We start from the raw sequence: 72089 nt of genomic DNA, 5'->3' as shown, positions 1-72089 counted from the left end.
AAAAAATGTTCAAATAAAAGAAAGATAATAAACAAGCAAAAAAAAAAACAACAAAGAAATGAAATTGAAAAAGGATATATTTCATTTTGGTTTCATATTATTTTCATTTAAAATTAAAATAATGAACCCTACCAACTCTTATTTTAATCATATTACAGTTTGTTTGACAATGATAAAACAAATATTAACTTCTATTTTCATTTTATATTAATATCTTTATATATATTTTTTTAATTTCTTACATATTATCCTTTTCAAAATCAATGTTTAAGATAAAAATATAATATACACATAATTTATCGCAATGGTTCATACAAGTTAATTGTAATTATTATTAGATTATTTTACGTGATATTAATATGGTTTAGACGTATGATTTAGTTTTTTTAATGTAACTTCCAAAGAAAAAAAATCTTATATTAGTTTTTTAACTATTCATTCATTTATTTATATATTTACTTATTTATATTTTATTATCACATAAAAGAAAATTCATAATAATAATAGTATTATTACTATAAATTAAATAATGATTAATATTTATTATTCATACTTTTATTATGATAAGCAAATTATTGTTACTAGTATTAATTAATTAATATAAACATGCTAATAATGAATAATGGAGATTTGGATTCCTGACTATGGCATGAGTTTGTAGATGAAGATTATTTACCTTAAAAATTTAAATGAGTATATATTTGATCTAGTTTGCAGAGAAATGTGTAGTAGAGTGAGTAAGAAAATGGTTAAAATTAGACTTTCAAACCATTACTTAAGTGACTTGACCCAATCAATAGATTTCAGCACAAGAAAGTTGAGTTGGTCATGAAATTTAGAAGGAATTAAAATTTTCACATTCATTGAGATACCATTGAGTGATTTTCTTCTTGGATATGAGTAATTTGAATTTCAAATTTATGTTTATTGATTGAGGACAAAAAAAGCTTTAAGTTTAGAGTGGTTTGATGCATTGCATTTAATAGGAATTTAGGAAACATTTTTTACTTTGATATGTGAAATAAATGTTTGTCTCATCCTTTTTTTTTTGTTCTCTTTGTTTCATATTTCTCTTTTTCTTTCGAACATGGTACGCTAGGGTGTTTTTATGAATATAGATATCAAAAGTGTTTAAGTCTGAATGCAAAGAAGGGAATTTTGGAATTACGTGAACTTGTAGAAGAGAAAAATATAGAGGATTTCACCCATTTACCAAATAACATAGGTGTGCAAATTACACCTATTATAGTTTTTATTCATGAATCGAATGATATATTTATTATTACTAGATAAGTAAAATTTATATATATTGTTGGTATTATAATATTGTTGATAAATTAATATCAATAAATAAATACTTTTATAAATATAAATTAATATATATTATATATTTATACAAAAATATAAATATATTAAATATGATACATATATTAGAAGGAAGTTAATAAGAATACTAATATAATGTGTTAACTATTAGTGTCACATCAATAAAAAATTATTAAATTTTTAATAAAGGTCTCAAATTGCATAATTATAATATTTGAGAGACTAAAATTTCTCAATTAATAATATTCAATAGGCATTGCCATCACCATCAGTTAGAGATTTATTCTTTTAATTAAAATTACCCTCTATCATTCTAAACATAACATTAATCAATAAGTTAAATGTTTAATTTATTAATTAGCTATTCAAAAATTGTATTATAACTTTTTGTAAGACTTATCATTGAATCAAGAGAGACTCATTAAATGAAATATAAAACTCACAAATTAGTGATTTTCAATAAATTTCACTCAAAGCAGCAAAAAAAAAAAAAATAAATTTCACTCAATAATAATGTGTTAGAAAAGGTGTGAGAGAGAGTATATATGTTGCCAACATTCCTCATTTTAAAATTGGGAGCAGATGAATCTGGTAGTCTACTAGTCTCATGCTATGTGGAATTGCAGTTAGAATCAGATTCCTCAGCTAGCAACGAGGAGGAATAACTTCACAAAGGATAAAGTGATAGACGCATAGAAACTCAGGATAGTCATGAAGTGGCACTATGAGCACCCTAAGCGTGCCTTTATAGAGAACATGAACCTGATACTGAAAAATAGGAGAAAAAAATGTACATGTAAGAAGCACTATTATAAATAGACCCAATTGGAAGCAAATAATTTAAGGAGAGATAGAAAGTAGAAACATGCCTCAAAAAAGGCTCCATATATTGGAACAGGTCTACAAGCAACCTTCGGATATAAGGCCAACCATTTTTACCATTATCAGTCAACATTTTTGGTACGAAGCTACCGTGACTAATCAACTCAAGCTATGCAAAACTTAAGAAACATTACCACAAAGGAACCAAGTTAATAATCAAGTTATAAAACAAAATCAAACAAAACAAGTATTGAAAATGAATGTATATATTTGATAAAAAGTGATTAGTAGATTTCACAGACAAAATTGTTAATGAGAGCCAAGAGGTTCAATTTATCACTTGATAAAAAGTACACCCTAATTACAATGATAAATTCTAGCATCAGGGCAATCAGTGTGACACCCTCTACCCCAACATTAATACATAATAAATGTAAACAATAATTTTTTTCTTTTTCTTTTTGAGTAAATAAAATCTTTCATAGTTGACAACCTCTTTCATGGATAAAATAATTATCTCAATTATCATAAGGTAGAAGATTCACATTCGTAACTCATAAATCATAAAAAGGTCGACACATAAGTATCAAAACTCAAGAAATCATATAAAGGAAAATATAGATTAATTCCAGCAAAGGTAGCAGTGCCTCCTAGTTAGGAATTAATTTATAACTTTCAAATTATGTAATAAAAATAATATGACAAAGATACACATTTTGTTCTTTTATCAAGAATATTCAAAATTACAAAAGAAGAGAAAATTAAAGCTTTTAAAACAATAACATCCCAAAATAAGCCTAGCTATGCCCGATGTCACATCCTATCAGAGCATGCCCAACTGAAGCCTTAAGCCTCATCACCAACATCCTCATGATGCTGATCATCTGCAACATAATTTAAAACATATACAAGAACAACAAAGGAGTGAGAAACATTCCTCATGATGCTGATCATCCCGTGCGAGGTTTCTCACTCCCCCTTACTTGGATAAGCAGGAGTTGAAACTTGAGCAGAACCTCCTCCTCTGGATTCCCCTTTTTCTTTCCCTCTCTTTCTTTCTTTCTCTCTCTCTCTCTCTCTCTCTCTCTCTCTCTCTCTCTCTCTTTCTTTCTCTCTCTCTCTAAGATTTTCACCTTCTCACTACGTTATAAATTTTTCACCCTCCTGCCTCTATTTATAGGCATCCTGGCGCACCCGAAACGGCCCGTACTGAATTCGGAATGGCCCGTTTCGAAGCCTTCAAATATACGCAAAATTTTCAACTAGAACGGCCCCTTCTAAAATCGGAATGGCCCGTTTCCAAAAAGCAGAACGGCCCGTTCTAAAATTAGAACGGCCCGTTCTGGAGTTCACTTTTACACAGATTGATCATAAGGAGAACGACCCGTTTCCAACTTAACTTTTTAGGCATTTTTCTTACTCTGGAACGGCCCGTTCCAGAAAAACCCAAATAGGCCTTTTTACATATTTGGAACGACCCGTTCCACTTTTGGAACGGCCCGTTCTGCCACTTCAAAAGCAGTTTAATTTCTTCGTTTGGAACGGCCCGTTCCACTTTTGGAACAGCCCGTTCCAGCGTAAAGAAACAGAATTTTATATAAAAATTTTCACAAATAATTAAATTATTACAAACCTTTAAAATATTTTATAAAACCCTCTTTAATTAACTAAAACAAATATAAGAAAATAATCTTCATAAATATATAAATAAATAATTGCATTAGCAGAAAATTCAGGGTGTTGCAATTCTTCCCTCTTTTTAGAAATTTCGTCCCCGAAATTTACCTGAAACAAAAATGGATAAGTTTCTCGCATCTTGCTTTCTAATTCCTATGTAGCACTCACTACCTTATTGATGTACAACTCTATCAATCTCTCCAAGAAATGTGTAATGTTTATAAGTACAAGGTGAGCAAACTCGGTAAGCCTATCCATAAGATCAAATTTCTTAAGAATATCATACATAACTACAACTAAGTCCATAGATACAGAATCTTATTTCCAAATTAGGACGTCTAAAGGTTGCAATAAATCTGAAAGTTTTTGGTGTTTTGCCTTAGTTTTCTAACATACTAAGCAAGCATACACAAATTCCTCCACTTCCTTCTTCATCTTAGGCCACCAAAACATCTTGTTAAGATCTTGGTACATCTCAGTAGCTCCTGGATGGATATTAAGGATACTCTTATGACCTTCTCACTAGTGGAAAATTAGCATATTACGTCACCCCTTTTACGTCAGAAATACGAAAATCTGACGTAAAAAAAACGCGGTGGCATTTTTGTAATTTTTGCAAACTTTTTTACGTCGGACGTAGGGTCCGACGTAAAAAAGGACGCAAATTTGAATAAGAGAGCGCGAGGCACACCGCGCGCATTCACTTTTCATCACTTTTCATCATTTTTCATTTTTTTTTTCTCTAAACCCTCTCCCTCTCCTTTGTTACTGAATTGTTTTTTTGTCTTTTGCAGAGGGATGAACTCTTTGTTACTCATTTGCACATTGTTGCTACTCCTCAGGTATGAATCCAGGTTTCGTTAGCACTTTTCTACTTCGCATTGCTACTTTGACTATCTGTTTTATTTGATTTTTTGGTTGTTCTATTTGTATAGGTAGTGAGCGTTTTCTTTTGGGTTGTCATACGAAGCTGAATGGCTTGTTCTGCAAGCAAAACGGCCTGTTCTGCAAGCAGAACGGCCCGTTCTCCAAGCAGAATGGCCTGTTCTGGCCTGTTCTGCAAGCAGAACGACCTGTTCTCCAAGCAGAACGGCCTGTTCTGCTAGGAGAACGGGCCGTTCTGCAAGAAGAACGGGCCGTTCTGCTGACATTTTTATGTTTTTTTTGTTTTATTTTTTTCCCTACTTTTTTACGTTGGATGTCGTAATGTCCGACATAAATTTACGTCGGTTTTGAAGATCCGACGTAAAATTCACGTCTCCTGCTTCTACATCGGTACGTTTTCTGACGTAAAAAGCTGAAAATCTCCGACGTAGTACACCTTTTTTGTACTAGTGTCTTCTAGGATTGCTCTCTTAAACTCTAGCACACTAGGAATGCACAACCTATCCTTAAATCTCAAAACTCCATCCACTCCAAATTTAAACTCACTCTCCACACCTTGATTCAACTTCTCTACTTGACTCAATAAGAAAGGATCTACCTTCTGACCTTCTTTAATCTCATCTATCAAGCTATTAGTCACTCTCAAAGCTCCCAACTTAATACTCTTAGAAGTCAACTTACACCCTAAGTTCATATCCCTAAACTCCTCAATCATATGCAATTCCCTAATCATCAAAGAAAACACCCTCAAAGATTTTCTACTTAAAGTGTCAGCTACAACATACGCCTTACCGGGTGATAATTCAATTGAAAGTCATAATCCTTAAGGAACTATAACCATCTCCTCTACTTCTTTTTTCACCTTAGACTATCACGCTTCCGCTGCGCCATTCTGATACATTTTAGTAACTCTTAAATGAATGCAAAAGGTACTCTTATGTCCTTTCTCTAAGATCATCTTCCTTAATTTGGGTTTACTAAGCACATAGATTCTATCATCAACTTCCACTTGTAAAAGGCTATTTATATCTCTACCAATCTTTTTCATTTGGGTCACTAAGAAAGGATCTAACTACTGGGTCCTCTAATCTCATCCATTAATCTATTAGTCCTTTAAACAAATTCAATTCAATGCTCCTAAGGGTGAGCTCACACATCACGCTTAAGTTTCTAATCTCCTCAATCAAATACAACCCTTATATCATCAAAATGATAAATGAATGATCATCCTACTTAAGGGATTTGTCACCATATTAGCTTTAATTTTATAACTCTCTCCAAGGATTAAGCGCCTAAGTGTAAGTTTACTATGTACTCATAGTCGATCTTCAAGTCTTACCACTTTATTAATACCCCAAGCAAACTCTTATTCACTACCTTATCCTATAGCCTCATGTCTTGCCACCAAAATGAATCGACTAATTATGCTTATCCAATACCCTTCAACAATCTACTCGTTACTCGAATCATACCTAGTCTCCCATTACTAAGAGTAATTTCAAAAGTCAAACTTAAATTTCTAATTTGAGCCAAAAGGTACATCTCTTTAACCATAAAGAAAGATGAATATAGATGTTTCCTACTCAAAGCATCGACCACTACTTTAGATTTACCCAGATAACAACTAAGATTAAAATCCTAATCCTTAACAATTTCCAACTATCTCTTCTGTCTCATATTCAACTCCTTCGGATCAAACAGATATTTAAGATCCTTATGATCACTAAATACCTCAAGCTTAGAATTATACCAGTAATGTCTCCAAAATCTCAAGTGTAACTATTACAACCTCTAATTCAAGGTCATGGGTAAGGTAATTTCTCTCATGAATTTTCCATTACCTAGATACTTAAAAACACAAGTTACTACCTTTGCATCAATAATCCACCCAAACCTGTCTTCAAAGCCATCACTACATACCACATAAGACTTACTAGAGTCCGGTAATGTTAACACTAGTCAATTTTTCTGAAGAGTTTGGAAAATACCCTCACACTTACTATTCCTTAAAAGCAACTATCTCTTCCTGATCAATACAGTCAAAGGTAAGATTATCTAAGAAATTTCCTCAATAAATCTCCTATAATAATAAGTTAATTCAAGAAAACTCATATCCCCACTATCTGACTTTGGTATCTCCTACTTAAGCACAAATTCTACCACAAATAGATCTATATTATATCTCCACTAAAAATTACAAGACCTAAAAAGTTCACCTCATGCAATAGAAATTCATGCTTAGATAACTTGGCGTAACGCTGTCTTGGATATATCTTCACCCTTAACTCTAATATGATAATATCACATCCTAAGGTCAATCTCACTAAACACACAACCTTCATTAATTCATCCCTAAGGTCATCTATCCACATATCAACATACATGCATATCAAGTCATATTAGAATGCCTACTTTAAACCTTCATATATACCATCCATAAGCATGTACATGAACAACCTTTACCACATAGCATGATACAACCTTAAACAACCTCTCAATCCACATGAAAACAGCCCAAAACATCTTAACAAAGTCAATTCTTATCCTTGCATTGCCTACTAACCCGAAAACATTATTATACAGCCTAACTTCTCCTTTCAACAACTATCAAAGAAAAAAACACATAGAGAGTTCTACTCATCCACGTGATCTCAACCTATCACCAACGAAAGCTAAGTGAATAAGCTACAACTCTTAGGGAGACATGAGATTTTAAAAGGATCATCTTCTTAGTTAAAAATTCAAAAATCACCACAGATATATTCAACGCTTACAACTAGACCTTTGATCACCAAAGTAGATATAATGGGAGTGCAAACATCCCCTACACACTAACACATCAACATCTAGGCCACAAAATACCTCAATCCTTCCAAACTTACTCCTTTCCACCTCAAATTCATATCAAAGTTTCCCACTACAAACCAAACAACTCACATATTCAGTACAAAAAGGCTTAGAAAATAAAATTCACATGCAACCATCAAACTCTAGAAATCATCAACACTTCAATCTCTCCTTAAGAATACCAAAATTCCAATTCTCAACATACATCATCCTTGGATTCAATTGCTATAACTATAGCTTTCAAAAATTTCACCAATTGTAAACTTTTAATACACTAAAAAAAAAATCAATGTCTTACCCAAATCTAAGGCCTCAATAGTCCCTACAATATTAGCACAATATCTCGTCTACTACTCGCACATATGCTTGCAACACAAACGATATCACTCAACCACTACTTCTTACATAAGCAAGAAGTATCAAACAAATAAGCAATCATAAGAATGAAGAAGAGCGATCATAATGGTATTAGCTAACACTATCATAACTATCATTCCTCTAATTACAAAATAACTTAACAATATCAAACTCTACAATATCAGCACAAGGAGAACATTATCATCATCATTATCAAAACAAAGCATCATCAAAGTATATAACAAACAAAACACTGTCAGAGTACACAACAGAATTACGATAAGAATATAACTCACGGCCGATTGGATCGACCTGCTCTGATACCACTAAATGTGACACCCTCTACCCCAACATTAATACACAATAAATGTAAACAATAATTTTTTTTCTTTTTCTTTTTGAGTAAATAAAATCTTTCATAGTTGACAACCTCTTTCATGGATAAAATAATTGTCTCAATTATCATAAGGTAGAAGATTCACATTCGTAACTCATAAATCATAAAAAGATCGACACGTAAGTATCAAAACTCAAGAAATCATATAAAGGAAAATATAGATTAATTCCAGCAAAGGTGGCAGTGCCTCCTAGTTAGGAATTAATTTATAACTTTCAAATTATGTAATAAAAATAATATGACAAAGATACACATTTTGGTCTTTTATCAAGAATATTCAAAATTACAAAAGAAGAGAAAATTAAAGCTTTTAAAACAATAACATCCCAAAATAAGCCTAGCTATGCCCGATGTCACATCCTATCAGAGCATGCCCAACTGAAGCCTTAAGCCTCATCACCAACATCCTCATGATGCTGATCATCTGCAACATAATTTAAAACATATACAAGAACAACAAAGGAGTGAGAAACATCTCACTCAGTTTTAGGTGAAGAAATAAAGGTTAGATAGCACACACACACACAAAACATAAATAAGTCACATGAACAATACACATAAATAATCAATATCACATATATATTCATTTATCATGCTATAATGTCATGATCTCGACTCATAAATGCATGCATGTGACGCCATAAGGAAGTTTCACATATCATCATTGGTGACCCTAAGGTACACCTGGTTACATCACTGGTGACCCTAAGGTACACCTTATTGGCATGTTACGTCATGGGTGACCCAAAGGTACACCTTATTAGTCGTGGGTGACCCTAAGGTACACCTTGTTAGTCGTGGGTGACCCTAAGGTACACCTTGTTAGTCGTGGGTGACCCTAAGGCACACCTTGTTAGCATCACTGGTATGCGGTCTCAGCGGCACACCTGGAGTAATATATGCATATGATGCATGTCATACATTCATAATTTCATTGACTCAACATTTAGCTTATTACAGAAATTCATTTAGTACATCATGTCATTATTTTTTTTATAGTCTCATAATCATAACTTGTCTCAATAGTCCATTTTTATGTCTCATGTCATTGGTATATATTTCACATGGTCATGTCATAAATACTCCTCATAAGGTCCGCACAGGAATTCACAGAGAGCATTCTTATTCATATTAAAACTTATTTATTTTTAGCATTAATTTCATATTCATTTATTTCTTCCAACAAGGAACAAAGTAGAGCAAACAAAAAGTAAAACAGAATAACAGGCAAGGGATTGGGGGCCAATCTGACAATCAAACTATCCAAAAATTATTCTCACACCCCCGAGCGAGGTTTCTCACTCCTCCCTTACTTGGATAAGCAAGAGTTGAAACTTGAGCAGAACCTCCTCCTCTGGATTCCCTTTTTCTTTCTTTCTCTCTCTTTCTTTCTTTTTCTTTCTCTCTCTCTCTCTCTCTCTCTCTCTCTTTTTCTTTCTCTCTCTCTCTAAGATTTTCAGCTTCTCACTACGTTATAAATTTTTCACCCTCTTGCCTCTATTTATAGGCATCCTGGCGCACCCGGAACGGCTCGTACTGAATTCAGAACGACCCGTTCTGGAGCCTTCAAATATACGCAAAATTTTCAACTGGAACGGCCCGTTCTAAAATCGGAACGACCCCCTTTCCAAAAAGCAGAACGACCCGTTCTGGAGTTCACTTTTACACAGATTGACCATAAGGAGAACGACCCGTTTCCAACTTAACTTTTTAGGCATTTTTCTTACTCTAGAACGGCCCGTTTCACTTTGGGAACGACCCGTTCTGGAAAAACCCAAATAGGCCTTTTTACATATTTGGAACGGCCCGTTCCACTTTTGGAACGACCCGTTCTGCCACTTCAAAAGCAGTTTACTTTCTTTGTTTGGAACGGCCCGTGCCACTTTTGGAACAGCCCGTTCCAGCGTAAAGAAACAGAATTTTATATAAAAATTTTCACAAATAATTAAATTATTACAAACCTTTAAAATATTTTATAAAACTCTCTTTAATTAACTAAAACAACTATAAGAAGATAATCTTCATAAATATATAAATAAATAATTGCATTAGTAGAAAATTCAGGGTGTTACAATCAGCAGAACATAATCATTCCAACCATACTCAGGAGCAAATACTTCATGGACATGGTATATATATACAAGTAACAAACTACTACATTTTGTATTTATCTCATTTTAGTACAAAGAGATTGTCTAAGGTACCCAAGCCCAAAGTCATATAACAGAATGATACAGGAAGAACATTGACAATTTAAAATCCTTCATAGAGGACACATTTTCAAGTTAAAATCCTTCATAGAGTCAACAAGCACGAGGATGAATATTTGCCATGAAAAGGCATAGGTAAAAAGGGTCAGATTATAAACTCTTAGAATGTGGGATTATGCATAACTTAACTTTACCAAACTAGTTTGTGAGATGAGGACTGACCCAACTAATATACTATATTTTGATTTTATCTTTAGTTAATCTAAGACTTTGATTTTTTCCAATATAAACAATAATTTTAGAACCTGTTCAACTGCTTGTTTCAACATAAGTTTGAAGGTCAGATGTCCAACCTCTTTACATAGTTCCATACCAATTAAGCTATGATAAAATGGCAAGTCTACCACTACAAGATGATTTGTTATCATGGTGCATCATCATCATAACATAAATGCAAGAAGTTCCAAATTTTATTATTAAATTTGGAGCCTCTTAAAAGCATGTTAAAGAAAAACAACTCTAGCTATGGTCTCTACAAGGACATCTAGTAACAGATACATCCAAAGTAAACTAGAAGTAAATGATTCCTAATCAACAATATTTCCATTATTCAGCAAATAGGAATTCATTGTGAACCCAGCAACATCAGTACTTCCATGATAATAGAATGCATAAATAGTTAACAAGACTACAATGAAATAGCATTCCATTACATTGATCCCTGTTCCAACAACCATCCAATCAATTGAAAAAAATGACATTGACTGCAGTGCGGTTGAGATTGCAGTGGCCCTGAATTAATCACCTCAGTGGATAAGCAATGTACAACAACTAGTTCCTGGAGAAAAAAAAATGAAAAGATTTAATCGACAATCATGGTTATCAGAAGAAAGGAGTAACCAACACAAAGAAAGAAAAATCACCATCAAAAGTCTGAAAAATCGATCCATAACATCATCCCCATTAAGTATGTCGTCCTGTTGCAATTGTAATGTGAAGTGGGCAGATGTTATATCATTGGCACAAGGAAATTCACACATCCTATACCATTCTATGATGAAAGCCTACAATATGTGCATAATAAATAATCATTAGAATTTCAAATTTTGTTTATGGTCCCATACATATTAAAGAAGGAATTTATCCTAATGTCCCTTGCTAAACAAAGAAAAAATAAAAGGCGAGCAATAAAGAAAAAACTATTCGACTTGAAGTATCATTCTGAAACCATACCTTCTCAACGAAAGTTGTTGACGAATCTCTTCATCAATGGTGCTTATTTCCTATAAAATAGTAGATAGCATCAAAGACAACAAGCTAGTTAAATTACATACAAAATAACGGATTAAACAGATTGACCTATGGAGGTACTCTTCACTGCATCCCCTTTTTATTTCACCAGAGATAATTGTCATGCATCAAGCGTTTTACAAAGTAATCAAATAATCACATACAAGAAAGGATACAATTTGATAAATACTCATTGTTACAAACACAAAAATTTTACAAAGGTGACAAATTAGTCGTTCACAACTATCATTACTATATACTTCAGTAATTAAAACAATGGAAACATCATCTAAATTATGGGGCAAATACTCTAAAATTAATTATTAAATTACCATATAAAAGGAGAAACAAAAGCACTATTTTCCACACTTCCACAAATAACTACAACCACAAACAAATCTTAGCACTTAGCAGCTAACCTTATCACTAGCAGCCTGTACAACGACTGCAAGGCCTTGATCAAGATTATCATTGACGAGAAGTTGCACAACTTGTTCCAAAATTTCATTAGGAATATTTAAGTTCTGAAGTGAAGTCCTCAGATGACCAGATATTGAAGCTCGTAATGGTTCCTAGAAGAAAAGGAGATACGATAGGGAGAAGAAAATAAAACAAAACAGAGGCTAAAAACATATAATCCTAAAAGAATTTGCTAAGATATAAACAAACAAGATAGATATCAAATTTAAGGGCATTACTTTGCAGTTAACACGAGCCAAACTCTCAGCCAGACTAGCGACCATCATGCGTGCCACATTTAATATACGTGTCTCGTCAGATTCCATAGCATAATCCTGCAAATGAATTACATAAATTAAAATCAAGCAAAAAAAACAGTGTACAAGCTTTGTCTGTTAAGGCTTCCGATTAAAACAATACTACTACAGACATCTCTATATACGTTACCTAGAAACAAAAACCAGCAGTTAAAAAGATATTAACACACTTAAAAAAATGTGACAATGTTATATACCATAACATCCTGATATGTTTGAAGAGTAGATTAAGCAGTTAGAATCTCAGCTTCACTGATATGTATGCAACCTTTAAAACAAGCTCCTTGGTTGTTGTTGTTGATAAGGAAACAATACTCTGCTCATTACTAGACACTGTCTCTTTGATAGCTCTGTCCATTGCAATGGATACCGCTCTGTAATAAACAAATAGTAACTCAGTCATATAGATTCAAACAGGAAGCAGAACACCATACTGAGAGCATCATACATTTGCATTCCAAAAACACTGAGCTTTTGCTTGATAATAACGTCTGTCCGAAAGTTAGGTATCTGTGTTGGAAGCTGTAAACACAAGTTGTAGTCAGTTATACTTCAAAACTTAAAATAGCATCTGAGCATAGAACCGACACAGACACCCGACACTTTGACACAATTAATGTCTAAAATATAGGACACCAAACACCACATATACATACCAAAAGAGAGAGACTCTAATAAAATAAAATATAACATAACAAAATATCTAAATTGATGACATATTCACCTTTTTAAACCAACCTTCTATGTTTTTTCTATGACAAGCCTAAACGAAGGCGAGACATTTTTTAAGATTTCATATTATATTCTAAGGTGACAGGTCTAAGTCAAAAAAAGAAATTTTTAATAGTACCAGTGTATGTCCATTCATAAGAAGGTGTCAGCTCAAGTGTTCGAGTTGGGCAGAGGTGTCACCTCAAGTGTTCAAGCCAACAAAAAATAAATTTTTTAATTGGACACCTGATAAGTGTCTGACATGTGTTGAGCAAGTGTTAGAGTGTCAATGTCAGAAACATGCTCAACACTGCGACATTTCGAACAAATGAGGTATTCGTGTTTCATAGCATCAAGCTAAATATGGCTCCATGAACAAGAGAGGTATTCGGGTTTCATAGCATTGAGCTAAATATGGCTCCAATTGGCATGTATCTTCACTAAGTGACTTACCTGTACTAATTTTCTGGATCTTATTGTCAAAATGGGAATGATTGATATTCAATTACCAACTCCAGAAAAAGTTTGTAAATATCAAAGATATTGTTAGGAAGTCAAAAATATGTGAGACTAGCATGTGACATTTGTTCCCCTATTACCGCTATTTTCTTATTTCCTTTTTAGGCATAATCTTTACCCTATAAAAAGGAAGGTTAGTGAATGAACAAAACACATAGTATACAGTTTTTTTCTCTTTCAACTGAAAGATGAAGAGGACCAACCTACTATCCACACCTAGAAAAAAAAATAATTTCTAAATCAATAAAAATAGGAGTCATCGAAGACCAAAAGAATGTAAGAATAAACCTGAGATTGTATATGCAGATGAGCCCCTGTATTGGATGGTTTGGTGACTTCAAGTGATAATTCCCCTTGATTTACTGGAAGTACATGGCCAGATGATATTACATCAGTAATCATTTGTGCTTGAGATGCCCAACATCTTTATTAGAGAAATCAGGATTTCCTTCAATTTGTCTTTTTCTATCCTTCAAGAGAGAAGTTTGTTTGACATCCTTCATATCCACACCAAGATTCTTGAATAAAACCTATATATCACAAATATTTCAATAAACCTTTTTTGTCAATGACACTCCAGGAAGGAAACAAGAAAAACGTACCTCTATGTCAAACTTGAGGCTCATTTTCAAGTTGGGCATTGAATAAATCTCATTAAGCAATCCTAAAATGGCCATAGTCCAAGGATTAGGTGGTTGATATGCAAGACTGGTTTTGCATGGTTTGAGGATCTGTAAAAAGAAATTGAATGATAATGTAGCAGGCTACTGAGTATAAACATTGAAGCAGATAATTACAATAATAAATTATACCTTTGATGTAAATGGAATAACAACGAACATTAGCCCCTTCTCATATGCCTACAACATGGAAAACAATTTGATAAGAAAATGACCAATTGAAGGGCCATCTGCTCCTGAAATATATTCAATTTGGAAATTACCTCTATAATCAAAGACTTTGGGTCTATTTCACGAGCCATCAAAACCTTATTACGGCCAATTGTTAACTTCCCAAGCCAGCTCCCCAAATTTTTAAGCAAAGAGCGTTCTTCTAAACTTGATTTTAAGAGCTCTGATCCTAAAAGAGCCTGAAGAATATTCAAACACCAAGTATTATTTCATATTATCGACACAACTTGTCACTTCAATCAAGCAGGGAACAGAAACAAGGCTCAAACCTTGCAATTTTCATAAGTTGCCTGCACAATCTCTTTGTTTAAAGCCTTGGAATTAATCTTATCCAGGAATTTCAGGTACAAGTCATGGAAATTTGGCTCAATGCTTGCTCTAGAAATAAATAACAAATGGTATAAATGAAGGTACCAATATATATATCATTCCCCATATCTCTACATGGATGCAACTGTTTTAAGCAATTACATGATACATGACTTGACTTATGAATCACGCTAACCTTTTCATAACCATATACCGTGCAAACCAAGGATAGTACTGCTCTTTCAAAACTTCAGCAAACACTTCTGCTTTGTCTTCAATATTAGCAGCAGAAACATTATTAATTATGAATGATATCTTTTCTTGATCATCTGAGTCCGGAGCCTGTTAACAATATAAAAAATTAGGGTTAAATTACTCCAAGTAAAGGAAATCAAAATTTAGATTTGTATAAGATACTAAATTAAAACTAGTATTTTAGTTCATGAATTGTACCAGTTAAATAATTTTAGGATCACAATTATTTATTTTGAAAAGTGAAAATTTATTAATATCATATAATTAAAGTAAATATCTATCATATGACCTTGACAAAATTTAATAAATTTGTATATACAGAATAATATCAAATATATCTAAATAAAATCATTGTCAATATAATAATTAAAATTCAATAATAATTTCAGTTATCGATGACAATAAAGTGTAAGAAAATTAAATAGAGAGAATAATTTGTTATCCTCATAATAGGAGAAAGAATAATCATAAGCCATTTTAAATCAAAGAAATTTAAACCGGTATGAAAATAAAGAAATAAGGATAGTCTATCCCCAAGAAATCAGAGAAAATCCCCATGAAATAATAGATGAGGGACATGTTACTTTAAATAAGGACAGAGATGAAAGAATCAGGAGATAAGTGATAAAGAAGACATTTATAGGAGAGAGATTTTTGAAACCAAGAATGCTTGCATATAGAGAGTGTGTGTAGTTCATCTCTACTTAATTAGAAAATTTAATTAAAATCAAATGTGAGGGTAAGTGTAGCTCTCACAAGCTAGATGTTTTTTTTGGTAAACAAAGATATCCCTTAGCTGAAACATGAAACTCTTCAAAATTATTTATAAGCAGATAAGTAAAATCAGTGATAATATAAACAACTGAAGGAATCAATTATCAAAACTGAAGAAAGCAGCCAGTCTGATTAATCTTTTGTACAAGGCTGGAGAGTACCTCAATTGGACTTTCTATTTTCGTAGCAGCAGCAACCAAAGTTTCAGTGTTCAAGGCAGATCCTAACCCTGCACCAGATGCACATATCAAAGGAGCACAACATATTTTCAGAAATAGAAAGCATAAATTTATGTCTTTATGCTAAGCAACAGGCTATGTAACTGTAGAAACACAAGTGATAGAAATATACCAGTAGAAATAGATCCACGGGAAGGACCAACATAACCAGGATTAGAAGATAGCCTTGACGAGGTTCTGTCTGTACTATGTAACTGCAATTGTAGCAACAAAATTAAGTGCAAATATAAAATGATATGAGCACGAGCGATAGAATAAACATAGGAAACTGAGAAAGTGAAGGGTAAAAACCAGAGAGTAATCTTTAATAGATATATGCAGCCTCTCCAACTGCAGAGAAAGTTGTCCAGAGGCAACCGAGTTAGTGTGAGATTTAAGAACCTGTAATCAGAAAAAGTTAGATGAAAATCAAATGAGATCAACGGGCAGAGAAACCAAATATTAAAGTAGAACCTTCAAGAAGGTGGAAGTCGTCTCAGCATAGAGGCTCAGAACAGCACCAGACTGATGAAAAGATTTGCCAGAAAGGTTTTGTGATCCACCAAAATGGACATCCTTTAAGAACTTGAGGCACTCCTGCAAAGCCTAATAATGTCAGCCACTTTTCTGCTAAATAAACTCAGAGGAGTACAAGTTGGAATGCACAAGTGACAAAACCAAAAGACTGCATAAGAGATTGTTTGGATAGAAGCTTAAAAGCATATTTAAGAGTTTTCTATTGAAAAAAGTTCTTTATTTTCAATATAAAAACTCTCAAGCACTTTTAATTTGTATTCATTTAGACTCTAAATCTGTGAAGTTAGTGTGTAAAAAAATTAGGACCCGAAGCACGAGGGAAGGTATTATTGTTACCACAAAAAGGACGTCCTTGCTTCTAGTTAAGTTTCTATTCAACCACCTCTCGAGGTTAATGAATTTTTTTCTTGATGCCACTGCTGCTAACCTTATACTATAATAAGAGGGAATAATTTCCACCACGGATGATAGAATCTGTAAAACCAACAAGAAGCATGAGTTAAAAATGGCAAAAGATTGTAAAAAAGAAAAGAGATTGGCATTTGTGAATCGTGAAGACAAATTTGAAGGCTTCTTGCAACTAAGGGCTCTATGAAAGTGAGATTCGCTTATTATTAAAACATATTAAGAAAGCAAATTATGAGTCTAAATCAATATATAAGGTAAGGATTGCTATCTCCTTATATACTTTGCTAATGCCTTATTTCTATTTTAGCCACATCGACTAGTAATATATTTATATATAAGTGAGAAACAACTCTCATCTTACAAGTCGATTTTTGTATTATGAACCTGACTTAATCTTACAAAACTGGTTTAAAAGATGAAAATTACTCTTTGCTTATATATTTTATTAATGCATTATTTCTATTTTGGTCATATCAATAGTCAATTGTAATCCTCACATATAACAAAATCAAGAAAACCATAACAACAAAGTGCAATCTATCTGTCTATCAGGAAAATGATTGAAATGAAAAAAAAGTAAAAAAACACACTTAAAAAGAGAACAACCTTTAACTCCCGACAGATGTCCACAATTCTTATAATGCTGCCTGCATCATTGTTTTGAGAATCAATAAACCCTCTCAAGACCAGATTGGGATTAACATGCCAAAGGTGTAGAATCATCCCACTGCCTACACCACTTTTTACTATCTTGGGAAAAACAATCAGAGATACTTCCCGTTGCAAGAGATAATAGGCAGTCTGCAAGAACAACCAATGTAAACTACATGAATCAAGAAAAGACATAGAATAGGTAATTGTGGAGAACCAACAAATATGAATCCATTAGATTGTACATTAATATGTGCCATCCCAAGAAGCAACACTTCAGGACAGTGTTTAAGAGGGTAATCAAGGATTGATCGAACATTATTGGCATGACCCTTCTCGGCTAGCTGGCAGAGGACGTCTAAAAGGTCAAGACACAACCATGCATGATTTGCATGGCCATTTTGAAGCTTGTGGCCATTAATTGCATCAACATATGCCTGCACAGCAATTTGTTGTCATAAGAATTTGGCGATAGGAACAAGAAACAATAATGGTCAACTTAGATAAACTTCTCTAGAAATATTTTTAAGAGAGAAAAATATTAAAAAAAAAAATAAGTTTTTTCATGAGTTAAAATTAGCTTAAATATAAGTTAATTTGTAGAAATTTTCTTTTATCAGTTTTTCAAAATTTTTATTTTTAACTCATGTATAATTTAGTTTTAGTTCATTAATAAGTTTATTTTAATTTTTTTTTTTCTAAAAGTGCTTTTGGAATAATTTATCCAAACAGGTCTAAATGTACAAACAGATAATCATACCAGCAATCTTCCCGAGTGTGCAAAGGTAAATATTTCTGGTGGTGCTGATACAGCATATTTAAGGAAAGACAGCTGACCCTCAGTATTCTTCCATACAGATCCACATATGGCATGGAGAGGAAATGGTTCCTGCTAGGCATATTTTCATACATTCAGAATTTTATGCCAGAATTTGCATATAAGAGCCTATTTAGATACAAGATTAAAAATGGTTTTGATAACTTTTCTTCTAGAAAAAATTCTTTATTTTTCAGCAAAGAAGCTCTAAAAATTATTTCTAACTTGTATCAAAACTGATTTTAAATCAGCTAAGCTACGGGAAAAGCATATCTAAGGTTCTGATATCATACCTTAGAGGCATGTTTATACACACACATGAGAAAAAGGAATGCTTCTTCACAAGGAAGGAAAAACCCTTCATGATCAAGATTTTCCATGACACATATCCAGTTGGTTTGAGGTGCCTGTATCAGAAAACACATAAAAATGAAATGATTTACTTTCTTATTCAAAAGGCAATAAAAAAATGAGAGGAACTTTAAGTCCTATTGAATAAAACTCACAAGATGGTTAACTGTATCTACCAAGACACATAGTAGTCAATCCCGGATAGCGGCGCGGAGCGGCCGACCCCAAAACTGGGATAGCGGGATGACGCGGAGCGGGATAACCGCTATTTAAATATTAATTTATATATATTAAATAATTAATAATATATATATAAAAGCTAAAAAAAACAAAAAAATAACTCTAAATTCATGCATTAAACATTTTTAATAATTAAAAGTTCATAGTACTCAAACAATACATAATATAAAATGTCTCCAAAACAAAGTGTTAAAGCTCTAAGTAAGTAAAAAATTAAACATTATAGTTTAATCTTCTTCCTCATCAAGATTAAAGTCTTCCTCTCCCTCAAATTCATCACTCCCACTAGCATTAGAATTATATTCTTCTTCTTCCTCTACATCATCATCCTCGTCTTCTAGTACTTCCATCACTTTTTTTCCTTTATCTTTCTTGGATGTAGATGCAATTGTTGATGTCTTGTTCACTTGTGTTTGTCTCCTAGTGTATTTCAAAGGTTCACCGGCACCACTTGCTTGGGCAACATCTCTCCAAGTCAAAACATCATCATCAAACACCAAGTCATCTTCAAATTCATCCTCATCATTTTCTTCTCCCAACATCCATTCATTGTTATCATCAACTTCATTCAAAGCAATTGGATCAATTGGATCTTGACACTCAAAGCGTTCTTGAAGAGCTTGATTATATTTAATAAAAACCAAGTCTTGAAGCTTTTGGTGCTCAAGCTTACTTCTCTTCTTTGAGTGAATCTATAATAATTTAACAACATGATGTTAGTTAATTTTCCATTTTCAATAGTAAACTCAAATTTAAATCCACTAATTCATTAACTTACATGCTCAAAGGTACTCCAATTACGCTCACAACCAGATGAGCTACATGTCAAGCTTAGTACCTTAATGGCAACAATTTGCAAATGTGGTGTATGTCCTCCATACATCTTCCACCACTCAGCTATAAATGCAAATATTATTATATAAATAAATTATCAAATAACTATAAAATTTGTAAGTGAAGTTGAAGCTTAAGAAAAGTCTCACTTACCAGGAGCCATTTTAACCCTTGCTCTAACTGCTGCAGGAATGCCAAATCTTCCTCCTGCCCTTTTATATATTGCCAATTGATTGTGAACATTGTCTACAATGTCATTATTTTCACAAAGCCTATCAATACATTTGAAAAGGCCATCCACCACTTCATCATCAGCATCCATTCTTGTTGAATTTTTGTAATAAAACTCAGGATTTAGATAATATCCTGCTGCATGCAACGGATGATGGAGTTGACAATCCCATCTTCTATCAACAATTGCAAATATATCCTTATATTTTTCTTCATTATGATTAAAAGAATTTTGAATTGCCTCCTTAGCCCTCTCCATTGCTTCATAAATGTAACCCATTGCCGGTTTTTTTTCATTATCTACCAACCTCAACACACGTACAATAGGCCCCATAGCCTTTAAAGCATAAACAACATCACTCCAAAATGTAGGCATAAGAACAATCTCCGTTGCTTTCTTCCCCTTAGGTTCTTTGGCTCCTTTTGATTGCAACCATTCGTCGGAAGTAAACATCCTTCTAAGATTTGCCTTTAACTTATGCAATCGTTGCAAAGTAAGGAAGGTGGTAGCAAATCTTGTAACTCCATGCCTCACCAATTCAACCTTATTTGTATACTTCCTCATGGTGTTTAGGGTCAAGGTATGATTATAAATGTAACCCACGAGCTTGATGCCTCTTTGTATTACCCTTTTGACTTTAGGGATCTTTCCAATATCTTCTAGCATCAAATCAAGACAATGAGCAGCACATGGAGTCCAAAATAAATGTGGTCTCACAGTTTGTAAAATTTTGCCTAAAAACACAATAACAAAATAATTAAAATTAGAATTTATATCTTATAATCGTATGAGTATAAAATTAGAATATAATTGATTCTTACCCGCCATAACATAATTGCTTCCATTATCTGTTACTACTTGAACAACATTTTTCTCTCCAATTTCCTCAACAAAACTATTTAAAAGTTCAAACACCTTCTCACCGGTCTTGGTATATTCAGAAGCATCCACACTCTTCACAAACATTGTTCCCATTGAACTATTAACCAAAAAGTTAATCAAAGTTCTACTTTTCCTATCTGTCCAACCATCAGACATAATTGAGCACCCATATTTTACTCTCTCTTCTTCATGGCCCTTCAATAAGCCCTTGGTGTATTCCAACTCTTTTTTAAGGAGTGGCACTCTTAATTCATGGTAGCTTGGTGGCTTTAAATGGGGACCATAGGTGCCAATAGCTTCAACCATCAATTTGAAGCTCTTTGATCTAGCAACATTAAATGCAATTCCATTCCGATAAAAAAAGCGAGCAATGTATTGAATTACCCTTGCTCTTGCTTCCTTGTTACAAGCATCATTTAAACTTGTTTGCCACAACCCCTTATTCAATTTGATACTTTCTTCTGCCTTTCTAGTAAAGTGCAAATCAAGGGGACCTTTGACATTTATACCCCTCTTCTTGGAAACAGAAGTGGCTTCACTTGATGTAGATGAAGGTCTCTTAATTCTAGCAATGGCTTGGATGTCATCCTCCTCTTCATTTTCATCTACGCACTCCATATATACTTCTGAGGCAATTTTTTTACTCTCATAGGCAGCCTTCATTTCCAATTTTAGATCCTCAGGAATTTTTCTACAAGCACCTACATCGCCTTTTATTCCAAGTTGATGTCTTTTTGCTCTAGTAATTCCACCAGTAGATGTTTTCAGACAAAAATCACACGTGACACTCTTCCTATTATTTTTGTCTTTTAAGCTGTTCCACTTCCAAAAGACATCAATATTGTCACCAGTGGGCTTAAACATTTCTGTTCTAGGAGTGGGACCAGAATTGGGATTAGTTTCAGTTCCAGCAGAGATTGGTTGGCTCATGATTAAATTGATTATCAAAGACAAAGACAACCTAATAAAAATATAATAGAATCAGAAATTAAAAAAAATATGCTGCTGAAATAGAAATAGAATTTTCTGAAATTAAAAATAAAATTTTCTGAATTAAATTTAATCAGAAATTAAAAATAAAATTTGCTGAATTAAATTTAATCAGAAATTAAAAATAAAATTTGTTGAATTAAATTTAATCAGAAATCATAAATAAATTTTTCTGAATTAAATTTAATTAGAAATCAAAAATTAAATTTACTGAATTAAATTTAATCAGAATTTAAAAATAAAATTTGTTGAATTAAATTTAATCAGAATTTAAAAATACAATTTGTTTAATTAAATTTAATCAGAAATAAAAAAATAATCAGTTGAAAAAGTTTAATAAATAATTAAAAAAAATATGTTGCATGCATAAAAGACAGAATCAAGGAGAATAGGAGAATACGAGAATAGAAGACAAAAGCAGGTCGGAGGAACGAGAATAGAAGACAAACGCGCGTCGGAGCTTGCGGCCACGTCGGACCTGCGTCGGACCTGGAGGCGCGTCGGAGTCGGAGGTGCGTCGGAGCTGGAGGCGCGTCGGCGATGGAGGTGCTTCGGAGCCGGAGTTCGTCAGAGCTGCACGCGTTCGCCAGAGAAGAAGAAACAATGAGAGGGAGAGACGAGAGGAGGGGTAAGTCTGAAATCGCGAGAGAGAAAGGGATGATTAGGGCAAAACAAGCCCATTGAAAAGACGGACTTACCCTTAATGAAGGGTAAGTCTGAAATCGCGCCGCGATTCCGCGTTTAGGGCCGCTCCGCTCCGCCTCCGACGCGGCCGCTCCAGCCGCTACAGAAAACCGCCACGCGACAGCAGCCACATTGCGGGGTGAGGCCGCTCCGCTCCGGAGCGCCGCGATAGCGGCCGCTCCGGCCGCTATTGACTACTATGCCAAGACATCAATATTCCAAGAGTTAAGAGGTGGCAACTCAGACACGTTGGATCCATTGGCTGCAGGGAATGTTAAGTATGTGTTCTGGTTTTCCTCCACCCCAGTACGACTATAAGCAATTGCACCAAGTAATTTAGATAGCATATTATCAGTTAGAGATGAGAATGGAGAAAATATCTCCTTGCACTTTGAGACATCAACCGTGCATCCATAGCCTTGTTCCTTCACAATATCTCCCATTTTTATTTCCTTCTGCATGTCTTCCAAAATATCATCAAAATCATTTTCTCCACACTTGTGGAACAACTCCATCTTCCTGTAAAATGATGGATAACTAATTAAACATCATAACTGAATTAATTACTATTGATAACTAATAATATACAACAAATATATGATTGTATTGAAAAATGGTTGCCAGTTTTATGTTAACCACTTATTTCAGTAGTTAAATCAAATAAGTTTTCAATATCATTGACCCAATGATGAGTAGTTAACTTAATAAAATGGTAGTAAGGATTACTAAATACATTACCACCTTAAATCAGCCTCATGCATCTCTTCAGGAAGCAATGGAGTCAAGGCAAAAGTTGGCTTGTCTTTGAACTTCACAAGTGATAATATCTGCATAAAGGAAACCATGTGCTTGGAAAGACCCTTAGACTGCTTTAGGAACATGATAATTTTGTGAATTTGCTCATTGCAACTCCAAGAACCAGGATTGGCAAACAATTCCTCAATCCGAGCCATGCAAAAAGATTTGCCTATACACCAGCAATATTTCAGGTCAAATATACTATATATAAACGGCAAAATAATATTGACACAGTATAGATGATATAGAAATGACCATGAACATTATTAGTCAAGTAAAATGTAACTTCATACTTACCACTCAGCCTGGCATCAGGATTCTCAGAATCAGATAAAACAAGACTGATAATAATTTTTTCCAATAAAGATAGCTTCAATCCGTTGCTTAAACTTTCTAAAATAAATCATCAATAAATAATTATTTTGTGTTATATATAAATTATTTATTATAAATCTAAAATAAAATCTATATATTTAAACATATTTATTTATTTATTTAAATTTTAAAAATAATTTATATATTAAATATAATATTTATTTATATATTATAAACATTTACCACATGTATTTGAAAATACTAATATACAAGTCATTAAATAATTTTTGTATATAATTTGAATCTGTATACACACAGTTTTAGTCTGATTAAAGAGAAAATCTTAATCTGTAACAACAACAAACAGTAAAGTCTCTAAAGTATTGTTCATTGTTACAACTTTTAAAAAAAAAATTATGTTTGCTTTTTTTCCTATAATTTGTATGTTGTGTGTGAGATAAAGAGGCGGTAGGGTTAAAATACTAAGTATCTTGAATTCAAAATATATAATTATAATATTATATGTATAATTTTAATAATATATTATACATTAGGGTTGAATTGAATTAAGTTAAATTTAAAAATCAAAATTTATTATCCAACATCCGTTTGAACAAGTTGATTTAGATTTAATCCAAATACTAAAAGTAATCGAGACAAAATGATTAATTCAGTTAGATTAATTTGGATTCACGCCTAATTAACATTGTATTCAAAAGAAAATCAACAGATAAAAAGTGAATTTGAGAAAACAAGACCAACAAAAACCCTAAAAGCATTCAACTACACAAATCCACAAAATATCCCGCATGGTAGCAAAATTAAAGCATTGAAAGCACAGAAACAAACAAGAATGTCGAATGCATTTAAACTCAACTCCAATATCCTATTAAAAAATTGAATCAAACAAAAACTCTGATCATCTCCCCAAACACGGAGAGTTGATGGAAAACGGAGTGAAAGTTGAATTCATTAAAGAAAGCTAATCTGGTTGGATGAGAATAAGTGGGTCATGGCGTGCAAAGAAGAAGAGAAATAGATGAAATTGGTGGAGAAGATGATGCATAAAAAAAACACGTGCATGTGGCGTAACTCTCATGCATGCATGCATGCAGCGCATGTTGAAGGTATTTTGGATGAATTGCTCACCAGTCAGAACAGGTCTCAGAGTAAGGCTCTCACGCAATCCAATTCACTTCTTTCTTTGTATCATATGAGTCTACTACTCCTTTCAGCCAATTTATATATATCAAATTCTATAACATATATATTATATTATACGAATGTGATGTGATTATACATATTTAATATTTTATTAAAGATTGTGCACAAAATTATGTTGATTTAAGAATCTATCTAATGACGCTGAATTATAATATTTTTATATCATTTCAATTTATTTTATCTTACAATCAACCTTTATACATTTAAATACAAACCACTATCATTTATCTTTTATCTATTTATTTATTCTCTCTTTTTTTTTCAATGACATTTAGTTTTCAAACCTCTTATATTTTAAGTAACTATCCACTATTTAAAAAAAAATACAGAGGCACAGAAGTGTCTATTTTTCCTAATTAGAAATTAGGTTAGTTCTTTTTATATCGAATATCTTACTAAATTAAAAGATTATATTATATTTTATCTTTTATCTTATTTTTTATATTTAGTTTAGTTTTTTATCTTTTAAAATATTCATTTTAGTCTTTTATCTTCTAAATTTGGATCTATTTGATCCTTTTGCGAAATGATAATTATTTTTCATATTGAGAGACAATTTTGAATATTTTATTAACAAATTCTGTCACACCCTTACTACCCCAACACATACATCGTAAAAATGTAATTAAATTAAGAAAAATAAACTTTCAAAGTTGGTAAAAAGGTTCACATAAAACTTCATAACTGTTCTTTCTTCAATATCCAAAATAACTAGAAATAAAACTTGGAAGGTAAAATTTAAGAGTTTACAAATTGTTTTCAAAAGACAAGGTTCAACTCCATATACAAATACAATTCATGTCCTAGAAATCCTCTGCCCTGATGTCACAATATTAGAGCATACTCATAATTCAACTGTTGGTCATTCATAGCCGGATCTTCCTCACCTAAAACATCCACAAATTATACGGTGAGAAAAGAAAACATCTTTATGTAAAGCACATACAAACATACCACAACGTAATCTCAGTTTTTATATTAAATTTCAATAATTCAACAATTAAATTTAAAAAAAAATAACGCATAGATCATGTTTATAATTTTCTTAAAATTTTAAAATTATTTGATATTTTGTTTCATTAATTCAAATTGATAAATAATTATAAAAATATTTTATACATTGATTCTAATCTATATAAAGAAGTATCATATGATTTTAAATTTTTTTAAAAATTTGTAAACTTAATTTATTTATTAATAACTTAATTTAATTACTAATAGAGAAAATCTATTAAAACTTACTCTTAAAATAAGTAGATCCATCCTCTACCATATATATATATATATATATATATATATATATATATATATATGTATATATATATATATATATATACATACACACATTAAACTTCACTCCTTTTTTAGAATTTTTTACTCAAATAATACTATTTTAAAAAAATTTACCCAAATAGTACTGTGCAAATTTATTCCCCCAACTAGCACAATTTATTGTTCACGTTTAGAACGGGCCGTTCTGATTCCAGAACAGACTGTTCTAGATTAAAAAATAACACATGACTAAAGGATCAGAACGGACCGTTCCAGATTCAAAATCAACACATAAAAAGTGAAACCAGAACGGGCCGTTCTGGCCTACAAAAAAACAATTGGTTCGATTATCACTTACCAAATACCAAAACTCAAAAACTAACATCAAATAATTAAATTTATTGAATATTAACATTATAAATATAACTAAATAAATTTATTAAAATTCAATACAACAATAAAGATCAATGGTGGCGGAAACTGATTATGTTGTTCTCTAATGTCCATCTTTGTTTTAATCCTGCTAGACTTTGGTCGACCCGCTGGGAAACTGATTATGTTGCGGAAACTGATTATGTTGCTCGCATGACTCGCTGGGAGATTTACAGTAAGGCTAAATGAAAAGTGGTATGATTGCGAAAAGTTCCAGAAAGTTCATATCCCTTGTTCGCATGACATGCTGGGAGATTTAAAGTAAGGCTAAATGTAATGTGGTGTGATTGCGGCAAGTTCTAGAAAGTTCATATCCCTTGCTCGCATGACCGCTGGGAGATTTACAGTAAGGTTAAATGTAATGTGGTCTGATTGCAGCAAGTTTCCCAGTGAGTCGGTCAAAGTCTAGAAGGATTAAAACAAAGATGGACATTAGAGAACAACGTAATCAGTTTCCGCCACCATTGATCTTCATTGTTGTATTGAATTTTAATAAATTTGTTTGGTTATTATAAATGTTAATATTCAATAAATTTAATTATTTGATATTAGTTTCTGAGTTTTGGTATTTGATAAGTGAAAATCGAACCAAATTTTTTTTATTTATAGACCAGAACGGTCCGTTCCGGAATCAGAACGGCCCGTTCTGGTTCCACTTTTTTTGTGCTGATTTTGAATCTGGAACGGCTCGTTCTGATCCATTCGTCACATGTTATTTTTTAATTTGGAATGGTCCGTTCTGGAATCAGAACGGCCCGTTCTGAACTTGAACAGTAAATAGTACTAGTTGAGGAAATAAATTTATACAATTGCTATTTGGGTAAGTTTTTTTTAAAATAGAATTATTTTAGTAAAAAAACTCCCTTTTTTTACTTTATAAAACAATTTTATTAAGGAGGATAGAGATAACATGCACAAAACCTTAAGTTTAAACCTTGTTATGATTTGATTATGGATAAAAAATAGCAATTAAGGAATCTACAATAAATATATATTATAATTATTAAATTCCTCAATTAAATCTTTAGTTGATTTTGTTTTTACATAAAAAGATAGACGATATTTTAAAATTTATAGAATGTTATTTATAATTTAAAATTGTGATTTTTTTTATAAATAACGTTTTTGCTATAACTCGTTTTATTATTCTAAAAATAATATTGATTACGTGTTAATAGTTTCATTTATAATAACTATGGTAATTTTATCATTGTAAAAATACTATTGTAGTGAAAGAAAATCAATATTACCTTAAATACCAATCTATTACTATACCAAAAATACCAATCTATTACGTGTTTCTCAAAAAAAAAAAAAAATAGATCACGTGTTAATTGATTACATATTAATTTTTTTTATCAGCCAATAAATATTTATATAGATATATATAAAGGTACAATGGTATCAAAACCCATATACATAAAATAACTAAGAGATTGTATTACCCTTGATTAAAACTAATTTAAATTTATGTAATATCAAATTGTGTTATAATTAGAAATTCCAAAAATAGATACCAGTTTAGATACAAATAATCACCCAATACCATCTAATAATCCACTGTTTATAATAAAACAAATACGCAATGATATACATGATCAGCCCCACTACCCAACTTAAAACATTTTAGAATTAATTACAGCATCTTCTAACATCTTCATGGGTTGCTGGCATCTTCATACTTTCTGTTTTAGTGTAAGATAAGTGTGCCTTCCATGATTACATATTCATAAAATCACTATCAAACATTCTATCATTTTTGTATTATTACCTTAATTTAAGGCATTTATAAGAAATATATTGCCCTAATAAAACTCGCATGTAAGTTTCATCAAGTAAAAAGTCATGCATGTGATCAACTCATCTATAAATACTTAGGAGTTAATAATAACAATAATCATATTGATAATAAAATTAATTAATAATAATAATAATAATATTATTATATATATAACTTATTTTTGGTATTTGAACATAGACAATTCTTCCATCAATTATATACGAAGACATTGGTTGATAATTTATATAATATTCATTATCTGCTTCATAATGATCAAGCAACATCCGTCTACTCTCACTTTGACTGTCCACTCTTGAAGAAATTTGATGTGAATTAGTCGAAAAAGTTTGTTGGTTATTATCAATAATTATTGGAAGTTCTGATAGAGAAAGTGCGAACTTCAATTTAGGATAATTGTCCACTATCATCCTGGCTAAGCTATTGAAAGTGACTATTAATGGATCCATCTCACTAGCTTGTTCCACATCCTTATCAATCCTACTTTCTGTAACAGCCCATTTTTCGTAGGCCAAAGGCCCAATTCGTGGCCCAGAACGAGCCGTTTCAATTTTGAAACGGGCCGTTCTAGAATAGTGAGTATGGCCAAAATTGTAGAAGCAGAACGGGCCGTTCTGATGGGAGAACGGGCCGTTCTGGTTTGGAGAACGGGCCGTTCAGGTTTGGAGAACGGGCCGTTCTGGTTTGGGAACGGGCCGTTCCAGTTGAAAAATTTACGTAGGTTTGAAGGGCCCAGAACGGGCCGTTCCGATTTTGGAACGGGCCGTAGTGGTAGGTGGGCGAAAAATCCTATAAATAGGCCTCAAATCCTCTCATTTCTACACACCTCTCATTCTCACTCTCTCTTCTCTTCTGTTCTCTCTTTCGTTCCTCTTCTTCTATCTGAAGACCAAGGGAAACTCAGAGGATGAGGTTCTGCTCCAATTTTAGTTCCGATCCTTATTTAAGGAAAAAGAGGAGGAGGTTCTGCCCGAGTTCCTATTTATCCAGGTACGGGGGAAAAGGAGATTATTTATATGTAGAGTTACATGAGGGAATTGGGTAGAGGAAGAGCCCTTAGGGTTACGAATAATTTTACAATTATTTCTATTTGGAGAATTAATTATCTTATGTGATTCTATATATATTTAGGATTACGAATATATGTTTAACTTGTAAAAATGATGCTCTGGGAGAGAGAACGAAATTATAGAAAAGTGCCTGTAAGTTAGGTTGTGAAAAATTGGATGATTTCTGTTTGAGAAATTGAGGATCCCAATAGATTCTGTATGTGTTGAGGATTATAGATATGCTAATAATTTGTAAGAATGATGATCTAAGAGGGAGAACGAAATTGAAGAAAAGTGTCTGTGGGTTAGGTTTTGGAACAATTGGGGATTTTACTGTTTACGTTAAAATTATATTAAATTGATAATTCTGTTATTTGTTATATTAGTTTATGAATGTTATTGTTATATTATTTGATGATCTAGATGATGAATTACTTGAGGGGTATGTGAATCACCATTTAGTGTGGATGTGGATGTGGATGTGAATGTGGATGTGGATGTGAATGTGAATGTGGATGTGGATGTGGATGTGAATGTGAATGTGAATGTGGATGTGAATGAGATGTGATTGAGGTTCTTCACACCTATGACCAGGGGTGAGAACGGCCCGAGATTGTTACATGAGTATCGTGACCTTGGTTAACATGTCAGGGGTGAGAACGGCCCTAGGTTAGGGATAACGTGACCTTGGCACAATGTTATATCAGGGGTGAGCACGGCTCTGGATTGTTACATGAGTATCGTGACCTTGGTTAACATGTCAGGGGTGAGCACGGCCCTGGAATAAGGATAACGTGACCTTGGCACAATGTTATATCAGGGGTGAGCACGACTCTGGATTGTTACGTGGGTATCGTGACCTTGGTTAACATGTCAAGGGTGAGCACGACCCTGGGATAAGGATAACGTGACCTTGGCACAGTGTTATATCAGGGGTGAGCACGGCCTGATATTGTTAAATGGGTAGCGTGACCTTGGCATAGTGTGAAGTGCAAGATTTGTGATGATTGGTGTGATTGAGAATTATGACGTGATGACGATGTATGATTGATTGAAACACGATATGTTGAAATATTTATGAATATTAAGTTATAATGAGATAATATGTTGTGTTTTATTATGTGCTATATATATAGATGTTTTCTTTTCTCACCGTACGATTTGTGGATATTTTAGGTGAGGAAGATCCGACTACGAGTGACATCTAGAATGCTAACGGTTGAGTTGTGGTTATGCTCTGATATTGTGACATCGGGGCAGAGGATTTTCTTTAGGACATAGATTGTTATATGGAATTTGAATTGTAAATATTATTTTTGAAAATCATTTGTAAACTCTCACGTTTCATTTTTATCGTTGTGGTTATTGAAGAATAATTTTGAAGATTCTCATGTGAACCCTTTTACCGAAATTGAAAATTGTTTTTGTTACGTTTTCATTATTACAATATATGTGTTGGGGTAGTAAGGGTGTCAGATTTAGTGGTATCAGAGCAGGTCGATCCAATCGGCCGTGAGTTATGAGTCTACTATGCTTGTTTGGTAAATGAGTAATATGATGATTTGATTGTAACTTATTGATGTGCTAATGTGATGATTGATTTTGTTTGTTTATTTGTGTGCATTGTGTTCTTAGGATTTATTTGGAAGACATGATATAGCTTAGTTGATGATTACTCATTGGTTTTGATACTTCTTACTTATGTAAGAAGTAGTGGTTAAATAGTATCGCTCGTGTTGCGAACACATGTGCCATTAATAGTGAACGAAGCCTTGTGCTAGCCAACTAGAACTTTAGATGTAAGTGATACATTGATTTGTCGAGTGTACTAAGAATTTGCGATTGGTGGAGTTTTTGACATCTATAGTTGTAGCGGTTGAATCTAAGGTGATTGTCTCCTTGGTGAGAGATTGAAATGACGGTAATTCCCTTGAGTGTTAGTACTGGCATGTTAACTATTTATGGTTTAGGTAGCATGTGAGTTGTTTTCATTGAGGATAGTAGTGAGAGACTTGAATGAGAAATTGAGGTGTGAGTTTGGAAAGAGTCGAGGTAGTTTGTGGCATACACTATTGTTGTTTGGTGTAGAAGATATTTTCACTACAGTTTTGTTGTGCCAGTATGAGTATCGTATTGACAGAATTAGATGTTGTGGTCTTCATGAAAGTTGTGGCTTTGGATATTATCTTTCCAATGAAACTGGAATAACATAAAACAGAGGTCTAGAACTTTATTTATAATTGCTTTGGTGATCAGAAGTTTAGTTGTAAGAGCGGAATACATTTGTGGTGATTTTTTTTGAACTTTTAGCTAAGAAAATGATCTTTTGGGAATCTTATGTTTTCATAAAAGTTGTAGCTTATTTTTTTTTTTTAGCTTTCTTTTGAGATATGTTTGAAATCATTTGGATGAATATAACTCTATGTGTCAAGTAGATATATGCTGTTATGAATGTTTTTGAGATTTTAGGCATAACAAGGTTAAAAATGGATTTGGTGATGTTTTGAGGTTTGGTCATTGAAAGGTTGATTAAAATGATATGATTGGTTCATGGTGTAAAAAATGATCAATTCATACATGCTTAGGGAGGTATATGTTATCATGATGTTTTTGAGTTACTAGGCAATGCAAGGATAAAAATGATTTTGTTATGATGTTCTTAGGTGTTGTCATGTGGATTGTAAGGTTGTTAAAGGTTGTATGATGCTATGTGGTAAAGTTAAGTTCATGCACATGTTATATGGTGTAAAATAGTGATAGATTCATATATATGATTGGGAATGATATATATAAAGGTTTAAATAGGTATTCTAATATGATTTGATATGCATGTATGTTGATATGAGGATAGATGACCTTATGGATCAATTATCGGGTGTTCAGTAAGGTTGACCTTAAGGTGTGCTATCATCAAATTGGAATTAAGAGTGAGGATTTATCCAAGATAGCTTTAGGCTAAGTTATCTAAGTATGAATTTTGGTTGTATAAGAAGAGTTTTCTAAGCCATGTAATTTCTTGTGGAGGTAAAACGTAGATCTATCTAAGATAGAAGTTGTGCTTAAGTGAGAGATACTTGAGTCTATTAGCGAGGTTATGAGTGTCTTGGATTAGCTCATTGTTGTTGGATATTGATTGAGTAACTTTCTAAGATAGCACTACCTTTGAGCAGATTGAGTAAGAAGAGTGTTATTTTTGTGTGAGATAGTAAGTGTGAGAGTAGTTTCCAAATTCTTAAGGAAAGATTGACTAGTGCACTAGTGTGAGCATTGGCCAATCTTAGTAAGCCTTTTGTGGTATGGGTTGATGTTTCTAAGATAGGTTTGGGTGGAGTGTTGATGCAAGAAGGAAAGGTAGTAGCTTGTGATTCTAGGAAATTGAAAACTCATTAGAGGAATTACCTTACCTATGATTTTTTAAGTTAGCAGTTGTAATATTTAGAGATACTGCCTATATGAATCTAAGCTTGAGGTATTTATTGATAATTAGAGCCTTAATTATTGGTTGACTGAAGGAGTTAATTATTAGACAAAAGAGATAGTTTAACTTTCTGGAGGACTAATATTTCAAACTTAGTTGTTATTTGAGTAAAGTCATTGTGGTGACCGATGTTTTGTGTAGGAAACCTTTATATTTATCTTTCCTTATGATTAGAGAGATGAATCCTTTTGGCTCAAATTAGAGATTTAAGTTTGGCTTATAAGGTTACCCTTAGTAGTGTGAGACTAAGTATGACTTGAGTAATGAATGGATTGTTGAAGGAAATTGGAGAGGCATAACTTTGTGGACAAGATATGACGCTATAGGATAAGGTGAGGGATAAGAATTTGACTTGGGTGTAGATGGAGTGGTGAAATTAGAGATCTGATATGTATACCTAGTGAACTTACGCTTAGGTGCTTGATCTTTAGAAATGATCATAGAAGTAAAACTAATATTGTGGCAGATGCCTTGATTATGATAACCTCTGATATATCATTCTTGATGATTTAAGGATTAGATTTGATTGAAGAATTTAAAGACTTATGCTTGGTGTGTGAGATTATCCTTAGGAGCATTGAATTGATTATGTTGAAAGTGACTAGTGAATTAATGGATGATCTTAGAAAAAGAACGTAAGAGTACTCTTAGCATTCATTTAAGAGCTACTACGATGTATCAGAGTAGCGCAGCGGAAGTGTAGTGACCTAAGATGAAGAGAGGAGTAAAGCAATTGTATACTTGTGGTTAGCATACTAGAAATCTTTAAGAATTTTGTAGCACTTAGACGCTCCATTTTGGAAGTGAGATGGTGAGTGGATAGACCTTAGTGGTAGGTTTGTCTAAAGACGCTTAAGAGATTGATTTTATTTGTGTTTCAGTGGATAGACTCGCCAAGTTTATATGTCTTACCCTTAGAAATCCTTTGATAAAATTGATAGAGTTGTATATCAGTAACGTAGTGAGGTTGCATAAGGAATAGAAAGTAAGAAGAGAGAAGTCTACCATTACAAAAATTTCGGGGACGAAATTTCTTAAAGGAGGGGAGTATTGTAACAGCCCATTTTTCGTAGGCCAAAGGCCCAATTCGTGGCCCAGAACGGGCCGTTTCAATTTTGAAACGGGCCGTTCTGGAATAGTGAGTATGGCCAAAATTGTAGAAGCAGAACGGGCCGTTCTGATGGGAGAACGGGCCGTTCTGGTTTGGAGAACGGGCCGTTATGGTTTGGAGAACGGGCCGTTATGGTTTGGAGAACGGGCCGTTATGGTTTGGAGAACGGCCCGTTCTGGTTTGGAGAACGGGCCGTTCCAGTTGAAAAATTTACGTAGGTTTGAAGGGCCCAGAACAGGCCGTTCCGATTTTGGAATGGGCCGTAGTGGTAGGTGGGCGAAAAATCCTATAAATAGGCCTCAAATCCTCTCATTTCTACACACCTCTCATTTTCACTCTCTCTTCTCTTCTGTTCTCTCTTTCGTTCCTCTTCTTCTCTCTAAAGACTAAGGGGAACTCAGAGGATGAGGTTCTGCTCCAGTTTTAGTTCCGATCCTTATTTAAGGAAAAAGAGGAGGAGGTTCTGCCCGAGTTCCTATTTATCCAGGTACGGGGGAAAAGGAGATTATTTATATGTAGAGTTACATGAGGGAATTGGGTAGAGGAAGAGCCCTTAGGGTTATGAATAATTTTATAATTATTTCTATTTGGAGAATTAATTATCTTATGTGATTCTATATATATTTAGGATTACGAATATATGTTTAACTTGTAAAAATGATGCTCTGGGAGAGAGAACGAAATTATAGAAAAGTGCCTGTAAGTTAGGTTGTGAAAAATTGGATGATTTCTGTTTGAGAAATTGAGGATCCCAATAGATTCTGTATGTGTTGAGGATTATAGATATGCTAATAATTTGTAAGAATGATGATCTAAGAGGGAGAACGAAATTGTAGAAAAGTGCCTGTGAGTTAGGTTTTGGAACAATTGGGGATTTTACTGTTTATGTTAAAATTATATTAAATTGATAATTCTGTTGTTTTTTATATTAGTTTATGAATGTTATTGTTATATTATTTGATGATCTAGATGATGAATTACTTGAGGGGTATGTGAATCACCATTTAGTGTGGATGTGGATGTGGATGTGAATGTGGATGTGGATGTGAATGTGAATGTGGATGTGGATGTGGATGTGAATGTGAATGTGAATGTGGATGTGAATGAGATGTGATTGAGGTTCTTCACACCTATGACCAGGGGTGAGCACGGCCCGAGATTGTTACATGAGTATCGTGACCTTGGTTAACATGTCAGGGGTGAGAACGACCCTAGGTTAGGGATAACGTGACCTTGGCACAGTGTTATATCAGGGGTGAGCACGGCTCTGGATTGTTACATGAGTATCGTGACCTTGGTTAACATGTTAGGGGTGAGCACGGCCCTGGAATAGGGATAACGTGACCTTGGCACAGTGTTATATCAGGGGTGAGCACGGCTCTGGATTGTTACGTGGGTATCGTGACCTTGGTTAACATGTCAAGGGTGAGCACGACCCTGGGATAGGGATAACGTGACCTTGGCATAGTGTTATATCAGGGGTGAGCACGGCCTGAGATTGTTAAATGGGTAGCATGACCTTGGCATAGTGTGAAGTGCAAGATTTGTGATGATTGGTGTGATTGAGAATTATGACGTGATGACGATGTATGATTGATTGAAACACGATATGTTGAAATATTTATGAATATTAAGTTATAATGAGATAATATGTTGTGTTTTCTTATGTGCTATATATATAGATGTTTTCTTTTCTCACCGTGCGATTTGTGGATATTTTAGGTGAGGAAGATCCGACTACGAGTGACATCTAGAATACTAACGGTTGAGTTGTGGTTATGCTCTGATATTGTGACATCGGGGCAGAGGATTTTCTTTAGGACATAGATTGTTATATGGAATTAGAACTGTAAATATTATTTTTGAAAATCATTTGTAAACTCTCACGTTTCATTTTTATCGTGTGGTTATTGAAGAATAATTTTGAAGATTCTCATGTGAACCCTTTTACCGAAATTGAAAATTGTTTTTGTTAAGTTTTCATTATTACAATATATGTGTTGGGGTAGTAAGGGTGTCACACTTTCAACAACTTTTATGGGTGATGACGCATCTGAGATATTATAGTATTTTTCTCTGTCATTTTTTGGCTACGATATTTGATGAGCACTTGTACTGTAATTGTAAAAAAATATTAGAGAATTTAATTAAAAATCACATAAAATAATGAAATTAATTAATGGGGTTTAAATGAAAGAACCTAGAAGAAATATAAATGATTTCTTGAAACCGTTTTGTTGTTTTCTTCATCTCCTTCCGAGCAATTGGTTGTATCCTAGTTGATTTGTTTGTTAACCAATTACCTTTGTTTCTTGTTATTGGCATTCTTTTGAGAGACATTTTTTGAAATAGATTTGATGACAAAATGTGCTCTATATAGAAATTAAGATAGTCCTAATTAGAGTCAGAACACATAATTGAATGATGAATAAAGACCTAATGAATGACCATATATAAACCAACAACTTTACAATTATTTTGAATTATTGATATTTTAGATAATAAACAAAATTATATTGGATAAGAAGATAAAACAAATCCTAAAATATTTTTGTTAAATTTGTTATAAAAAATATTAAATTTTAATTTAAAGATATGTGTGATAAATAAAAAATTAACCGTATTTTGAATTTATTTATTTTACACCATGTTTAAAAATTTGGATTAATTAATTATTTTTTAAGTAACATTTTTTTTAATTTTAACCTTATTTATTTAACAAATTCTCTATAAATTTTAAATATTGAACTTTCACCAAATTTATTACGATATTTTTAAATAACATTAAAATGCAAGATATCAATTTTTCATATAACATTAAAATGCACATGTATGGACACGGACTACATTTTATCATGCATGTGGCGTCAGTAACATATCACATGGCATATTGCCGCTAGCAATACAACCCCATTCTATAATTTAGTGAATTACCATAACCCTTTAGAATAAACACCTCCAAATCATCTATCTACTCTGGCAATTGAATCTATCCACACAGAAACTAGCATCTTAATAAACATGCAGAATACATTAGCATAATAAAATCTAGGCATTAGTTAATATGGATTTTGATCAAAAGTGGAAAAGAAAAGGGGATACAGGAGTATGTAACTGCTTTGGGCACTACTAGACAAATGTCATTTTCCTGTGAATTTTCCTACAAAAAAATATTCGCAAATTTTTTTTACGATTTTCTTGCAATAATAATTTCGCAACATTTTTTAACAAATTTATTTGTAAAAAATAATTTACAGATATTTCTTACAAATTTTTTTACTAAAAACAATTTACAAGAAATTTTTGCAAATTTTGCTACAATTTTAATGATCATAGAAAAATTTTTCCATGGTAAAAATTTGCAAAAAATATTGTAAGAATTTTATTTATTTCTTGTAGATTTTCTTGCAAAAATAAATTCGCAAGTAATGTTTACTAAATGATAGGAAACTTTCCTGTGATTTTTTTTTGCAAGACATTTTACAGGAAAATTTCTTTCGAATTTTAAAATTCACAATAATATATTATCTACGAAGGTATTACTTACAGATAAAATGTCGCAAAAAAAATTGTTTCCTGCAAATTTTTCATAAAAATTCGCAGGAAACATCGCATGTAATAAGAGAAATTCTAGTAGCGTGGTCTTCACATTTTAGTGGACCATTATACCCCTCAGATGTAACAAAATCCTATATTCTCCTTGAAGAACTATACACAACTTTATAATATTATGTCTGTATATAACTATGAGAGATACAAGAAATTCCTCTAGTTTTTTTAAATGTTTTGCAATTATTCTAGTGATTTTGTTTTTGTAACTGACATATAACAAATTTTTATTTTAAAATATCATAATTATTTTGGTCAATTTTTTTTGTAATTGAAACATTTCAAATTTAAATTTTAAGAGAATTTAATAAATAAATAAATAAGTTAATAGAGTTAAGGTTTAGTAGATTTTTTTTATATATTAGAACTATCTTCTGATAAAAATGAATTATAAATTTTTTATTCATCTAGTGATATTTTTTTAGTAACAAGAAAATGTAAAAGATTTAATTTTAAAATTATAAATAATTTGATAACTAAAAAAAGGTTTTATGAATATTATAATTATTATGGTAATTTTTAACTATATTATTTCAAATCTAAATTTTTTTATATAATTTGATAAATTAAAAAAAACATTTAAAATTAATGGTTTAGAAATTTAAGTTTTAGGGTTTATTGGATTTTTTATATTAGAATTATCTTCTATAAAAAAGGAATTAAAAAATTCATTATTATTCTAGTAATTTTATTTTTTTAACTGACATATAACAATTTTTTTATTTAAAAATATCATAATAAATTTGGTTAAAGCTTAAATATTTAAAATTTATAGATAATTTGTTAAATAAAAAATGTTAAAATTAAAAAACAAATGTTACTTAAAAAATAATTAATTAATCCAAATTTTTACACATGGTGTAAAATAAAGAAATTTAAAATACAATTAATTTTTTATTTATCACATATATCTTTAAATTAAAATTTAATATTTTATAACAAATTTAAAATAAATATTTTAGGAATTGTTTTATCTTCTTATCAAATATAATTTTGTTTATTATCTAAAATATCAATAATTCAAAATAATTGTAAAGTTGTTGATTTATATATAGTCATTCATTAGCTCTTTATTCATCATTCAATTATGCGTTCTGACTAGGGATGACAATGGGGCCCCATGGAGGCGGGTAATAGTAAACCCGTTCTCGCCCCGCTAGATGAAAATTGGCCCCATACCTGCCCATATCCATGCGGGTATCCATTAAGCGGGTATCCATGAATTTCTTGAATACTCACGGATATCCATGAATATCCATGGATATTTATAAATTTTTTAAGAAATTAAAAAAATTATATTACAAATAATTTTTAAGTTTATATTTAATATCATTGAAATATTAAAAAAAATCAATGTTAATTTTGAACTTGTATTTAACGTTAATTTTGTTGAAATAATAATAAAAATGCAAGATAATTAATAACTTAAAATACATCAATCTCAAAAGTAAGTGAAAGTCTCATATCACAAAGCTACAATAATTTAATCTCATAATTTCAAACGAAAGTAAAGGACTTAAATTACATAAATCTTATTAGTCCAATCAAAGCTAGAAAATTAATCAAATTACTTCCAACATAATTCTATAATATGCTTAACACATGTTGATAACTTCATCAACCTCACTTTTGTAAGAAAATAAGATGAGAGAATATAGTTTTAGGGTTATGTGGTACAAGGATAATTAGGATATTTAAGAAATATTATTAAATGGGTACCCACGGGTATGAATATCATCATACCCGCCCCGCCCTGTTTATAAACGGGTAAAAAATTATCCGTCCCCATTATCCGCGGGTATCCAATTAGCTTATCCATTTATTATCCGTAGCGGATTTTACCCGCAGATATATGCGGGTGCGGGTATTTTTGCCATCCCTAGTTCTGACTCTAATTAGGACTATCTTAAGTTTCTAGATAAAACACATTTTGTCATCAAATCTCTTTCCAAAAATGTCTCTCAAAAGAATGGCAAGAAGAAATAAAGGTAATCGGTCAACAAACAAATCTACTAGGATACAACCAACTGCTCAAAAAGAGATGAAGAAAATAACAAAACGGTTTCAAGAAATCATTTATATTTCTTCTAGGTTTTTTCATTTAAAACCCATTATTTAATTTGTTTATTTTATTTTATTTTTAATTAAATTCTCTAATATTTTTTTTTATAATTACAGTACAAGTGCTCATCAAATATCTCAGCCAAAAAATGACAGAGAAAAATATTATAATATCTCGAATGCGTCATCACCCATAAAAGTTGTTGAAAGTAGGATTGATAAGGATGTGGAACAAGCTAGTGGGATGGATTCATTAATAGTCACTTTCAATAGCTTAACTAGGATGATAGTGGATAAATATCCTAAATTGAAGTTCGCACTTTCCATTAGGACTTCCAATAGTTATTGATAATAACCAACAAACTTGTTCAACTAATTCACATCAAATTCCTTCAAAAATGGACAGTCAAAGTGAAAGCAGAAGGATGTTGCTTGATCATTATGAAGCAGATAATGAATATTATATAAATTATCAACTAATGTCTCTGTATATAATTGATGGAGGAATTGTCTATGTTCAAATACTAAAAGTAAGTTATATATATATATATATATATATATATATATATATATTATAATAATAATTAATTTTATTATTAATATGGCACTAGATGAAGTTGACATATATTATGCGGAATATATATTCATGCGCAATGAAGAAAATCTTCACGGGTATGTAAATCATAAAGTTTAGGATTTATGGTTTACGGGTTGATAATTTATATAATATTCATTAATGCGAATAATAAAGTTTATAAATTTACATACCCGTGAAGATTTTCTTCATCGCGCATGAATATATATGTCGCATAATATGTGTCAACTTCATCTAGTGCCATATTGATAATAAAATTAATTATTATATATATATATATATATATATATATATAACTTACTTTTGATATTTGAATATAGACAACTCTTCCATCAATTATATACGGAGACATTGGTTGATAATTTATATAATATTCATTATCTGCTTCATAATGATCAAGCAATATCTTTCTACTTTCACTTTGATTGTTCACTCTTGAAGGAATTTGATGCGCATTAGTTGGCTTTTCAGACACTAAACTTAAAATATTTAATTTAAATTTATTTTAAGTTTAGTATCGGAAAAGCCGACGTTAAATCTTAAAATAGCGTCGGCTTTTCCGACACTATTTGCGTCAGCTATTAGCCGACGCTTATTTTCCGCCGCTTATTCAGCATTTTCTTGTAGTGAATCAAGCAGGGAACAGAAACAAGGCTCAAACCTTGCAATTTTCGTAAGTTGCCTGCACAATTTCTTTGTTTAAAGCCTTTGAATTAACCTTATCCAGGAATTTCAGGTACAAGTCATGGAAATTTGGCTCAATGCTTGCTCTAGAAATAAATAACAAATGGTATAAGTGAAGGCTCCAATATAGATAATTAGATAGCATGCCCCATATCTCTACATGGATGCAACTGTTTTAAGCAATTACATGATACATGACTTGACTTATGAATCATGCTAACCTTTTCATAACCATATACTGTGCAAACCAAGGATAGTACTGCTCTTTCAAAACTTCAGCAAACACTTCTGCTTTGTCTTTAATATTAGCAGCAAAAACATTATTAATTATAAATGGTATCTTTTCTTGAACATCTGAGTCCGGAGCCTGTTAACAATATAAAAAATTAGGGTTAAATTACTCCAAGTAAAGGAAATCAAAATTTAGATTTGTATAAGATACTAAATTAAAACTAGTATTTTAGTTCATGCATTGTACCAGTTAAATAATTTTAGGATCACAATTATTTATTTTGAAAAGTGAAAATTTATTAATATCATATAATTAAAGTAAATATCTATCATATGACCTTGACAAAATTTAATAAATTTGTATACAGAATAATATCAAATATATCTAAATAAAATCATTGTCAATATTATAATTAAAATTCAATAATAATTTCAGTTATCGATGACAATAAAGTGTAAGAAAATTAAATAGAGAGAATAATTTGTTATCCTCCTCATAATAGGAGAAAGAATAATCATAAGCCATTTTGAATCAAAGAAATTTAAACCGGTATGAAAATAAAGAAATAAGGATAGTCTATCCCCAAGAAATTAGAGAAAATCCCCATGAAATAATAGATGAGGGACATGTTACTTTAAATAAGGACAAAGATGAAAGAATCAGGAGATAAGTGATAAAGAAGACATTTATAGGAGAGAGATTTTTGAAACCAAGAATGCTTGCATATAGAGAGTGTGTGTAGTTCATCTCTACTTAATTAGAAAATTTAAACAAAATCAAATGTGAGGGAAAGTGTAGCTCTCACAAGTTAGATGTTTTTTTTGGTAAACAAAGATATCCCTTAGCTGAAACATGAAACTCTTCAAAATTATTTATAAGCAGATAAGTAAAATCAGTGATAATATAAAAAACTGAAGGAATCAATTATCAAAACTGAAGAAAGCAGCCAGTCTGATTAATCTTTTGTACAAGGCTAGAGAGTACCTCAATAGGACTTTCTATTTTCGTAGTAGCAGCAACCAAAGTTTTAGGGTTCAAGGCAGATCCTAACCCTGCACCAGATGCACATATCAAAGGATCACAACATATTTTCAGAAATAGAAAGCATAAATTTATGTCTTTATGCTAAGCAACAGGCTATGTAACTATAGAAACACAAGTGATAGAAATATACTAGTAGAAATAGATCCACGGGAAGGACCAACATAACTAGGATTAGAAGATAGCCTTGACGAGGTTCTTTCTGTACTTTGTAACTGCAATTGTAGCAACAAAATTAAGTGCAAATATAAAATGATATGAGCACGAGCGATAGAATAAACATAGGAAACTGAGAAAGTGAAGAGTAAAAACCAGAGAGTAATCTTTAATAGATATATGCAGCCTCTCCAATTGCAGAGAAAGTTGTCCAGAGGCAACCGAGTTGGTGTGAGATTTAAGAACCTGTAATCAGAAAAAGTTAGATGAAAATCAAATGAGATCAACAGGCAGAGAAACCAAATATTAAAGTAGAACCATAAAGAAGGTGGAAGTCGTCTCAGCATAGAGGCTCAGAACAACACCAGACTCTGATGAAAAGATTTGCCAGAAAGGTTTTGTGATCCACCAAAATGGACATCCTTTAAGAACTTGAGGCACTCCTACAAAGCCTAACAATGTCAGCCACTTTTCTGCTACAATAAACTCAGAGGAGTACACGTTGGAATGCATAAGTGACAAAACCAAAAGACTGCATAAGAGATTGTTTGGGCCTAGGCCCACTACTTTGTATTTAAACACATCTTTTGCTTTACAATACACAAGGAATATGTTCTCTCCATTCACCATTACTCTCAACATGGTATCTAGAGCCTAATCCTTGACCTCCCGGTGGACCCACTATTCATTGGTGCCCGGAAAACGTGTCTCATTCCGTTTTCCGGATCCCCACCCTGTCGTGTCTCTTTCCGGCAATTTTTTTCCTATTTTTTAGGGTTTCTTCTTCGCTGCCACCACCTTTCCGGCCGGCGACCCCCCCACCCAACTCGCCTTCCTCCGGCGAACCCAATGCCACCAGTCGTGCGGCAAACGGAGGCCGCACGCGCCGATTCCGTGCTAGGCACAGTTTCTCTCTCCTCTCCGTCGGCCGCCGCGCGTGGCTGCGCGTCCGGCGACTTTTCCGGCGACGATCACCGGTGCAGACTCGCCCAGACCTCCTCTACCCCGATCTATTATTTTTTTTGTGATCGACCATCGTTTGTCACAGATCTCTTCCTTCTCGGGCCATTTTTCTCTCTCCTGTTGCTGTTTCTCTCTCCTATTACAGCATCTATGGCTTCCTCTTCCGCTGATCGGCCTGACTCTACTATTTTCACTAATTATGTCAATGTCGCTCTTTCCATTGACAAGTTAGATGGCACCTATTATGATACTTGGGCTTCAGATATCAAGCTTTTGCTTAAGGGACAGGATTATGTTGCTCATCTTACCCAGACAGCTGCTTCCGTTGATGAGAAGGATCATCCTCGTTGGTTGAAAATTGACGCTCAAATTTGTAGTGTCCTTAAGTCGACCATTCATCCCTCCCTAAAGCAAATTTTTCGTGCCCATGAGACATGTGTTGATGTATGGGAACAAGTCCGAGTGTTATACACCAATGATGCTCAACGTCTCTATGGTGTGTGTCAAAATGTCCAGAATATCATCTCCCCACGACGCCTTGATGGCTCCATGGTTGAGTATTTGGGCAAAGTTCATGGCCTCCTACATGACTTCAATGAACTTTTGCCTCCTGCTGACACTCCTGCCAAGGAACTAGAGCAACGCCAAACATTCTTTATGTTGATGGCATTGTATGGGCTTCCTAATGAGTACTCTTCCATTCGTGATCAGATTTTGGGATCTTCGACCGTGCCTACCTTGAACTCGGCTTGGTCCACTCTATTGCGTGTGCCTTGCAAGTTTTCCCCTGACATACCTTCTTCAGCTCCCACTGGCGACTCCTCTGCTTTGGTTTCTCAACGTGATGATCGTCAGCGTTCTCGCAAACCGGGCAAAGGTCGTCCCAAGTGTGATCACTGTCACAAACTGGGCCACACAATTGACCATTTCTATGTCTTACATGGTCGTCCCCCTCGCCCTACTACTGCTGTTGCCCACACTGCCTCTCTTGTCTCTACTGCATCTGGTGCTATCCCCTCTGATAGTTCTGGCTCTGGGCCCCCAGCTCTCTTCAATGACTTCCTTAAATGGTATGAAGAATGTCAAGCTTCCAATTCCACTGCTTCTGTTGCGCACACAGGCCCTTCGTTTGTTGGTCTCACTCACTCCACCTCTCTTGGCCCTTGGGTCCTAGATTCTGGTGCTACCGATCATATTTCTGGTAATCGGTCTCTTTTCTCATCTCTTTCTACCTCTGCTTATTTACCCTTGTAGACCCCTAAAATTGTCCGGGTCGGAAATAAGACTCGAAGACTATCAAAGATCAATGGAAAGTCAGCCAGAAGGACTCCCAGAAGACCATAGGATGACTATCTATAGGTTTAGAGGTCTTAGAGTAGCTAAAAATAAGAAAGTGAGAGGAGTGGAGCTCAATACGGCCTCTTTGGAGCTCAGTACGGCCCGTATTGCATTTTTGAACTACAATACGGCCGTACTGAAACCAATACGGCCGTATTGATGTTTTTGAACCTCAATACGGCCGTATTGAATTCAATACGGCCGTATTGAAGTTCAAAACTTCAATACGGGCCGTATTGACACCAGGGGCCGTACTGCGCCTCACCCCTATAAATAAGACGTCATTTGGACGTCATTTGACACTTTTTCACACTTCTTGGACTCTCTCCTTGAGTATTCTGGGGTTTTTGAGCAGTGTTCTGCCCTAGGAATCTCTCCGAGAGCCGATCCGACGAAGTTCTTGAGTTCTGAGCATTTAGCTTGAGAATTCGAACTAGTCGAAGGGAAATCTTTTTGATTTCCATAGTAAAGATTAATTTTTAGGGAAGGAGCGAGCGAGCGTGTAGTGGGAGGGAGCGCCAAAAAGCCTCCTAACATCTGTTTAGATATATAAAAGCACGCTTCAAGAGGTTTTTCTTAAAATCCCTTCTTTTATTGCTTTCTGATTGTCGCATATTTAATATTGTCATCATGCAGATATTTAATTTATAATCGTTTCTAATAAATAGGGGTAATTTAGTAATTTTACACTGTTATTTATAAAATAATCCGTCATAGGGAACCCTAATGGGGCGTTGTGGGGTGCTAACACCTTCCCCGCACGTAACCGACTCCCTTACCCAACTCTGGTTGTAATGGCCAAGGTTGATTTATAAAATCAATTGCCTTAAATCTTTTTCCAATGTTTTGAGTAAAACATTGGTGGCGACTCCAAGAACCCTACCTTTTACGAAAACCACTAATCTATGGAGGGTCCCGCTTGGGATTAACATGGATTAGTGAATCATTTAATAAAATTGTTAGCTCGACAAGGTCTCAATTTGAGAATAAGTCGTTCTAGCAATTCACCATTTTTCAAAACTTAAAAAGAGTCCGACCATCGTCGAGAATGCCAAGGTCCGTTTCGGCGGGTGGCGACAGATGGCGACTCCACTGGGGAAGCCTCGAGAGTCAGTCCCATTTAGTGATGGATTATTTTCAAAATAATAGTTTAAAATTACTTTATTACCCCTTACGTGTATGATAACATGCTTTATCTATTTGGCTTTAATAACTGTTGTATGTTTAAATTTCCGCAATTGTTTGAAATACAAACTGTACACGAACCTTTGCACACAACAGTTCCCTCTATACCCGGGGGCATGAGTGGCAAGCCATAGGGAGTGGATGTTAGTACGGCCGGTTGTCGAATGGGTCTATAGGTGCCCGTAGACCGTTGTCAGAAAGCATCACTCAAGGTGATAACCATGAACTTGAGTCCGACAGTTCGTTGGAGCTTTCCATCGACTTACGACAAGAGGAATTGGGTCCCTATAATGGGGGCACCTTGGGGGCCTCAGACCGGTGAGAACAGTTAGAACCACCTTGAATATGCACTTTTCTGCAGGATACCCCTACCTCGTGATTCGCTCGTGACTGTTCGTGGATGAGTGAATTGTTTGTGTATAGGTTTATGTGATATTGTTTGTGCATTAATAAAACCTCGTGATAAGGTCTAAAGAATAATCCCCATGCATGAAAATACCATGACATAAGAGGAAAGACCATGTGTGGAAATATAATAAAAGTGAGGAGCATGTACATCATTACCAATAAGACATCTTGCATCCTCATAAACCATGCATTCTAGGTTCACCAATACCTCTTGACATGAGTAAAAGAGACCCATAATTATCGAGATTCTCCGTTGGGGAGGGATCATAAGTCAAGGAGGGTGGTAACACTCTGTTTTAAAAAGGCAGCGCCTTAAAAATGGAGGGTTATCAAGCTCATGTCAAGAGCGTATTCATTCCATAAAATAAACTAATTAAGCATTCATTTTAGAAAGTGGCTGGTCATCTCTCTGTCCTCACACGCGCGCAGAAAATCAAGAAGATGGAAGCGCTGGAAGACCAAAATAAGAAGCTTACAGCCGAGCTCTCACAGCTCAAAGAACAAATGGCGCAAATGATGGAGCTCATGCGTCATCATAATGTACATGGGTCTCACCACAGTGACCATGAATCCCATCATCATGAGGAGGAGGAGCACGAGGAAGAACCTCCACGAGCTGTACCCCTTGGGGCGGGGATCATGATTAAAGAGCCCGAGGTTTCAAAGGAACAATTCCATGCTCTTGAGGATCGGCTAAGGGCTATGGAGGGGCATGATTTTGACATCAAAGATGCCGCCGACATGTGCTTGGTGAGGGACATCCAATTCCCTCCCAAATTTAAAGTGCCAGATTTCCCAAAATATGTGGGATCGACTTGCCCCAAAAGTCATCTCACCATGTATTGCCGAAAAATGGCTGCATATGCTACCAATGAAAAGCTCTTAATCCATTGCTTCCAAGAGAGCTTGGCTGACACTGCGCTCAACTGGTATATGCAGCTGGATGGAAGTCAAGTGTGCACATGGAGGCAGTTGGCCGACGCCTTCCTCAAGCGCTATAAGTATAACATCGACCTAACACCCGATAGGTCCGATCTTCAAGCCTTGAGCAAGAATAATGAGGAATCCTTCAAGGCGTACGCCCAACGATGGAGGGAGTTGGCGGCACAAATAGAACCCCCGCTGTCGGATAAGGAGACGGTGTCCTTGTTCATAAACTCGTTGACCGGTCCCTATTATGACAAAATGATAGGGAACACGACAACACTCTTCTCGGACATCATCACCATTGGAGAAAGGGTGGAACAAGGGCTGAAAAGTGGGAAGCTAGCTAAGCCCTCCCAATCATTCGAAGCTAAGAAGACCTTCGGGAAGAAGAAGGAGGGAGGAGTCAACGCCATAACCATTTCTTCATCTTCTTCCACTTCGAAGTCAGGAAAGTCCCAGTATAACCCTGTGAGGAAGCTTGATAAACTTCCGACCACATATAGCGACCTCCTGCCGAAGCTAGTGGAAGCTCATCTTCTAGCTTACGTTCCACCAAGGAAGATGGATCCACCTTATCCCGAGTGGTACAAACCACAAGATAAATGCCTATACCACTCGGGGGCACCAGGACATTCAACGGAGAACTATAAGGCTCTCAAATACAAGGTCCAAGACCTTATTGATGCCGGGTGGGTCACCTTCGATTCGACAGCGCCCGACGTGAGCAAGAATCCTCTGCCGAAGCAGGAGTAGAGAGAAGATCAAGCCACGATAGGGCCCCTCCATATTCTTCTTTTAGGGACTCATGATCAGTACCCGAGATCATGAGAACCTTTTCATGTAAATAAGGGTCTTCGTACAAATTTTAATACATATCAATAAAGAGGCATTTTTCACATATCATTCTCTCTTTTGTTCTTTTCTCTCTTTCTCTTATTAATATTAATAATTCTAAACCAAAACAGAACTAATAAAATAATTATGTCTGTAATTGTTCGCTCTGACCGGGATCCGGAAGTTGAGGATGAATGGGTTGAGCTGGACAGTGATGAGGAGGCCATCTCTCCGGATCTGCAAAGACTGCTAGATCAAAAAGCTCGTACACTCCAACCGTGTCAAGAGAAATTGGAGACTGTGAATTTGGGGGCAGGGCCGAGAGATAAAAAAAAGTCAACATTGGGACCCATATCAGTGATGAAATAAGGACACATGTTTCCGCTATGATTATAATAAAATCATTCTTTATTCTTTCTCATTGCTTCTTTTCTTGCTTATAATAAAATTCTAAACCACATTATTTTTAACCCTGTTTGAATAAACATGAATGAGGTTAAAATCATCTTAATAACAATAAACCCGCATCATTTTTATGTGGAAGTGTGTGTGACAACTTGGAGCACCTTCCCTTGGCCTCGACAAGTACCATCATGGATAAAAAGAAATCCCTTAAAATAAAAGAAGCTCGGCAGGAAACCCAAAAAGGGGGCTGCGCAAAAATAAGAGCAAAAGACCCGCTAGGAATCCCACGAAAGGGTGACCTAGGCAAAAATTAGGGTTGCAAAAATAAAAACAAAAGTCCTCTAAAACGCCACAGAAGGGTGTTTTAGGCAAAAATAAGGACAATCAAAAAACAAAAGAAATCCATGATGGTACCATGAACCGAATTCAAAAAGAAAGGTTCAAGGGAAGCCATCTAAGTTGTCAAATCACAACGTCAATAAACAAAGATTTTCTTAACTTCATAAGTGTTTAATCAAACAAAGCCTAAACACATAAGCCTACCTTGGCCAACCATTCTTACAAAAACCATTTTTGAAAAATAAATCCCCTCTAAAACACAAACTTCAGAACAAAAACATCTTTCCTTTCTTTTCTCTCTTGTCCCAAACGATTTTAGAATAATCTAGTGGAAGCATGGAGAAATAAATCATCACTGAAAATGGATCTAATCTGAATAATAAAATGGTGGAAGAACTGTGCCAAGAATTCAAGATCCAACACCACAACTCTTCCCCATATCGGCCGAAGATGAATGGGGCAGTCGAGGCAACCAATAAGAACATCAAGAAAATAGTGCAAAAGATGGTTGTCTCATTTAAAGACTCGCACGAGATGTTACCCTCCGCTCTTCATGGACTTCAGTACAAAGTTCTACCCGTCGAGGTCGAAATACCTTCTCTAAGGGTAATCATGGAAGCAAAAACTTTCCGAGGCAGAATGGGTTCAAAGCCGATACGACCAGTTGAACCTTATCGAAGAGAAACGGCTGAACGCCATATGCCGTGATCAAGCCTATCAGAGGAAGATCAAAAAGGTTTTTGACAAGAAAGTCCATCCTCGAGTCTACTATGAGGGAGAGTTGGTAATGAAGAAGTTGCTACCAGCTCAAAAGGACAAAATCGGAAAGTGGGCCCCGAATTACGAAAGACCATACGTGGTAAAGCGAGCTTTCTCAGGAGGAGCATTGATCCTCACAGACATGGATGGAGAAGAACTTCGATACCCAGTCAACGCTGACGTGGTAAAGAAGTACTATGCTTGAAGACGTTGCTTGCATAGGCCCGCTAGGATGAAAACCCAAAAAGGGCGTCCTAGGCAAAAGTTAGGGCAAAATAAAAAGCCCGCCAGTACAAGGGTACTAGGCAGAATAAAGGCGAATTTATCCCCGCTAGGATACGTCCTAGACAAAAATTAGGGGCAAAAGAATAAGATGCAAAAACAAAGCAAGCAACGATTACTTGAATCGAAAACCGAAAGGCGGTTCAAGTGATTATCTTCCAGAAGCAAGCGTCTTGCAGCATCTACACTCCTGGCTCAGGCATCTCACCCGAAGCAACTAGGGGAATGTAAAGAGCAACAGTTACAGATATAATTGTTAAGCCCAATGTATATAGCCTACCCTGGCCAGCCATTCTTCAGAAATTTCCTTCTGTATATCTTTCTGTAAAAACACTTGTGAATATCAATAAAATATCTATTCATTTTCTCTTCTCTCTTGACCATGTGTTTATGCCTCTAAATTGGTATTTCATAAAATTGTACGAAATTCCTTTAATAATCGGTCAATAAAGAAAATTGGAGGGGTTCCTATAAAATCCGTAATCTCCTGCATAAAAGGCTCACAAAAATATTCCCTCACGTCGACGACAGAAATTCCTCCAAGAAAAGGAGGATAGGGAGAGCCATTCATTTTTCTAAAAAACATTAATAAAAATGATAAAACTTGCATTTGTGCATTACACACACGTTAGTTGCACATTCAAAAACCTTATCATGAGGTAGTTGCATAAAATAGAAAAAATAGGAAAAATTGCTTGTGTATGGCAGCGGTCAACAGAAAAAGCCGCAAATCGACAGAAAAAGCAATCAAATACAGAAAAAGCCAAAAAACGACACAAAAGGCAAAAATACAGAAAAAGTCAAAATAATACTCATACAGAATAACTGAGCCTGGAGAGGCTTGCCGAAATAATACTCGTACAGAATAACTGAGCCTGGAGAGGCTTGCCGAAATAATACTCATACAAAATAACTGAGCCTGGAGAGGCTTGCCGAAATAATACTCGTACAGAATAACTGAGCCTGGAGAGGCTCGCCGAAATAATACTCCCTCATCAGAATAACCGAGCCTGGAGAGGCTTGCCGAAATAATACTCTCTCAGAATAACTGAGCCTGGAGAGGCTTGCCGAAATAATACTCCCTCATCAGAATAATTGAGCCTGGAGAGGCTTGCCGAAATAATACTCCCCAGAGATATCTCAGCTTCCACTCACGGGCCAAATTCCCCAGTGAGAGCTATCAAACCAAGATCAGCAAGATTCCCCAAGGAAGGCTTGATCATCCAAACAGAATATCCAAGTCGAAAGGACTCATACTTCCTCAGTGGAGAATAGCTTTCCAACTCAAGCAATGAATGAAGCTAAGCCTGAAGAGGCTTTCTAAATAATACTCTGGGATACATAAGAACTTCAAATCCCCAGTCGCCTACTAAGAGGCATCCCTACAAAAAGCAAAAATCAATAAACCATTCCCCAAGTGGAATTCGGCTTTCAGCCAAACATCAAGCGTCAAGATGATCTGCCTAACAGAAGAGGCTAATCACAATCAATGACAAAATCCCCCAGCGGATAATAGCCTACACAGAGGCAACAAAACCAGAAAAACAAAAAGAGTCACCTAAATAAGGATAATCGGGATACTCCACCAACGTCGAAAAGACGTCAGCCAATCATAAGGCACCGCTCATCTCAGGAAGAGCATCTTCATGTCTACACCCCAAGGAAACAGAAATTCCTCAATGGGCACCAATTACGCAATGCAAAATTGGGACACAAGAACCTATGAGTAACTGCACATCCCCTAGACGGATCCCTGCGTTATTCAGCCCTCAGCGGCACCAAAATCAAAAACAAATCGTCGAAGCAGCATCGTGGACTGTGGAGACAAAACCATCACAGATCCCTGGAGAGGGCAAACTCACATTGCCAACGTCGTCAAGAACACGGAGGCAGACCCTGGGGAGGGCAAACCGCAGACCCTGGAGAGGGCAAACTCAACTGCCTAGGTTGTCAGAAACACCAAAGCAGAGCCTGGAGAGGCGGTACTCACGCTACCAAAGTGTACAGAAGCACGGAGGTATGCAGCTTCCGGCTCGGGCGGCGAGCGAAGCAAAGCCTGGAGAGGCGATACTCACAACTTCCAGCTCGGGCGTCGAGTGAAGTTGAGCCTAGAGAGGCGGTACTCACAGCTTCCAGCTTGGGCGGCAAGCGAAGCTAAGCCTGGAGAGGCGGTACTCACGCTACCAAAGTGTTCAGAAGCACGGAGGTATGCAACTTCCAGCTCGGGCGGCGAGCGAAGCAAGGCCTGGAGAGGCGGTACTCATATTGCCAAAGTGTTCAAAAACACGGAGGTATACAACTTCCAGCTCGGGCGTCGAGTGAAGTTGAGCCTGGAGAGGCGGTACTCACACTACCGAAGTGGCGACTCCTCTGCTTTGGTTTCTCAACGTGATGATCGTCAGCGTTCTCGCAAACCGGGCAAAGGTCGTCCCAAGTGTGATCACTGTCACAAACTGGGCCACACAATTGACCGTTTCTATGTCTTACATGGTCGTCCCCCTCGCCCTACTACTGCTGTTGCCCACACTGCCTCTCTTGTCTCTACTGCATCTGGTGCTATCCCCTCTGATAGTTCTGGCTCTGGGCCCCCAGCTCTCTTCAATGACTTCCTTAAATGGTATGAAGAATGTCAAGCTTCCAATTCCACTGCTTCTGTTGCGCACACAGGCCCTTCGTTTGTTGGTCTCACTCACTCCACCTCTCTTGGCCCTTGGGCCCTAGATTCTGGTGCTACCGATCATATTTCTTGAGTTCTGAGCATTTAGCTTGAGAATTCGAACTAGTCGAAGGGAAATCTTTTTGATTTCCATAGTAAAGATTAATTTTTAGGGAAGGAGCGAACGAGCGTGTAGTGGGAGGGAGCGCCAAAAAGCCTCCTTGCCAAGCTTCAACATCTTGTACCACGTATGTCTAAGTTGTCTCATTTGTCGTGTGAGTCGTGTCAGTTAGGCAAACATAGTCGTAGTTCCTTTTCTCCGAGTGTCCACAACCGAGCATTATCTCCTTTTGCTTTAGTTCATTCTGATATTTGGGGGCCGAGTCGGGTCCCATCCACTTTAGGATTTCAGTATTTTGTCACTTTTATTGATGATTACTCTCGATGTACTTGGTTATTTTTAATGAAATCTCGTTCCGAATTATTTTCCATATTTCAATCCTTTTATAATGAAATTCAAACTCAATTTGGTGTTTCTATTCGTACTTTTCGTAGTGATAATGCTCGTGAATACCTCTCTCACTCCTTTAAAGCCTTCATGGCTTCCCATGGCATTATTCATCAGACTTCTTGTGCATATACCCCTCAACAAAATGGGGTGGCTGAGCGCAAAAATAGACACCTAATTGAGACCACTCGCACCCTCTTACTTCATGGTCACGTTCGGGGTGATGCTGTTCTCACTGCTTGCTATCTCATCAATCGAATGCCATCTTCTGTCCTCAACAACCAAATACCTCACTCTATTTTATTTCCCACTCAACCTCTCCACCCTCTACCTCCTCGCGTCTTTGGATCTACGTGTTTTGTCCATAATCACAGTTCTGGTCTTGACAAACTCTCCGCTCGGTCTCATAAATGTGTCTTTTTAGGGTATCCTAGATCTCAAAAAGGGTATAAATGTTTCTCACCCTCCCTTCGTCGCTACTTAATTTCAGCTGATGTCACCTTTCTTGAGTCTTCTCCCTACTTTTCATCTACTTCCTCTTCTCCTACACCTGTCCTTGCCCCTTCACCCTTACCTCTTGTCTTTGATACTCCTCCTGTGTCTACTGTGTCACCCGACCCACCACCTCCGCCTCCACTTCAAGTTTATCATCGTCGGCAACGCTTCAGCCTTCCCATTGGACCCCCACCCGACTCTACTTCGGTGCCACCTCCTTCGTCTCCTCCGGCCCAACCACTTGAGTCTGACCTCCCTATTGCCCTTCGGAAAGGTAATCGTTCTACTCGTAATCCTTCCCCTCATTATATTACTCTGAGTTATCACAGGTTATCCCCCTCCCAATATACTTGTCTCTCTTCTCTTTCCTCTGTGTCTATTCCTAAAAATGTAGGTGATGCCTTGGCCCACCCTGGTTGGAAACAAGCCATGCTTGATGAACTGTGTGCTCTTCAGAACAATGGTACTTGGGATCTTGTTTCTTTGCCTCCTAGGAAGTCTATTGTTGGATGTCGATGGATCTTCACAGTCAAGGTTGGTCCTGATGGCACCATTGATCGACTCAAAGCTCGTTTGGTCACCAAAGGTTATACTCAAATTTTTGGATTAGACTATGGTGACACTTTCTCTCCTATTGCCAAGATGACCTCTGTCAGATTATTCTTAGCCATGGTTGCTCTTCTCCGTTGGCCTCTCTATCAACTGGATGTTAAAAATGCCTTTCTTCATGGGGATTTTCTTGAGGAAATTTATATGGAGCAACCTCCTGGGTTTGTTGCTCAGGGGGAGTCTTCCGGTTTGGTATGTCGTCTCCGCAAATCACTTTATGGTCTTAAGCAGCTCCAAGGGCATGGTTTGGTAGATTCAGTACTTTAGTCCAACAGTTTGGTATGACTCAAAGCGAAGCTGATCATTCGGTCTTTTATCGACATTCCACTGCTGGGTGCATCTACTTGATAATGTATGTTGATGATATTGTTCTTACTGGTAGTGATCATCATGGCATTTCTCAAATAAAACAACATCTTTGCCATCACTTTCAGACAAAATACCTTGGTAAACTTAGGTATTTCTTGGGGATTGAGGTAGCGCAATCTACAAATGGAATTGTAATATCTCAAAGAAAGTATGCATTGGATATTTTAGAGGAAACTGAGCTAATGAATTCCAAGCCCGTTGATACACCTATGGATCCTAATGCTAAACTTCTACCAAGTCAGGGGGAGCCTTTCTCAGATCCTGAGAGGTACAGAAGACTGGTTGGGAAATTGAATTATCTCACGGTAACTCGTCCTGACATCTCTTTTGCGGTTAGTGTGGTGAGTCAATTTCTCAATTCTCCATGTGCAGGACATTGGAATGCAGTCATCCGCATTCTGAAGTATATCAAAGGTGCTCCAGGAAAAGGTTTATTATATTGCTACAACAATCATACCCAAGTTGTGGGATACTCAGATGCAGATTGGGCAGGCTCTCCCTCTGACAGGAGATCCACCTCAGGTTATTGTGTCTTTATCGGTGATAACTTGATTTCCTGGAAAAGTAAGAAGCAGAATGTAGTGGCAAGATCTAGTGTAGAAGTAGAATACCGTGCTATGGCCTCTACTACGTGTGAGCTTATTTGGCTCAAACAGTTGCTTAAAGAACTGAGATTTGGCGAAGTTACACAGATGACTCTCATATGTGATAACCAAGCTGCCCTTCATATTGCCTCAAATCCAGTATTTCACGAAAGGACCAAACACATTGAGATAGATTGTCACTTCATTCGTGAGAAGATTTTATCTGGGGACATTACTACTCAGTTTGTTAACTCTACTGATCAGTTGGCAGATGTCTTCACCAAATCATTACGGGGTCCTAGGATTGATTATATTTGTAACAAGCTTGGTGCATATGATCTATATACACCAGCTTGATGGGGAGTGTTAGATATAATTTTATCTTATAGTTTTTATCTTATGGGCCTAGGCCCACTACTTTGTATTTAAACACATCTTTTTCTTTACAATACACAAGGAATATGTTCTCTCCATTCACCATTACTCTCAACAGGGTAGAAGCTTAAAAGCATATTTAAGAGTTTTCTATTGAAAAAAGTTCTTTATTCACTACAAGAAAAATCAGTATTATCTACGCAAGAAATCCGTAGATAATGCTAAAAATCCGTAGGTAACTGTTAATTACCTACGGATTACCTACGAAAAAAATCCGTAGGTAATAAGGTCGTAGATAACGTTACCTATGAAAATTTCCGTAGGTAACTTACCTACAGAAATTTCCATAGGTAACTTACCTACAGAAATTTTCGTAGGTAACTTACCTACAGAAATTTCCGTAGGTAACTTACCTAGGCAAATTTCTATGAGTAAGTTACCTACGAAAATTTTCGTAGGTAACTATTTTCAACAGATTTATAGCATAGATTGTTTGTTCCATATAGCAATTATTATTCCTGCTCAAAAATATAAATAAAATCACTTTTCAGATTTCTTAAAATATCCTATAACCTTATATATATCCTTCAGTTAAGCAAATTCAATTAACCACAATATGAAATCAAACATCTTTAAAATCAAAATATCCATAGCAATTATGCATAATTAGTTTCCATGTCATTGTGTAAAATAAGATAATTTTAAAATTATACATAATAAAATATCAATAAAAATATTTAAATAGTTGTAGATCCATAATCTATATAAAAAAAACTAATAGTCATCCCCATAGTGTCCAGTAGGCGGTGGATGTTGGTCATCGTGGTTGTCATGAGATTGTTGATCCACCTGTTGTTGCAAAATATGTTGTGTATCAGAAGGTAGGAGAGGTAGAACAACATTGAACAGGGATTGAAACTGGCGTTGCAAGCGTTCATTTTGTTCCTTAGATTGACGAGCCTCCTCCCTAGACTTACGGAGTTGCTCTTCCAATTGAATAATTTTCTCTGACTCTTCAGTAACACGCCCCGAAGATATATTTATCAAGGTATCCACATCTGTCAATGGAGAAGTGACTTTTCCAACCCCGTAAAGTCGTCTTTTGTCTGTAATCCCACCAGCAGCAACAATCCAACTCTTATTGCGGAGTCTTTCTTCCTCAACTAGGTCCATAGTAGACGTTTCAGAACCTCTCGTACAAGATGCGGCCTCAGACCTAGCTTGATTAAATATAGTTTCAAATTGATCCTATTTCATAAATAAAGATGTTTAGAAGTGACATTTATCAAAGATGATTAAAATTAAAAAGAATAAAGCAATAATACAAAAAACATAACTCACATATGTTCGCTTAGATCTTTGGTCGACAAAATCGCCTGTAACCTTCCGTACATGAGTTTGGTGGAACAACTCATCAACATGTGGAAGGCGACCCAACTCTTGTGACTATAATTGTATAAATAGTTAATCATCATATTTCTAAAATTATGTTGAATAAAATATAGTAGTTGTTTAATGTAATTACCATCCGGATAGCAGTCGTGAGGGGTGATGGAGCCACCTGTGTGCAGACTTCCACCTTTCTCAGATGCTCTATTTTTTTGAGCTTGGATACTCTTTGTTTTAAATTCTGGGGCCATCCACTAGGCAATCAAACTTTGCCAAACTGTATCAAACATCCAATTAGGTCGACTACAATACAAAGCGAGGTCCCAAAATATTATCTTTCCAATAAGGAAGTTCCCAAAATATACTTCTTTTCCTCCAATTATGTGACTCCCCGTATCCTTGTAACCTAGGAAAGCTAGGATTTTCTGTTACTAAAGGTAAATCCCTAACTCTTTGCCAAACTTGATCGGGTGTCAATGTAGGTGGTGGCGCATCAGTTTCAACTTTGCCTTTTATAAACGCTTTTCTGTTCTTCTTGAATGCATGATTGGCGGGTAAAAACCTTCGGTGTGAGTCAAACCAACAATTTTTACCACCATTCTGTAATGTAAAGGCTTTAGAATGCTCCATGCAATGCGGACATGCCAATTTACCTTGAGTTCCCCAACCAGACAACATGCCATATGCAGGGAAGTCATTAATAGTCCACATTAATGTTGCCTTCATCATAAAATTTTTCTTCTTTGAAATGTCATAGGTTTGGACACCAATCCACAGCTTTTTAAGATCGTCAATCAATGGTTCTAGATACACATCAATAGCGGCCTTTGGATTCCGTGGACTAGGTATAAGACAAGTTAAAAACATAAATGGTTTTGTCATGCACATTTCAGGGGGAAGATTGTATGGGGTCACAATTACCGGCCAACAAGAATAAGGTGGAGTTGTTGATTGAATGTATGGATTAAACCCATCTGAGCATAAACCAAGTTGCACATTGCGAGGATCGGTTGCAAAATCTGGATGCACACGATCAAAGTGCTTCCAAGCTTCACCATCTGAGGGATGACGTAAAACACCAGAGGTACTTCTATTTTGATAATGCCAACACATATGCCCAGCTGTTTGCACTGATGCAAATTTGTGCTTGATCCAGTGTTGCGATCACGATATCTTGGCATATGACAAAACTTGCACTGTAATAATGCACCATCATTTTTTCCATAATCATTGTCATAAAACAACATGCAACCTTGTACACAACAATCTATCCTTCTAGCACTCAGTCCCAATTTTGACACTAATCTTAGCATGATAGTAATTTTTGGGCAAACATCTATTCACAGGAGTCACATCCAACAACATTTTTGTTATAAAATCGACGCATTCATCAGGAACATTCCAATTAGACTTGCATGCTAAAAGCCTTACACACATTGATAACTTAGACTCTGATGATCCCTCATACAATGGACAATTTGCCTCAGATAAAAGATTGTAAAATCTTTGTGCTTCTTCATTCGGAGGCTCTTCCATGTTACTATTTTCCAGTATGTCAAATGCCCCATGTTGCCTAAGAGCATCACACACCATATCATGCATTGAGTTAGAGGTTTCACATTCGGTCGCATTTATACCAATACTTGAAGCACCTATGAGATTGTTGTCAACATTTTCCATCTCTTCACCATGATCAATCCAAATGTAGTAGTTCGACATGAACCCATACTTGAAAAGGTGAAGCCTCACAATATGAACACCATCAATCTTTGTGGACTGACATTTAGCACATGGACATCTAAGTTTCCCTTCATTAACATAGCTTTGTTGTTGACAAGCTATTGTTATAAACTCTTCAACCCCGTGTACAAAAGATTCCTTTAAACCTCTTCTCCCCGTATACATTCTATCATACATCCATCGACGACTTGCTGGAATAGAATCATGTTCTGTGTATTTATAACATAAATATATTAGAACATGGAAAGACAAAGGTGTTGGAATGGAATTCATCTTCTGTATATTTATAACATTCAAATATATTGTCATATGCCCTTTGCATACTAGCGTTATATTCAAATTTGCTAGGGTAAACTGGTTTTTAACTAGTTTAAAGTCATTTAGAACCATGTGCCTATGCAAATGGCCAACGATAAGTGTCATTGCTATTAATTCATGAACCTGAAAATCGTTATTGCTCATTCGAATCAGGCTGTTCACAAGCTAGCTATATTATTGGTAGTAGTAGAATCTAAGAAGTACTTATTTATATAACAGTTCATTTACTGCATATTCTTTTTAAATAGGAAAAGGACCAAGGTTAAACAAGGCATAAATAAAACAAAGACAAAGAATCAATAAGTTAGTTTACTTTGTTTCATTTGTATTCTATTACGTTAGAATTACTAGGATTGATTAAGAAATCTAAGTGTTATTAGGTTCTAAAGACAAAGACAATGTAACCAATTAAAATTTCTTTAAAAAAAAAACCCAATTAATACACATATAGTGACAAAAAAAATCAATAAGTTAGTTTCATATAACCCTAATTACATACTCAAATAGGAATCAAATAGTTATTTATATTTAAATAAAAGATAAAGCTAAAGAAATAACTTCAACAAATTAAGAAGCATAAGAATATATATTTTCACTGGAGTACCTAATAAGTACGCAACAAGCTAACTAGCTAATTATCGTAATATTATGGGAAGAATGCATTATATATAGTGACTACTATTTTTCCATGTAAGGATGCAGCTCAACTACCTAATCTCCCAATCCCATCAAATACATAAAACTTTTAAATGTGCAAAAAAAATGCTAATTTACAAACCTTCCAAACTTCTTAGTTGTTACAGACTGACCTTCTAGTGTTCTGCAAAAAAGAGACACAAGAAAAGCTCCAGTTAGAATCACTGACATGCTAAACTGAATATATTAAACACAAGAATTATAGAAAGAAAGAAAAAAGGAATAATCATGAGCTGAAAAATTCTTAATTTTGACATTAATGAAACTTGAAGGCCAATGCTTCTCAATTTGATCCGCTAATTTCGTGCATTTATAGTTGTAATGAAATTCCTTTTTATCCAATAGAATAGGAAAAAGAATGGCCTAGTGGTTTAGGATAAAATCTACCGATAATGATAGAATTGGATGATGAAATATCTTATTTAAGTTAATTTTATATGTGTTTGTACTAGCAATTATTTCTATTTATTTTTTATATGCGGATTTTCACCATCACATTACTTTTGAACTAGGGACCTTAGGACTCTAGTGGCTTTTGTCTTCATTAAGTTTTGTTGTGCAGGGAAAGGAATATATTCTTTTGGGAAAATCCAGATTTTGAAAACTAAATTGGACCAATCAGCTAACGCATCACCCAATTCAATGCCCTATTTGGTTAAGATCTTAAACCTGCTAAAGCAGCCAACCAATCACAACCAGATTTAATGGATAGACCCATGCACATGTATTAAGCATGAAGTATGGAAAACTGATAATTTTATAATATAGAACGTGAAAGAGGTTTTCATTAGAACACGGGAAATAATGGAAGACTGCTCAAATCCTAGCCAGTAGCCACTAATGCAATCAAATAATTAGCAGATTTAACTAAAAAATGTGATTAAAATAACACTTATATTTATTTTTGAAGAGGAGCAATTGTATAAGGATGCTCGTGAACTCTTTCACAGTTTCACTACGTGTTTATTTTTTATCATGACATCATGTGCCAGCCAATCAGAATAACAAATAATATTTCATCTCTTTATGCCTTCTCCAAGTTTCAAATATATTAAACTTAGAAAGACTCTAACCAAATGTTTTAACAAAGTACTAAAGGAACCGCATATGGTAGGGACAAACCAAGGAACCGCATGCAAAATATTGAAATTAAGGAACCGCATGCAGCAGATTTGATTATGACAGCAGCTGATTTTGCGCTAGAAACTGCATGCGTTTGAGAGGCCTTTACATTGCTCCATTGCTGATCATTGGCTACAACTAAGGCTTGTGATGATCATCAACGCAATGGTCACTACTCCACCAACCTGAACATTTGGTGCTAGTCGAGCAGCTGACTCACCTACGTGCAGATCAGCCTTTTGTACATCGTCTAGCTGCAAGAACCGTGCCAAGATCCTTGCTATGTTGGAACTCAAATTCAAAGTATCCACATCCAAGAGATATGACTGTCCAGCCAGCAAGATGTGTCCATAGCCGAGAGAGTTTATCTTTGAGCTCCACAAATTTCAAAGGTTTTTGGCCTTTGGCCAAGATGACTCTCCCATGAAGATGGTTGCGCAGCGTAGGAGACCTTCTTGGTAATCTTGCTCCAGAATTTTTACAGCAATGAAGTCACCCTTCCGGCAAGGCTTAGGGAGAGGGGGATCACATGTTAAAGCCAAGTTTGTAGTCAAGATTTTAGCAAAAGATGGTGTTGACGGAGGTTGAAGAATGTTGGTTGATGGAAGGTTGGACACACACGGCCAAGGACAAAAATTGTCCACCATGCCTAAGCATGGATGGACGGAAGCACCAAGAAGTGAAAACAGTTCTTGAGTGGATCTTGGAGAGTTTCAAGACAAGTGAATTTTGTATAATGTAACAAGTGTTTGATGATTAGAATATACAATTCAACATCACGAACCCAAATTATAAATCACTTTGTAGAAAAACTCTTGTCATCACATTTTACAAATATAAGTGATCAAGTAACCATAAAAGGGATTAAATTATAACCATAAAGTTGCTCAATCACAGGGTTCATTTTTGTGTTCAAGAATACCAAATATTGGTGATGAATCTGTTTAGAGATATAAAAAAAATTCCTTAGCCCCTGTATCTAGATACAACTAGTTATGCATATTCATACTCAGACAAATTGCATACATTTAAGGGTCATTAGTTCCTGAACTGAATTGGCAATTATTGTGGGACAATATGACGATATTGAAGAGAAAAAAACATCAATGGGTCTGTAGGTTGTACACAATATGCCTAAACATAAGAATATATCAAACCTTTTATAGTCTTACTAGATCTAAATTACAAAACAACGTTTCAAAATGAATGACTAGACTATGTGATGAAAATATAATACTGCAGATGATATTAAAAAAAAGAAAAAATTAACCAGAAATTACACCATATATCATAGACCTTAGCATGTGAATAATTCCAAATTACAAATTCTGCGAGTCTACACATTATGAATAGAAAAAATTAAGACCATTGTATGCATTTCACGGAAAGAGTAAATGGATGAAAAGAAAACCAAAACAGGAACAAAATCAAAGTACATTTGAAATGCAGAAAGAAGTGTCAATAGCCATCAAAGTGAAGAGCATTTTCATAACATTAGACAGTGATATATCCAAAACAGAATAGTATCAGAGGCATAAATGGCTTATCAAAATGGGAAAATGTTATGCGAAACAGGCAGTGCACACCTGGCCAAGCTTAATTTCTCCCCTGTTAGGATTGTATAGCACATGAATGTTACAAACCACAACTTTACTAGAGCCTGTGAAGCTGCAAAATGTTAAATTTGTTATACTGAGAATGCAAAAATATCACATAGTAAAAAGTAGGAGATCCAACAATGGATATAAGACCTTCAAGAACCACAATATATCAATTTCCTCAGCTCAAAAAATTAAAGGAAACATCTCAATGAAAAACTAAAAATAGTATGTCATATTAATGAAAGGTTATGAATCAAACTCACCCCCAAGCAAGAAGCAGGACTTTCTCATAAAAAACTAGAAAGTTCAGAGTGCGCCAAGCTGCAAAGTGGTAAAAAATATCAACCAAGGTTTAAAAAATGATAAAATACGGACCCAAGGCAATGAGAGAAAATCATAGCTGACCAAACCTTAATGCCAAAGTCGTAGATATGAGGCTGTATTTGAAACTGAACCTAGAACAAACTCAATGGAGTGAATCAGTTGGTGGACAAAGACCTCACTGAAATTGAATTCCTCACGGTGTTGCTTGGCAGAATCTGGTTCCAACTCAAGATCAACCTCAGAGCTATTAAGCATACCATAAGTGCGTCCTTGAAATCTCTATATTATCAAGATAAAAGATTAAACTTCACAAACTCCTTGGAATTTATTATTTAATAACTAATTGTAACAAAAGTATAGGACAAGGGAAACTATATATAGCTAAAAAAATGTCGGTGCAGCCAATAGAAGTTGCAAGTGATTTAAAAACAAACATGGTTTTGTCTGAAGAAGAACGGTCCTATGATGGACCTCATGAAGAATTGAAATTTCACAACCACAATAAAAGTGGACCCTCCCTTTTTTAATTTCTTCTCTCTTTATTTCATTCTTACCAAACAAACTAACTTATTTCTACACACCCATTTCCATCCCTTCCTACCTATTTCTCATCTACTTCATTGCAACCAAACAGAGCGTTAGAATATCCGTACTTCAGAGTATATAGTCAATCTAAAATCCTCTTTAGATTATACATAAAATATAAAATGAAAGGTAGTAATCATTAGAACTCGAAAATTAAAAAGAAAAACTAATACTTTTCTTTAAGTAATTAAAAGGATTATCATATTAATTAAGGAGATTTAAAAAATTTCTCTTGTAAAATTGGTGGTAAAAGCCTAAAAAGGGAAGTTTTGCTGTGTTACAAATCTTGTTTTTCTGACGAATTGAGTCACCATATAAACCTTTGAATTCCAGGCTCATGATCCCAATGAAATGGACGAAATAGAAACACCACCATTGTAAAGATATTGACACCAATATATAGTGTGCCTGTGAGAATCCAACTATGATCATCCCTATTGTTACAATGAAGCACCAGAAAATAGAATGGTATAGTGTAGTAATTAATTTTCAAGCAAGAAAATCATAGACAAGGGAGGCAAAAGTGGGACCTCGTTATCAAGCTTCCATGGAACTGCAATTAAAGCCCAAAGCAATAGCACAACCTGCATATCATGAACAGAAAGAAATTTAAAATGATATAAACAAGGAAATGGAACAACAATTATCGAGCAACAAAGCAGCAAAGAAATGAATCTTACTTGAAGTGGCCTTTGGCCCCAGAACAATTGATTTTCGCCAAGATTGTCGAAAGAGCTTAAAAACATGTAAATCATTACATGATAAAGGTCTGCCTGAGAGCCAGTACACCACTTGACAATGATGAGAAGGGAAAGATATCCAAATAGACCATTTGGTTTCTCCACTCCCCCGATAAATGTAATGCTCGAGCAGCTACCCCCTGGAATTGAATATCTATATAATCCACCTCCATTAAAAATTAAAATTAAAATTTTACTATTTTATTTTAAAATTAATTAAAGCACATCATTGAAGAAAAATCAATAATTAAAAGAGAGGGAGGGAATAATGCGTGTTAGTTTTCATTTCAACTGCGCAACATAAAACACTAACTCCAAAACCCTGAGCACAGGCGGAGTAGGCAGTGTTGGGTTAAAACCATCTTCTTCTTCATACCATAGAAACCAAACAGAAGAATAAGAATTATGGGCATATTTGAACCTTACAGAGCAGTCGGATGCATCACAAGCAGCGTCCCTTTCTCTATTCAGAGACTCGACACTGAAATTTATCACCCTCGTGCAAAGGACCTTCGCTCCTGGACCAGTGCGTCTCGTCGGAGCAGGAAAATCGCAACCCCGGTATAGCGTCGTCCACTGCAGCGATCGAATGGCTAAGCGTTTTGTGATGAATCGCACGAATCTAGGCAAAAGGGTCTCACTGTCTTGTTGCTCCTCCAAGAACCTCGCTCCTGGACCAGTGCGTTTCGTTAGAGCGGAAAATCGCAACCCTAATTCTAAATAATACAAAACCTCAATGTCTTCAGCAACCCCTAACTCAATGAAGTCCAAACACCGCGTTTCTTCTATTTAGTTACCTACGGAATTTTTTCCGTAGATAACTAAATTTTACCTACGAAAAAAATTCTGTAGGTAATACTCTGTAGATAACTAAAAATTACCTACGGAAAAAATTCCGTAGGTAATATTCCGTAGATAACTAAAAATTACCTACGGAAAAAATTCCGTAGGTAATATTCCATAGATATTACTAGTTTTTCTTGTAGTGATTTTCAATATAAAAACTCTCAAGCACTTTTAATTTGTATTCATTTAGACTCTAAATCTGTGAAGTTAGTGTGTAAAAAAATTAGGACCCAAAGCACGAGGGAAGGTATTATTGTTACCACAAAAAGGACGTCCTTGCTTCTAGTTAAGTTTCTATTCAACCACCTCTCGAGGTTAATGAATTTTTTTCTTGATGCCACTGCTGCTAACCTTATACTATAATAAGAGGGAATAATTTCCACCACGGATGATAGAATCTGTAAAACCAACAAGAAGCATGAGTTAAAAATGGCAAAAGATTGTAAAAAAGAAAAGAGATTGGCATTTGTGAATCGTGAAGACAAATTTGAAGGCTTCTTGCAACTAAGGGCTCAATGAAAGTGAGATTTGCTTATTATTAAAACATATTAAGAAAACAAAATATGAGTCTAAAACAATATATAAGGTAAGGATTGCTATCTCCTAATATACTTTGCTAATGCCTTATTTCTATTTTGGCCACATCGACTAGTAATATATTTATATATACGTGAGAAACAACTCTCATCTTACAAGTCAATTTTTGTATTATGAACCTGACTTAATCTTACAAAACTGGTTTAAAAGATGAAAATTACTCTTTGCTTATATATTTTATTAATGCATTATTTCTATTTTGGTCATATCAATAGTCAATTGTAATCCTCACATATAACAAAATCAAGAAAGCCATAACAACAAAGTGCAATCTATCTGTCTATCAGGAAAATGATTGAAATGAAAAAAAGTAAATAAAAAAAACACTTAAAAAGAGAACAACCTTTAACTCCCGACAGATGTCCATAATTCTTATAATGCTGCCTGCATCATTGTTTTGAGAATCAATAAACCCTCTCAAGACCAGATTGGGATTAACATGCCAAAGGTGTAGAATCATCCCACTGCCTACAGCACTTTTTACTATCTTGGGAAAAACAATCAGAGATACTTCCCGTTGTAAGAGATAATAGGCAGTCTGCAAGAACAACCAATGTAAACTACATGAATCAAGAAAACACATAGAATAGGTAATATTGGAGAACCAACAAATATGAATCCATTAGATTGTACATTAATATGTGCCATCCCAAGAAGCAACACTTCAGGAAAGTGTTTAAGAGGGTAATCAAGGATTGATCGAACATTATTGCCATGACCCTTCTCGGCTAGCTGGCAGAGGACGTCTAAAAGGTCAAGACACAACTATGCATGATTTGCATGGCCATTTTGAAGCTTGTGGCCATTAATTGCATCAACATATGCCTGCACAGCAATTTGTTGTGATAAGAATTTGGCAATAGGAACAAGAAATAATAATGATCAACTTAGATAAACTTCTCTAGAAATATTTTTAAGAGAGAAAAATTTAAATAAATAAATAAATAAATACGTTTTTTCGTGAGTTAAAATTAGCTTAAATATAAGTTAATTTGTAGAAATTTTCTTTTATCAGTTTTTCAAAAATTTTATTTTTAACTCATGTATAATTTAGTTTTAGTTCATTAATAAGTTTATTTTAATTTTTTTTCTAAAAGTGCTTTTGGAATAATTTATGCAAACAGGTCTAAATGTACAAACAGATAATCGTACCAGCAATCTTCCCGAGTGTGCAAAGGTAAATATTTCTGGTGGTGCTGATACAGCATATTTAAGGAGAGACAGCTGACCCTCAGTATTCTTCCATACAGATCCACATATGGCATGGAGAGGAAATGGTTCCTGCTAGGCATATTTTCATACATTCAGAATTTTATGTCGGAGTTTGCATATAAGAGCCTATTTAGATACAAGATTAAAAATGGTTTTGATAACTTTTCTTCTAGAAAAAATTCTTTATTTTTCAGCAAAGAAGCTCTAAAAATTATTTCTAACTTGTATCAAAACTGATTTTAAATCAGCTAAGCTACGGGAAAAGCATATCTAAGGTTCTGATATCATACCTTAGAGGCATGTTTATACACACACATGAGAAAAAGGAATTCTTCTTCACAAGGAAGGAAAAACCCTTCATGATCAAGATTTTCCATGACACATATCCAGTTGGTTTGAGGTGCCTGTATCAGAAAGCACATAAAAATGAAATGATTTACTTTCTTATTCAAAAGGAAATAAAAAAATGAGAGGAACATTAAGTCCTATTGAATAAAATTCACAAGATGGTTAACTGTATCTACCAAGACATAAATATTCCAGGAGTTAAGAGGTGGCAACTCAGACACGTTGGATCCATTGGCTGCAGGGAATGTTAAGTATGTGTTCTGGTTTTCCTCCATCACAGTACGACTATAAGCAATTGCACCAAGTAATTTAGATAGCATATTATCAATTAGAGATGAGAATGGAGAAAATATCTCCTTGCACTTTGAGACATCAACCGTGCATCCATAGACTTGTTCCTTCACAATATCTCCCATGTTTATATCCTTCTGCATGTCTTCCAAAATAGCATCAAAATCACTTTCTCCACACTTGTGGAACAACTCCATCTTCATGTAAAATGATGGATAACTAATTAAACATCATAACTGAATTAATTACTATTGATAACTAATAATATACAACCAATATATGATTGTATTGAAAAATGGTTGCCAGTATTATGTATAGAAATGACCATGAACATTATTAGTCAAGTAAAATGTAACTTCATACTTACCACCCAGCTTGGCATCAGGATTCTCAGAATCAGATAAAACAAGACTGATAATAATTTTTTCCAATAAAGATAGCTTCAATCCGTTGCATAATCTTTCTAAAAGGCTTTCATTAGTTTCTTTATTCTTCATTGACTCAGAAAACTCTTTGTTGTAGGTTATTTGGTTCATGAGGTAAGGACCGCCCCTAGAATTAGCTCATGCTCTTCCATTCTTTTAGCAGCAGAACTCATCCCAATTCAGAGAACTGTCAGTAGAAAATGTTAGAATAGTGGATTAAGCCTAACTCAACCCTACAAAATCGGCTTGTAAAGTGAGGGTTGCTTTCCACTTATATACTATTCAATTGTCTAATCTCTAGTCGATGTGGGACTTGGGTTTTTCCCAATACACCCCCTCACGTCCAGCACTATTGGGCTTGGTACGTGGATAAATGGTGGGTGACCCTTTTTTAAAGTGGATCTAAATGGCTCTGATACCATGTTAGAATAGTGGATCAAGCCTAACTCAACCCTACAAAACCGGCTTGGGTGGAAAAGCTGAGAAACTAGTAACATTTGCGGCTCCAGAAGTAGAAGTAAGAGATGGTGCTGGAATAGGTACTTGGACTCCAGAAAATTGAGTAGGTAAAGATGCTGGGACAGACAATTCAGATAACACTGCAAGTGAATTGAAATTTGAGGAGCTTGGAGTTGCTTTAGCCCCAGGAGCAACATCAAAACAGGCCCAATTGTCATTGCCAGAATTTGTTGGTTGCACAACAGGTTCGACACAGTAGATTGTTGGGCTTGAGGAATTGATGGAGCTACCAGAAGTTCAGGATTAGCATCAAACTCAATAAGGCTCTTAGTCGTCTCAAGTTTAACATCTACTGGGTTTTCGTTGACAGATGTTAAGTTACTAGAAGATGCAGTTCTCTGTGTCAATGCTGAACTATCAGCAGGTCTTCCACTGTTTGATTTGGGTGGTTCACTTATCCAAAGAGGTACTACATTTTCTCCCAATATTTCTCTAACAGGTCGGACCACTGGTGGGCTTGAAGAACCCATATCTTTAGCTCGCTCAGGAGATTGTCTTTCCACCTTATAATCTCCATATGATATTCTACGATCTTCACGGCGCCAATCATTAATTATTGGAGGACGACCAAGACTTCTCCTATAATCACCATATTGCCTACTTTCTTGATCATATCCAGGACTTCTTCCACCTGGACTAGATCTGTCACTATAACGACGTTCATATGCATCCTCATAGGGAGGGCTTTTAGATCTTCCTCCTTGATAGAAATCATCTTTGTCACCTGCTTTGACTCTTGGTGGTTTGTCATTGGGCTTTTCTCCAGTAAATCTTCTATCCACATAAACATGCTTAATAAAGTCTCGGAGCCTGTCAACATTACTGCTATCGAGGAAAGAATGACGTTGTGCATCCCATTCTTTAAAATATATTTCTTTTGCACGCTAATTTCCTCCTTCTTGAAGTGCACTAACTTCTTGTGAAGTAAACTTAGCCATTGAAACTGACTATACTCGATAACTAAATTCCCGATGTATTCCACTACAGTTTGTGCAAACAAACGTCCAGAAATTTGTGCACACATATTGTGGTCCCAGACTGTTGCAGTAAATGCATCTGCGATTAGGTTGAAGCTTCAAAAGACCTTGAATCACGCGCTCATTCTTCTCGTCTTCCTTCAGGCGACTCGCCATCTCCTCCGTTACTTCAATCCACAGTATAGAGAAAATAGTTGGGGGACTTGAATTGAAGAGAAGAGAGAGATGAAGCAGTCACGCACCAAAACAAAGAGTGGAAGACCTGCTGATAGTTCAGCATTGACACAGAGAACTGCATCTTCCAGTAACTTAACATCTGTCAACGAAAACCCAGTAGATGTTAAACTTGAGACGACTAAGAGCCTTATTGATTTTGATGCTGATCCTGAACTTCTGGTAGCTCCATCAATCCCTCAAGGCCAACAATCTACTATGCCGCAACCTGTTGTGCAACCAGCAAATTCCAGCAATGACAATTGGGCCTCTTTTGATGTTCTCCTGGGGCTAAAGCAACTCCAAGCTCCTCAAATTTCAATTCACTTGAATCAGTGTTATCCGAATTGTCTGTGCCAGCATCTTTACCTTCTCAATTTTCTGAGTCCAAGCACCTATTCCAGAACCATCTCTTACTTTTACTTCTGGAGCTGCAAATGTTACTAGTTTCTCAGCTTTCTCACCCAAGCCGGTTTTGTAGGGTTGAGTTAGGCTTAATCCACTATTCTAACATGGTATCAGAGCCAGAAATTTGTGCACACATATTGTGGTCCCAGACTGTTGCAGTTAATGCATCTGCGATTAGGTTGAAGCTTGAAAAGACCTCGAATCACGCTCTCGTTCTTCTCGTCTTCCTTCAGGTGACTCGCCATCTCCTCCGCTACTTCAATTCTGCAGTACAGAGGATCAACAGAAGAATCCGAGGATCAACAGGTGTACTGCCCACTATTTTTTTTTTTAAATATAGAGGCACAGAAGTGTCTATTTTTCCTAATTAGAAATTAGGTTAGTTCTTTTGATCGAGTATCTTACTAAATTAAAGAATAAATTATATTTAGTATTTTATCTTATTGTTTTTATATTTATTTTGGATTTTTATCTTTTAAAATATTCATTTTAGTTTTTTATCCCCTAAATTTGGATCTATTTGATCCTTTTTAAACGATAATTATTTTAATACTGAGAGACAATTTTGAATATTTGATTAACAAATTCAAAATTTAAAACTTGTCTAATTAGATACACTTATATGAAAATTATTAAACACACTTGAAGTTTAAACAAAAAAAAAAAGTGTTTTAAACATGATGAAAGTTCTATATAAATAAATCCAAAAAGTGACGAAAACAATTCTAAAACTTTAATTTCATGTTATTTTGTAATTGCTCATAAAACATAACTTTTCACATAATTTTCTCTATGTTTATAATTTTTTTTATTCAAATGTTAATTGAATTTCATAGTTTTCATATAGGTTCTAATTAGATAAGTTTTAAGTTTTGAATTTGTCAATTAAATATTCAAAATTGTCTCTCAAAATTAAAAATAATAATTTCAAAAGGATCAAATAAATCCAAAATTATAAGATAGAGGACTAAAATGAACATTTGAAAAGATAAAAGATTAAAATGAATCTAAAAAACTAAGATAAAGGGCCAAAATTATAATTTAACCAAATTAAAATTAGCATGTGTAATTTATAAATAATTTTTCTATATAACTAAATTTTAAATATACAAATTAAATTTTAGATTAGTGAGAAATAATCTATTATTTATCATTTGTCAATCTTTATACATTAAATACGAATTCAGATTCTGAGTATGTCTTCAAGAGGTTTTCTTTCAAGAGAATTTGTAGAAATTTTTTTAACTTCTTATCTAATTTAGTTTTTATTTATCATAATTATTATGAATTAAATATTAATGTTTAAAAATAAATTATTAATAAATAAAAATATTTTTTTTATTATAATATAAATTATTTATCATAACTCTAAAATATAATTTATATGTTTAAAAATATTTATTTATATATATTTTCATACAATTTATATACTCAAACATATAGTACTTATATATATAATTTATTATAAATTTTAAATATATATAAATATATATATATATATATATATAATAAAAATGTTTGTACATTGTACAAATTAAAATACTAGTTATACACTATAAAGGAAAATTTTGCTAAATATATAGATGTCACTTGACAGCACCATATATGAGGAAGGAGTTTACTTATTCTTAGTAGATTTATTTCATTTAATAAGTCAGTTTTTATATTAAATTTCAATACTTCAATAATTAAATTTTAAAAAAAAATTAACAAATAGATCATGTTTATAATTTTTTTTTAAATTTTAAAATTATTTGATACTTCGTTTCATTAATTCAAATTGATGAATAATTATAAAAATATTTTATACATTGATTCTAATCTATATAAAGAAGTATCATATGATTTTAAATTTTTTTTAAAATTTGTAAACTTAATTTATTTATTAATAACTTAATTTAATTATTAATAGAGAAAATATATTAAAACTTACTGTA

The 72089-nt window shown here is 34.6% G+C and overlaps 4 protein-coding genes and 1 pseudogene across 4 annotated transcripts; all 5 read right to left on the bottom strand.

The window, feature by feature from the left end:
• Positions 1–12340: 12340 nt before the first annotated feature.
• LOC109793177 (uncharacterized) lies at positions 12341–19077 on the bottom strand. Its single transcript, XM_083071671.1, has 19 exons — positions 18991–19077; positions 18641–18769; positions 18126–18317; positions 17836–18030; positions 17158–17295; positions 16759–16881; positions 16597–16686; positions 16418–16499; positions 16228–16295; positions 15234–15379; positions 14998–15106; positions 14761–14907; positions 14630–14677; positions 14420–14548; positions 14106–14347; positions 13036–13109; positions 12785–12961; positions 12510–12605; positions 12341–12383 (listed from the first exon to the last, which is right to left on the bottom strand). Exons 1-15 carry the CDS (start codon positions 19075–19077, stop codon positions 14216–14218), a joined length of 1815 nt encoding a protein of 604 aa, XP_082927797.1. The 3' UTR covers positions 12341–12383; positions 12510–12605; positions 12785–12961; positions 13036–13109; positions 14106–14215.
• Positions 19078–19399: 322 nt separating this feature from the next.
• Positions 19400–22167, bottom strand: LOC145955634 (uncharacterized). The gene is made up of 4 exons (XM_083070608.1): positions 21176–22167; positions 20276–21088; positions 20067–20185; positions 19400–19980 (listed from the first exon to the last, which is right to left on the bottom strand). Exons 1-4 carry the CDS (start codon positions 22164–22166, stop codon positions 19516–19518), a joined length of 2388 nt encoding a protein of 795 aa, XP_082926734.1. The 5' UTR covers position 22167; the 3' UTR covers positions 19400–19515.
• Positions 22168–22564: 397 nt separating this feature from the next.
• LOC145949259 (uncharacterized) lies at positions 22565–26420 on the bottom strand. Its single transcript, XM_083070609.1, has 2 exons — positions 23652–26420; positions 22565–23429 (listed from the first exon to the last, which is right to left on the bottom strand). The coding sequence occupies exons 1-2, from the start codon at positions 23861–23863 to the stop codon at positions 23108–23110; spliced, it is 534 nt and encodes a 177-aa protein (XP_082926735.1). The 5' UTR covers positions 23864–26420; the 3' UTR covers positions 22565–23107.
• Positions 26421–41330: 14910 nt separating this feature from the next.
• LOC109794250 (uncharacterized) lies at positions 41331–43623 on the bottom strand. The gene is made up of 5 exons (XM_083070607.1): positions 43084–43623; positions 42922–43011; positions 42743–42824; positions 42553–42620; positions 41331–41703 (listed from the first exon to the last, which is right to left on the bottom strand). Exons 1-5 carry the CDS (start codon positions 43405–43407, stop codon positions 41548–41550), a joined length of 720 nt encoding a protein of 239 aa, XP_082926733.1. The 5' UTR covers positions 43408–43623; the 3' UTR covers positions 41331–41547.
• Positions 43624–68180: 24557 nt separating this feature from the next.
• Positions 68181–70515, bottom strand: LOC145955633 (uncharacterized; annotated as a pseudogene).
• Between the last annotated feature and the right edge of the window lie 1574 nt (positions 70516–72089).

This window comes from Cajanus cajan, chromosome 3 (genome assembly GCF_000230855.2).
Source record: "Cajanus cajan strain Asha chromosome 3, NIPB_CcT2T_4, whole genome shotgun sequence".
In the NCBI taxonomy this organism is placed as follows: Eukaryota; Viridiplantae; Streptophyta; class Magnoliopsida; order Fabales; family Fabaceae; genus Cajanus; species Cajanus cajan.
Note: the sequence above shows the minus strand (reverse complement) of the source record. Positions and strands in the feature narration are given on the sequence as shown.

Bases quoted from the DNA above. Each gene is read 5' to 3' on its own strand.
- LOC109793177 (XM_083071671.1), bottom strand. From the start codon at position 19,077: ATGGAAAATCTTGATCATGAAGGGTTTTTCCTTCCTTGTGAAGAAGCA. The intron at 18,770-18,990 runs GTATGATATCAG...TATGCCTAGCAG, and splicing joins TGTATAAACATGCCTCTAAG to GAACCATTTCCTCTCCATGC. The intron at 15,380-16,227 runs GTACTCTCCAGC...TATTGTTAACAG, and splicing joins AAATAGAAAGTCCAATTGAG to GCTCCGGACTCAGATGATCA.
- LOC145955634 (XM_083070608.1), bottom strand. From the start codon at position 22,166: ATGAGCCAACCAATCTCTGCTGGAACTGAAACTAATCCCAATTCTGGT. The intron at 21,089-21,175 runs GTAAGAATCAAT...TTGTGTTTTTAG, and splicing joins AAGCAATTATGTTATGGCGG to GCAAAATTTTACAAACTGTG. The intron at 19,981-20,066 runs GTAAGTTAATGA...AAATTATTATAG, and splicing joins ATTGGAGTACCTTTGAGCAT to ATTCACTCAAAGAAGAGAAG.
- LOC145949259 (XM_083070609.1), bottom strand. From the start codon at position 23,863: ATGGCTCGGATTGAGGAATTGTTTGCCAATCCTGGTTCTTGGAGTTGC. The intron at 23,430-23,651 runs GTGGTAATGTAT...ATCATTTTACAG, and splicing joins ATGCATGAGGCTGATTTAAG to GAAGATGGAGTTGTTCCACA.
- LOC109794250 (XM_083070607.1), bottom strand. From the start codon at position 43,407: ATGTTGAGAGTAATGGTGAATGGAGAGAACATATTCCTTGTGTATTGT. The intron at 43,012-43,083 runs GTTCTACTTTAA...TTCTGATTACAG, and splicing joins CGACTTCCACCTTCTTTATG to GTTCTTAAATCTCACACCAA. The intron at 41,704-42,552 runs GTACTCTCTAGC...TATTGTTAACAG, and splicing joins AAATAGAAAGTCCTATTGAG to GCTCCGGACTCAGATGTTCA.